Source organism: Gallinula chloropus, assembly GCF_964237585.1.
Source record: "Gallinula chloropus genome assembly, contig: HAP1_SCAFFOLD_51, whole genome shotgun sequence".
Classification (NCBI taxonomy): domain Eukaryota; kingdom Metazoa; phylum Chordata; class Aves; order Gruiformes; family Rallidae; genus Gallinula; species Gallinula chloropus.
Window position 1 is genome coordinate 999,318 of NW_028168423.1, and position 71,342 is coordinate 1,070,659.

General features: G+C 50.4%; 2 protein-coding genes across 2 annotated transcripts; one reads left to right on the forward strand and one right to left on the reverse strand.

The window, feature by feature from the left end:
* Positions 1 to 21,117: 21,117 nt before the first annotated feature.
* Positions 21,118 to 56,407, forward strand: LOC311204468 (olfactory receptor 14C36-like; the record flags this gene model as incomplete). The annotated part of the gene is made up of 5 exons (XM_084280891.1): positions 21,118 to 21,163; positions 22,246 to 22,288; positions 23,005 to 23,569; positions 43,690 to 43,903; positions 56,310 to 56,407. 5 exons carry the CDS (start codon positions 21,118 to 21,120, stop codon positions 56,405 to 56,407), a joined length of 966 nt encoding a protein of 321 aa, XP_084137017.1.
* On the reverse strand, positions 28,851 to 29,774 carry LOC311204471 (olfactory receptor 14A16-like; the record flags this gene model as incomplete). Its single annotated transcript, XM_084280894.1, has 1 exon — positions 28,851 to 29,774. One exon carries the CDS (start codon positions 29,772 to 29,774, stop codon positions 28,851 to 28,853), a length of 924 nt encoding a protein of 307 aa, XP_084137020.1.
* Positions 56,408 to 71,342: the final 14,935 nt, after the last annotated feature.

The window sequence follows — 71,342 nt, forward strand, 5'->3', positions numbered from 1 at the left end:
TCTCTTGTCAGGGCTGCTGGGTTGCAGTGAGCTCCCTCCATCCCAGGAGCTCAGCCCAGCTCACAGCAGAGGAGCAGGCGAATACATCACGTACTCCATTCCCCAGAGTCTGCTGTGAGGTGTCCCTTGAGCTCCAAGTAACTAACGTGGGAAGACATTAAGTCTTTATTGCCTTTCCCTCCCTTGGCTGGGGAGAAATCCTTCTGTCCAGCAGAGTCGTTTCTCCTGATCAAACCAGAGCTGGGCAGGAGAATCACCTTTCCTCATCTCCCCATGAGACAGGAACCCCAGGCAGGGACAGGGAGGTGAATCTTTCCCCCTGTGAGAGTCACTCCAGACCCCTCATCCTTGCTTTGCAGCCCTGCGGCTGGAAGGGGACGCAGCTCTGACCTATGACTGCCACAAACCCATTGCAGCTGGGATTCCTCTTGCCACAGTTTCAGTGGCACAAAAATCAAAACCTTCTGCCATGGAGCTGCTGGTCCCAGCTCCCATGGGAATTACTGGGGGCAGAGGCAAGTTTCCAAGATCCCTTTCTCCATGAGAGTGGATTGATCTGATGGAAACTGTGTGTCACCCCCATGCACCTGTACCCATAACTGAAGACCAGGAATGCCTCTTTGGGACCCCATGGGAGAGGCTTCTGCTCCTCATGCACAGCTGGGAGTTTGTGAGACAAATGAAGATTGCAGTTTTCCTTGTTATAAATCTCTCCTGACTCCTGTCTTTTACTTCTGAAAACACTTTTCCATACCCAGAGTCAGCAGATGTCCAACAGCAACTCCATCAGCCAGTTCCTCCTCCTGCCCTTTGCAGACACACGGGAGCTGCAGCTCCTGCACTTCTGCCTCTTCCTGGGCATCTACCTGGCTGCTCTCCTGGGCAAGAGTTTAACGATCATTATTGTAGCCTACGACCATTGACTCCACATGCCCATGTACTTCTTCCTCTTCAAACTCTTGTTGAAGTGTGTTGACCCAGCTGCTCACCAAAGCTGCTCTATTGCTCCCCTTCCTCTGCTGCATAAGAGAAAGAAGATATAACAAAAGGTCAACATAAGGACGGGGAGAGATCACACAGAGTTCTCTCTCCTGAATTTCTCTCAATAAATCAATATAATTCATTACCCAATCAAAGAGAGCAGAGGAATGAGAAAGAAAAACAAATTAAAACACCCACCCACATCCCTCCCTGTTTTTCCCAGGGTCCCCTTCACTCCTAATTCTCTCCTTCCTCTAACTGAGCAGCACAGGAAGATGGGGAATGGGCATTGGGGTCAGTTCATCACACATTGTCTCGGTCGCTCCTTCCCCCTCATTGGAGGACTCCTCACAGTCTCCCTGTGCTCCAGCATCTGGTCCCACCACAGGACACAGTCTGCAAAGTTCCTTATAGATTCTCTCTCCTTTCTCTGACAGCAAAAAGCAGCAGATAATTCCAATTTCCTTAAATATATTGTCACAGTAAATATATTTTCCCTCCCCTTCCGCCATGGCAATGCTGCTGACCAGTTCTTCTGTGAAACCACCCAGATCCTCAAGGTTTCTTGCTCATGGGCCACGCTTAGAGAAATTGTGGCCAGAGCTTGTTTACATTTTGGGTGTTTTGTGTTCATTGTGGTGTCCTATGTGCAGATCTTCAGGGCTGTGCTGAGGATCCCCTCGCAGCAGGGATGGCACAAAGCCTTTTCCTTGTGCCTTCCTTATCTGGGAGTGGACTCCTTGTTTGTCAGCACTGACATGTTTGCCTACCTGAAGCCCCTCTCAATCTCCTTCCTATTTAGAGATTCACTGATTCTCAGAATTGGAGTTTGAAGGGATCTCCAGAGACCATCCAGTCCAACCCCGCTGCCAAATCTGGTTCTGCGGGACAGATTGCACAGGTCAGCATCCAGACAGGTCTTTAATATCTCCGGAGAAGGAGATTCCACAACTCCACTCGTCAGCTTGTCCCAGGGCTGTGTCACCCTCACTGTGAATATTTCTTCTACATTTTGGTGTTGAACGTCCTATTCTGCAACTTGAATCCATTGCCCCTTGTCCAGTCTCCACAGACCACTTAACCTGGTAGAGGTATTTCTTGAATCAGTGGTTCCACCAGCAGTGAACCCCCTCATCTACAGCATGAGGAACCAGGAGCTCAAGGATGCCATGTGGAAACTGAGGACTGGATGTTTCTAAGCAGCAATCAACTGATGATCTTCATTGTATTGCTGGCCCTGTCAATTCAATGAAATGTAATCATGCTGAATAGATTGATGGAGATGTAGCTTAAGAGAAAATTAATACAACTTTAATATCAGAAATTTCATGTTTTTAAGAATAGATTTGTTTTGGATTTTAGTAGATGTGGTTTTGCCCCAGCTGAGAGCTGAGCACCACACAGTCGCTTGCTCTTTAAAGGAGAGTGTGGGTGGAGAAATTAAGAGGGGGGAGGGAGAGGGAAGGGAAAGGGAAAAAAGCAAAATAAAAGGAAACAAAACCCCACGGATTGGGTCAAGAAAGTTTACTAGATTAACAGAAAGAGAGATCTAACAATGATAACAGGACTTTGTAGCAAAATACATGAAACTGGTGATATACAATGCAGTTTGTCACTGAACCACACAACTCAGGCCGTGCTGTCCCGAAAATGGGACGGTCCCCCAAAAACTGCACATCCTGGATCTGCATCCTCCTCCTCCAACCAGACCCCCTTTTATGCTGAGCATGATGTAAGTGATATGGAATAGCCCCTTTGGCCAGTTCGGGTCACCTGTCCTGGCTGTGTCCCCTTACTTCTCCTTAGTAGGGACTAGGAACAACTGAAAACTCCTTGGTTGCTTGGCAACAATTAGAAACATCAGGGTGTTATCAGCACTGCTTTCATCCCAACTCACAAACACAACATTTCATCTGCTATTAGAAAAGAAATTAACTCCATAGCAGTGATAACCAGGACACTGACATAATTTCCCTGTCAAAGGGGCTGGTTGGGGAGGGGTGGTCCTGGCATGATGTGCAGCACTCTGTTATTGTTGGGTTTGTAAGGTACTCTCTGTGCTGTCACTGGGTGCGAGTGCAATTGGAGCTGATAGTGTTCCCCTTTTATGGTGCTTTTGTCAGCAAACTGTCCTTATCCCAACTCAAAGAGGCTCTGTCTGTTTCTCCTCCGGGAGTGAGCGAGCAGCATGTGGTGTTCAGCCATTGTTTGGGGCTGAACCACCACAGTTTCCAAGCCACAAACAGCCAGCTACTCTAGGAGAAAGTTCTGGAAAACTGTATCGAAGACCTTGCTAAAGTCAAGGTAGACAACATCCAGAGCCCTTCCCTTGTCCAAGAAGCAGGTCACCCTGTCATAGAGGGAGATTCAGTGGGTCAAACAGGACCTGCCCTTATGAAACCAAGCTGACTGGGCCTGATCACTTGGGGGCTTTTCATGAACTGGATAATGCTGCTCAGGATGATCTGCTCCATCAGCTTCTCTGGGACTGAAGTCAAACTATCAGGCCTGTAATTTCCCTGATCATCCTTCTCTCCCTTCTTATACAGGGGGTTACGTTGACTGATTTCCAGTCTGCTGGTACCTCTCGAGTCAGCCAGGACTGATGGAAAGTGGCTTGGTGAACCCCTCTTGCCAGCTCTTTCAGCACCCCTGGGTGCATCCCATTCAGCCCCACAGATCTCTGCACATCTCTGTGGTGCAGCAAGACCACCTCCTCCTGGATTGAGGTGGGGTCATTCTTCTCCCTGTCCCTTTCTCCTGGCTCAGGGAATTGGATTCTCTCTGTACAACTGCTCCTATTACTAAAGACAGTGGCAAACATTTCATTAAGCACCTCAGCCTTGTCCTCATCTCTCAACAATGTTTCCTCCTGAATCTGATAGGGGACGGAGGGTCTCCCTTCTCTTTCTTTTATTTAAATGGAGGACAGATGAATTCTAGTTGGGCTTTGCACCAACAATGAGGAGAAACTCTCATCCTGTTGTTCTTCCCTCAGTGTTACACACCCCACACTGCCCCAGGAAGAGCCTGAGCAATGCCTGAGTGGCAGGACCTGTCTTCCCTTGGCTGGGGGTCAGGACTTGGCCTTTCTGCTTCATCAAACCAACACAGGGCTTTCTTCAGCATCTCAGCTGTTTGTACATTGCCTTTGCCTACCAGCCAACATGGCCTCCAATTACCTGTGCTAACGAGTCCCTGGAGAGGCTCAGCCAGCAATGGCTCTCAGTGGGACTCATTAATACTTCAGGATACTTTGGCTTCTACTTTTGACATGGAGTTTTTTGTGTAATTTCCTTTCAGTACCTGAGCTTCAAGGACTCACCACCAAATGCTCCCTGGGGCTCATAAAAATAAACAGCAAGCCCTAACAAGCTGTGTCTCTTCATGTAATTATCTTCAAGTCTTCTAGAGATGTACAGATCATTGAAGCTCTTTCAAAAGGAACTCAGAGTAAAATAGGGTTTTTTTCAAACATGTAGGTTATTTTCACTTTAGAGGAGAGGTGACAACCTCTGACTGAGATTGATCCAGGGTGCCTCCTAAGGAGGTCTGGACTGGTCTGAAAAAGGGTCCCTTGAGGCAGTGGGGACAACCTTGCTGCACATGTCCACAAGCCCACCATGACTCTCGCCAGCCAACTGGGACTTGCATCCCTTGTCCTTACATCAGGTCTCTCTCTGCACTCCACAGTGGGGCATTACAGCCCCTCTGTACCAGCTCCCTTGCTTTCCTTAGAGAACTGGCTGCACACAGGCAGCACACAGGGAGTTATTTTCCCAACAACAGAAGAAACCTGACAAGATTCACCATTAAATCAAACACTCCTCACTCTGTGCCAAGTCCAATCTGCCACCAGTGAGGTTCACCTGCCACAAAGCTTAACCCTGTGAGAAATGTTCTAGTGAGGAAGGAGACTGTGAAATCACCACAACTCAAGAGCTGGCTAAAGACAGAATGAGTCAGACAACTGCCAGAAAGGCAAGGGTTTAACTCCCTGAAACTCAGAGCAGCAGCTGGATGGTTGAGAGGTGTCTGAATGGTCCAAGGGGAAGGGAAGTCTAGAGAGCAACCACAAGTGCTGGTGTGCAGATCCACTGCCAAGTGGTGATTTCAGACATGGTCATAGAATCATAGACTCTCCTGAGTTGGAAGGGACCCATAAGGATCATCAGGTCCAACTCCTGGCTCCACACAGGGCCAGCCAAGTCAGATCACGGGACTGAGCGCATCATCCAGATGCTTCTTGAACTTGGTCAAGTTCAGTGCTGTGACCCCTTCCCTGGGCAGCCTGTTCCAGGGCCTGACCACCCTCTCAGTACAGAACCTCTCCTGACTATCTAGCCTAAACCTCCCCTGTCACAGCTTCATGCTGTTCCCTCAGGTTCTATCACTGGCTACCAAAGAGTGATCAGTGCCTGCCCCTTCTCTCCCCCTCCTCAGGATGCCACAGACAGCAATGAGGTCTCCCCTCAGCCTCCTTTTCTTCAGGCTGAAGAAACCAAGGGACTTCAGCCTCTCCCCATGGGACTTCCCCTCCAGACTCTTCACCATCCTCATTGTCCTCCTCTGGACACTTTCCAATATTTTTATGTCCCACTTGTACTGTGGTGCCCCAAACTGCACCCAGCACTTAACTTGAGGCTGCACCAGCACAGTGTAGAGCGGGACAATCCCCTCCCTGGACTGGCTGGAAATGCCATGCTTGATGCACCCCAGGATACGCTTGGCCCTCCTGGCTGCCTGGGCACACTGCTGGCTCAGGTTTAACTTGCTGTCGACCAAGACCCCCAAATCCCTCCAGCGTCTGACCCCCCAGTCTGTATGTGCAGCCAGGGCTGCCCCTTCCCAGGTGCAGGATCTGGTGCTTACACTTGTTAAACTTCATGGTGTTGGTGACTGCCCAGCTCTCTGATCTTTCCAGGTCTCTGCAAGGCTTCTCCATGCTCAGCAGAGTCAACAGCTCCTCCCAATCTCGTGTCATATGCAAATGTACTTAACACACCCTCTAGTCCAGTTGTCTGGTCATTTATGGAAACATTAAAAAGAATCAGAGAATGACACGTTTGGAAAAGACCTTTAAGATCATCGAGTCCAACTGTTCCCATCCTAAGCTAAACAATATCCCTGAGTATCTCATCTACCCCTTTTTTTGAACACATCCATGGAAGGTGACTCAACCCCCTCCCTGGGCAGCCTATTCCAGGCCCTGACAACCCCTTCAGTAAAAAATTTCTTCCTAACATCTGATCTGACCCTTCCCTTGTGCAGCTTGTGGCCATTTCCCCTTGTCCCATCTCCTGTCCCATGGCTGAAGAGTCCATCGCCCACCTCTCTGCACCCTCCTGGCAGGACAGTGATAAGGTCTCCCCTCAGCCTCCTCTTCTCCAGGCTGAACACCCCCAACTCCCTCAGCCGCTCCTCACAGGATTTGCCCTCCAGCCCCTTCCCCAGCCTGGTTGCCCTTCTCTGGACTCACTCCAGGACCTCAATGTCCTTCTTATGGTGAGGAGCCCAGAACTGCACACAGCACTCAAGTGCAGCCTCATCAGTGCCCAGTATATGAGCAAAATCACCTCCCTAGACCTACTGTCCACACTATTTTTGATACAAGCCAAGATGCCATTGGCCTTTCTGGCCATGTTCAGTTGACAGTCACCCAACACCCCCAGGTCCTTCTCTGCCTGACAGCTCTCCAGCCAGTCTCCCCCCAGCCTGTAGTGCTGCCTGGGGTTGTTGTGTCCCATGTGCAGCACTCTGCACTTGGCCTTGTTAAACCTCATCCCGTTGGTCTCAGCCCATCAGTCCAGCCTGTTCAGATCCCTCTGAAGAGCCTCCCTATCCTCAGGCAGATCAACACTTCCTCCTAGTTTAGTGTCATCTGCAAACTTACTGAGGGAGCATTCAATCCCTTCATCCAGGTCATTGATCAAGATGTTGAACAAGACTGGACCCAGGACTGAGACCTGGGGGACGCCACTCGTGACTGGCCTCCAGCTGGATTTGGTTCCATTCACCACCACCCTTTGGGCCCGTCCATCCAGCCAGTTTCTAACCCAGCTGAGGGTCCACCTGTCCAGGCCAGTGGCAGCCAGTTTCTCAGTCAGAATGCTGTGAGAAACCGTGTCAAAGGCTTTCCTGAAGTCCAGGTAGACACATCCACAGCCTTCCCCTTGTAAATGGATGAGGGGAAGGCTCTCTTGATCAGGCAGCCTGTAATACACACCCACAACGGTATCACTTATGTTTGCCTGTCCTTTAATTCTCACCTACAAACTCTCAACTCGTTCCTTAGCTGCCCCTGGACAGAACTCAAGACATCCCAGTTGTTCTTTCACAGGAAGAGCAACTCTCACCTCCTTTCCTTGTTGTCCTGTCTTTCCTAAAAGGGACTTAGCCATCTGTGGCCACACTCCAGTCATGTGAGTTGTCCCACCAAGTCTCTGTAATTGCAACTAGAACATCACCCCTTGAGCACACACAGATTTCCAGCTCCTCCTGTTTATTCCCCATCCTGCGTGCATCGCTGTACAGGCGTTTCAGGGAGCAAGCCTAGAACCCTATTCCCCCTGGATGATAAGCTCTTCCCACACACCCCTGTCAGGCCTGGTATGTAATAAATCAGCCATGACCAAAGAAGCCAGAACCCTGCCTGTAGCACCAGTCTCTGAGACATGTATTTACAGACATGATCCTTCTATTACATCCCATGTATTCTCCCAGAACATGAAGGAGGGAAGAGAAAATAACTTGCACCCCAGAGTCTTCCACCAACCATCCCAAGGCCTTGAAGTCTCTTTTCAATCCCTTCAGGCTACAGGATGCAGCTTCCTTCCCCCCTGCCTGGAAGATGAGCAGCGGGTCATAGTCTGATGATTGCTCCAGGCTGGAGAGTTTCTCAGTAATATCCCTGATCCAAGCTCCAGGAAGACTACAGACCTCCCTGTGATGAGGCTCAGCCCGGCAGATTGGGCCCTCTGTTCCCTTTAGAAGGGAGTCTCCACACTATGACACTTTCCTGTTTGCATTTGAAAACACGGAGGGGAAAAAGCACCCAACACCCACTTCAGTTCCAAAGTTTATTCCAACTAAACTGCCTGAGCTGGGAGGTCCAGGAGCATCTGGTTCATTCCCACGAGCAAGAAGGTCGCTGGAAACAGCGTTCGTCTTGGTCCATCCTGCCCCTCAGGGATCACGTGGGACACCCTGACCACAGCTGGGAGCCACACAGAGATCTGGAGGTCGTTCCTGAGTGGTGCTGACAAATCCCCTCTGCTCTCTCTCATGCACTTTGCTTAGGACTGGCTCTAATTGGTCATAAAAGAAGGATCAGCATGTGGAAAGCAGTTAAATCTATTTCAGCTGCTATTGCACTTGTATCTCTATACACAGTCAGTGCATTTCTAAGGAAAGGCAGGGTTATGCAAATTACTTCCAGGAAGCCATTTACATTAACTCCTCCCAGATAGACCATGCTCAGTGACACTCAGGGGGTCTTCTGGTGGTCTTCAGGGATGAAGGCTGGATGTCTTCTTTTCTCTCAGCATGTGCTCTTTGCAGTTTTCTCCATAGTTTCTAAAACACAGGTACAGCCATATCCTACTGAAATCCAAAATAAATCTACTCTCAAAACACACAAATTCTTTCTATTCTTAAAACATGCAAATTCTTCTTATATTAAAGTTATATTATTTGTCTCTTAAGCTAAATCTATATCAATTGACTCACCATTATTATATCTCATTGAATCAATGGGGACATGTCAGTGGTAGATGCTGTGACATCACCTTTGCCTGAGGGGTGGATAGGCCAGGAGTGCAACATTACTTATGTACGACTTTGTGATTTCATTGGTGCTGGAGTAGCTGTGATGCCAAGAGAAGGCATATGGCTTTTGTGGGCCCTTCTGATGTCATCAAAAGCAGAGTTAGGCCTCTCCCAAATATGGCTTTTTGGAAGAACCATCATCACCAGAAGCCTGCACACAGCACACACACACGTGGGACACAGTGACTTGTGAGTGAGGTCACCATCACTTGAACTGAGGAGCGGAGAGCGGTGGCAGCAGGAGGGTGTGAGGACACATCACCGAGGGCAGCCCGTGGCCATGGGCTCGGTGCAGAGCAGCCCTGTGCATCAGAGGGGCATCACAGGGCTCAGGAGCTGCAGCCCTGGCTGGAGGGAGCAGTGGGGCTGGGGCTGTCTCAGGGCACTGCAGGGATGTGCCTGGGCACGGTGCCAGCAGGAAACCACAGGCTGCTGCCCGGGGGGAGCAGGGTGAGCGCTGCGAGGCCACGTGGGCTGTGGTTTGTGCACCTGCAGGCTCCAGCTCCCGCTCTGCCCGGGGGGAATAACGGCCCCTGGGTGACACACTGAGAGCCAGGGACACGGCTGAGCCCCTGGTCTGCGTGTCTGCTGCCAGGGCAGGGACATGGCCCAGCCCGGGCTCCTGCGAGGGACCCGCCGTGGGGCTCTGCGGGGAGGAAGGGGCCAGCCAGCACTCCTGGGCTGGAGCTCTGCCCCTGGCCAAGGGCTTTTCCCAGCTGCTGTTCCCAGCACAGCGGGGCTGGAGCAGGAGCAGGTGCTGTTTCCTTTCCAGCCTGACACAGACCCGCAGCAGTCCCAGCTCCGTGGCTCCCACGGCTTGGCGGTGCCTGGACATTCTTGGCCTTGGGTTCTTGGATGAGCCCAGCAGAGGAGATGCTCATTGCTCCCAGTGCCCCCAGCAGGGACCGAGCGGGGACAGACCCATTTCTCCTCCACACCCAGCTTGTCCCATGATGATCCCTGCCACAATGACTGTGACATGCGCAGTGGGACCTCTGTGTCCCTCATATATGGTCATGAACGGTCCTGGAGGAGTTCATTGGAGGGCTGGGCTGTGTCAGAGGGGAGATACCTCCCGATAACGACTAAAAAGTTGCTGCTGCTTTGATTGGCTCCTCATGCAGCTGGGTCGGCATCTACAGAGATATATTACTCTTTCATCACTGTTGCCCCTGTGGGTCCCCAGGAGCTGTGACAGGGAGTGTGGTGCTGCAGGGCTGTTCCAGCAGGGCAGGAGGCTAAGGCTGGGGATGGAGGGACTCTTGTCTCCTCAGGTGCTGTGGCTGCTGCTCTGGGTACATCTGTGCAGGGTTAAGTACAGCACCCTTGTCCCACAGGCAGGGCCAGTGGGTGCCAGTGGAATCATGGGGATATCTCTGGGAATGGAGTACCTTTGGAGGTGCCACTGAGATGAGGGGCAGACATTTCTCAAGTCAACTTGTACCTCTCCCTGTGCCTCTCTGGGTGTAGAGGGAGCTGTGGGCCTGGAGGCATGGGGCCGTGCAGGGGTGTCTGGGTTGGTGAGGGGATGGTACCCTGTGCAGGACCAGGCACGGTATGCAGGTGGGCATTGGCAGGGACAGTTGATGTGGGAGAAGATGCCACATGCTTCTGGTTGTTAAATGGCTCAGGAGGGCCTTAACTGGCCACCTCTATCACTTTTCAGATTCTGGGGAGAAAAAGGACCCCCACACTGCCCTGAGGACTGTGTGGACTGGGCTTCCATGCTTGTTCCTGTGAATCAGCCTGAGCAGGAGGCGTCTTTAGACATGTGGTCTGGGGCTCACTGCTCTACTGACTGGTCCTATGTTGGTGATTGAAGGGGCTGCAGAGGTGAGGCTGGAAAATGGTGGTGGATGCTGTGCTGGAAGAGTGGAGGTGAAACAACAGGAAAAGTGGGGGACTGTGTGTGGTGCGCTATGGGAGAAGGCTGATGCTGTAGTGGTTTGTAAGCAGCTGGGCTGTGGGTCTGCTGTTGAAGTCCACTGGTATGCACATTTTGGACAAGGATCTGGCCCCATTTGGATGTTTAAGTGTGATGGCACCGAGTCTGTCCTGTCTGAGTGCACAAAGAGAGACTCAGCTCAACAGTACTGTGATCACAGTCGGGATGCTGGAGTGACATGTTCAGGTAAGGGGCCCATCCAGTTCCTCACCTTTGTGGGGGAAGGACCTGGCTGTGCCCTCAGGGAAACAAAGGGGTACTGGAGAAGGGCTCCGTGTGGTTGGTCACACCGCTGAGCTGGGTCTGTCACTGCTGGTTTCCCTGGTCCCTGAGGAAAGCCCAGTGGGAACCTGCACTGCCTGCCCCCTGAGGTGGTGCTGTGTTCATCCCGCCCTCTGTGGGTACCTGGGGCAGGGAGATGGGTGCCCATCCTGGCCTGCAGTTTTGTTGGTTCCAAACTTTCTCCCTCTGTTCACACAGGAGCTGTCTGGCAGCCCTGAGGCCTGGTTCCCCTATGCCAGGGCACTGAGAGCAGCTCACATAGCCACTCCTAGCCCCAGGGAAGGGCCCAGAGTTGTCTGGGACCTTTTAAGTTGTGATTCCTGGAAGATAAGAGTGCCCCAAAGCAGAAGGGTTGCTCAGAAACCAGGAGCACTGGGCATAGGCAGAGGAACAGGCTGGCCTGTGGCTACTTCATGCCTCTTCAAGTGTCACCCCATGACAGCCAACCCACAGGCAAACAGGCCTGTGCAGGCAGCATTCTTCTTCTGCTCAACCACTCCTGCCTACCCCATCCCCTGGCTGTGCTGTGTCACGGGGCAGTAGCAAGAATTTGCTGGCACTCCTTGGTGCCTGAGCTGGCACTGGGAGCTTGTGTCCAGAGTGCACATATATCACAGAGCCTGGCAGTGGCATCTCCATTCCACTCCATCCTCAGTGCCATTTCTCGGTGCCATCAGCCCCGTTTGCCATCTGCTGCCCTGAAGACTGTCAGGTCCCCCCAGCCCTCAGGGAAATATTCCCAGCAGGCAGCCCCACTGAGGACATGAAGTCAGAGAATCAGAGATTCAGTCACTGGGGTTGGAAAAGGCCCTTTCAGATCATCACAGGCAGTGGGCTGAGCCAACAGTTCCTGATGGAAAAGTCGGTGGTAATTCAGTGCCTGGAGAGGGGAAACCACGGCCAAGAGAGAATGAACACCAAGTCCCACACGTGGTAGGAAGAGGTCTGTGCAGCATCTGGAGCCCATGTTAGTTTGCCCTAATGTGCCCCTCTCTGGGGGCATGTGATGGGTGCAAGGGGATCTCCTTTACAGTGTCACTGCAGGTGTCTGGACTCCATCAGCCACTCTCTTCATGGTGGTGGTGAAGACAGAAAGGACCCCAGAGTCCAGGATTTGCAGAGAAAATGGACATGGACATGGACACAGAGACACCCAGAGCACGGCTTTGCTGAAGGGGTTTATTGATTTTGATTGATTTGAGGGAAATGGCCCAGGGCTCCCAAGGGGTTGTGTGGGGTCATCCAGGAATGATCATCTCCTCATGCCTCTGGAGGGGCGGACAGGAAGGAACCACTCCCAGTCCTGAAAGACAGAGACCAAAATGTGACCCCCAGTGCTGGTAGGGACATGTGAGGGGCCTTGTCCCCACCATTTCTCTCTGCAGAGACATGGCAGGAGACAGGACTTGGAGATCACAATACACCTAGGACAGGACTAGGCTCTCCTGAGGTCCACATGGCACCCAGAGCCCCTTGCCCAGTCTGACATTACCCCAGGATGCCTGAAATCTCTCAAGGCACAACCCAGCCCTGATGGTGATTCTGAGGGTTTCTCTGGCACCAGATGCCCTGCCTGGCCTGCACGGTGCCCCTCTGGGTCCGTACAGCCCTACTGGGTGCAAGGAAAGGCAGGGGGACAGGTGGGACCAGCTCATTCTGGATCACGGAATTCCATGTCCCTCTGTTTCCCTCTCCAGTCCCCCCATTCTGCCCACCCCAGAGGGCTCAGGGGTGCAGATGCCCTGGTGCTGCTCACCTAGACATCAAGAGATGCAGCCACGTGTTTCGCGTTCAGGTCTACAGGTGGGACCATGCGTTTGCTGAGCAAATGCCTCAGAGTCTCGGAGTCAAGCACGGGACGCTGGGAAGAAAGAGAGGTTAAGGACAGGCTTGGGGCACTGGGGTGGCAGGAAATGAGGTGCTTGGGGAAGATGGGTCCATGAGTTGGTCTGGTGGTGCACACAAGGCAGTGGGGTCCTGGGGAAGGGGCCAGCCATGGTGTGCGGTTGGGTACTGGGGCATCCTGGGGTCTTCTGGGTTTCAATGGGATGGATGGGAATTCAGTGGGGCCCTGGGGAAGGGGATGGAAATCCACTGGTGTGCAGGGGTGTCTTCTGGCCTTGCAGTGGGGTAAAGTGTGGTTTACTGGCACACACTGGGATGCCCTGGAGTTTTTTAGCCATGGAGGGGAGAGTCTGGGGCCAACAGAACTCCTGGTACCCACTTCAGCCCTCTTCATTCACCTGTCTTTGATTAACCCCACTTGTAGAGGGAATGAGACCTGACTGATCTCTGTGATATCCCTGGTCCCAGCAAGGGATGGGAGGATCAAAGTGCTCTAGAGTTCCTCAGGCTGGATGCCTTCCAAGTCTACCCCACTACTTACATTCAGGACGTCATCTTCACTTCCTTCCAAGAGTCCCTAGGGAAGAAGAGAGAAGTGCTGGTCTGAATTGGACCTTGGTGGGGTTGTAGTTAAGACACAAAAGTGTCCTGTGCCCCACGGCCATGGCTTCCCCCTGGTCTGAGGGGGAGAATTCACTTTGCTCCCCACCAGCCCCATTCCTCCACGTTTCACGTGGGATACCTGTTCATGAAGGGACCAGTGGATGGGATGGAGACAAGGGTAATGTGAGGAATGCAGGGTGTCCAAGGAGGATGGATGGGAGTGTTGGGGGGACATAAAGAGAGGACTCTGGCGTGAATTTACAGACCAGCAGGGACTGGGATGAAGGTCTTGATTGGACAGGTCTGTGTGGGATGCAAGGGAGAGGTAAAGGAGTTGAACTGGAGAGGATATAAAGACATGAAACAAGGTGCATGTTGGGGACTGAGGAAGAGGAAAGTAGACAGAAACCAGGGGATTGGGAGAGTGCTTGGAAGGGGGCTTCAAGGAAAGGGACCTGGGGACACTGCTGCAGTGGACAGCGTGAAAAGTAAAGGACTGAGGGAAAGGACAGAAGAAAGAGATTGGGAACGATGACAGGGAGGCCATGCTGAGACCCTAAATAGGATACAGAGGAGATCCCACAGAGAAGTCTGGTGGGGCCAAAAGGATGGGATGGGGAAACTGAAAAAGGGACATGTAGGGGCACCAAGAAAAAACATAACACCCTCTCAGGTGATGGCTGTGGACCTTGCCATGCAGGGGCAGGTCCCACCATTCAGCAGTGAACTGCAGGGAAGGAGGGGAACAGGCAGAACTGTGGGAGGGAGAGAGCTGCATTGCCCAGGGCTGGAGGTGCAGGGGAACCTGGAGGAGCTCCTTGCTTGGGAAAGGCCAAGTCAAGGGGTCTCATGCTCACCACTCAATTTCATTCTACAGGGGTGTTGCTGTGCTGCAGCAATAGAATCCCAGAGTCATAGAACAGGCTGGGTTGGAAGGGACCCCAAGGATCACAGAGTTCCAACCCCCCTGACACAGGCAGGACCACCAACCGCCAGGCTGATCTAGACCCAATTCCAGCCTCAAGCCCCTCCCCGTAGCATTGGGGACTCACCTGGGCATCTGCTGGGGTGCACAGCAGGATGGTGAAGAGTATGGCCACGCTGAGCACTGCGACCTTCATCTTCCTCTGCAGTGTGGTGAGTCCTGGGTGATTCTGGAGAAGGTGAGGGGCAGATTTATCTGTCCCCAGACTCCTTCTTGCCCCTCCCACACCTGAGAGCCCCAGGGCAAAGCCAGGCTTGGCAGAGACACCAGCCCTGGCAGCCAGCCCAGCACTAAGTCACTCCTGCTTCCAGTGATGACCCAACCACCATCCCCAGCATCAGCCCAGCTTCCTGCATGGGGCAGCTGCCCAGGGAAAGGGCCCAGGAATCTGCACATTGCAAGGGGGATGGGCATTGCACCTCTGACAGCCAGACACTCTACAGAGATGACCCACTGCTCCAACACAAGACCATCTTCTCACAGCCCCCCAGTGCCAGATCCCCCTCTACCTCCCTGCACTGCCATCTCCCAGTGCCCCTCACCTCCCAGGACAATCTTTCTCTCTGGGACTCTCCCAGAGATGATGCCAACCTCAAAGCAAAGTTCTCTGAGCAGAATTATCTCTGACCCCTCTCCAGCCCCTCAGACTGAGCCCTCTTCTTGGTGCACCATGGACCCAAGGCTTAGGAAAGACAGGGAGGTGAGCGGAGAGTTGGGTCATGGGCAGTGAGAACAGCCAGGTGACTGTAATCTTCAGTCACTGGAGGCAGTGGGCAGCACTGCTGGATGCTGGGCATGGGGAGAAAATGGCTCAGCTTGGGGGCAGTGCTGTGGTGGTTGCAGTGCCCAGCTCCAGCCCCCCCCATTTCCCTTGCACAGCAGCCCCCAAACTGGTCCAGTCCCCAGCCACAGCCTTCCCAGAGCAAAGGACAGAGGGGAATATCCCCAGCCCTGGCTCTCACCCTGCCACTGCTGGGACCACCATGCCCTCCCAGATAATATGGGTCCTAATCTGCAGGGCTGCCCCCAAACAGTGGGTCCCAGTGACCCCGTCCCCAGCAAGACTCTGGCTCCAGCCCTGTCCCTGGCTGGGACTTGTCCACAGCTCACCACAGGCTTATGTCCCCGTGAAGTGTCCCCTCAATGCCCTTGTCCTCAGCCTAGGCCAGCATTTTCCCTGAGCAGGATGTGGCTGTCCAGGGGGACACAATGAAGTGGGCGATTGTCCCCAGGCAGCCACTCAGAGATAATTGTGGGGAAAGAATTCCCCTGGCAAGGGAAGGTGTGTTTGTCTCCACAGCATCTCTGATAAGCTGTGTTTGCCCTGGGCCAGTGGCACAAGGAACCCTTTCAGCAAGCTTGGTGCTTCACGAGAATGCCCCGTGTTGGGCATTAAACCCTGAGGGGATGAAGCAGCCTGGTTGTCTGGGCTCCCTCGAGCCCTGGAACGGGAAGAGCCCGAGGATGAGGACAGTGATGGGGGGACTGGGGAGGAGCAGGTCCCCAGGCAGCAAGCACCCCTGGGACTCCCTTACTCCCCTGGGGACAGGCTGGGGCCCAGAGGTGGGGGCAGTCCCAGGGGAGCAGCATGACAGCCAGTGTGTCGCTGTCCTTGGGGAAAACCTGGTGGCAAGGGAGACCTGTGGGAGTGGAGCTCAGAGCAGCTGAACCGATGGAGCTGTGTCCCAGGGTCACTGTGTCCCTTGCCCTGTGACCCCCTGCCTGCCCTGCAGCTAAGCCAGGCTTTCAGGGGGGGTTCCTTCACAGCAGGGATAGGGTTAGGGTTAGGCTCACGGTCAGGGTTAGGGTTAGGTTAGGGTCAGGGTCAGGGTCAGAGTTAGGGTTAGAGTTAGGGCTAGGCTCAGGTTCAGGATCAGGGTTAGGGTCAGGGTCAGGGTCAGGGTCAGTGTCAGGGTTAGAGTCAGGTATAGGGTTAGGTCCAAACATCACCAGCCTGGGGGATTGGGGTGCATCTTTTAGCAGTGTTGGGTAAGGGCAGTGTGGGATCGTGTGCCAGTGGAACACTCACACCAGCTGCCATCACTGCTTTCTCCAAGGATCACAGAATTGTAGGGGTTGGAAGGGACCTCAAGAGATCATCGAGTCCAACCCCCAAGGATGCAAGTGCCCCAAGGAAAGGAAGGAACAGCCAGTAACTCTGTGAACAAGGACATGCTCACAATGGCAGTGGGCATATTCTGGATCAGGAAGCTCAGGCACCCCTGGTTTGCCTCCCCGTAGATGCCCACAGCTATCAGAAGAGACAGCTGCCAGGACATGTCTGTGCTTAGTTATTTCCACCTCTTGAGGAGACCAGCATGTTTACTGGTGGTGTGAGAGAGCCCTGGGAGGAGGTGGGAACAGGAGGGTCTCAGTCAGGAGATGCAGCACACACTGACGTGTCTCTTTCGGTAGCTGAGGGTCAGAAGTGACCACACGTAGTGACCAGCCTGTGTCTCCGGGGCTGTGAGGAGAGTTGGTTTCTATGAGACCTGAGCTGGGAATCACAGGCTGGTGGCAAAAATCTGGTTTGGGGTTTGAAGTCAGTGGGAGGTTCGCTGGAGTTTCAGTGAAACCAAGGAGTCACTGGTCTTGTTCCCATGATGATACGGGCTGCTGTGGTGGCTTCCCAGAAATAAAAATACACTGCTAAGTGGGGCATGAGAACTGAGCCTGGCTGGGACTCCTCACTGACATTATTTGTGTTTTTAAGGATTATGGATCTATCTTCACGGGCCACTAGCTATGAACAAGAGATCTGCTGTGGATCAGTTGGGAGAAGATTGAAGGCAGCTGACGTGAATATTTGCTTGGCAATTGTCCAAAGCCACTTGGAAGATTTTCCTTTTGAACTGCTCAGCTTAGTGTGTGGTTAATTAGACAGCAAAGTGACACAGTGTTAAGGATCCTATTTGCATATGCTGTGAGGATGTTTGTATTCCACTTGCCTGGGTCGCCTGATTGACAGGCAGTGTTTGACAAGCCTTTGAGTGTAGAATGTTTCCCTATTCTCTTCTCTAAACCTTCCTTGGTGCAACTTGAGGCCATTTCCTCTTGTCCCACAGCTTGTTCCTTGGGAGAAGAGCCCGACCCCCATCTGGCTGCAGCCTCCTTTCAGGTGGCTGTGGAGAGCGAGAGGGTCTCCTCTCAACCTTCTTTCCTTCAGTTCCCTCCACTGCTCCTAAAGCAGACCTGTTCTCTGGAGCTTTCACCAGCTCTGTTGCTCTTCTTTGGACACACCTCAGCACTTCAATGTTTTTCTTGTAGTGAGGGGCCCAAAACAGATCACAGAACTCAGGATGTGGCCTCACCAGTGCTGAGCACAGGAGGACCATCACTGCCCTAGTCCTGTTGGCCACACTGCTTCTGATACAAGCCACAATGCTCTTGGCCTTCTTGGCCACCTTGGAACACTGCTGGCTCATATTGAGATGGCCATTGACCAAAGCACCCAGGTCCCTTTTCCTCTGGGATGCTCTCCAGCCACACTTCCCCAGGCCTGGAGTGTTGCAGGGGGTTGTTTAGCCAAAAAGTGGGACCTGGCACTGAGCTCTGTTGAACCTCAGAGAGTTGGCCTTGGCCCGTCAATCCAGCCTGATCAGATCCTTTTGTAGAGCCTCCCTGCCTCCAGTCAGATGAACGCTCCTGACCAACTTGGTGTCATCTGCAACCTTACTAAGAATGCACTCGATTGCCCTCCAGACCATTGATAAAGATGTTAAAGAGAACTGGCCCTAGTACTGAGCTCTGGGGAAGCCCACTTGAGACCGGCCACCAGCTGAATCTGTGGCTCAGCCACAAACAACTCCAGCCAGGTTTCCTCTCAGGAAAGAGTATATCCATCTCAGCCATGAGCAGCCACTTTCTCCAGAAGAATGCTGTGGGAAACAGGGTCAAAAGCTTTGCTAAAGGTTAGGTAGACATTAGCCACAGCCTTTACCTCATCCACTGGGCAGGTACAGTTGTCACAGAAGGGAATCAGGTGAATCAAGCAGGGTCTCCCTTTCATAAATCCGTGCTGAGGGGGCCAGATCACCAGGTTTTCCTGTACAGGCCACCTGATGGCACTCAAGATGATCTGCCCCATTACCTTCCTTGGCACCAAGGTCAAACTGAGAGAAGTGTCACTCTCCAGATCCTCCTTCCAGCTCTTCCTGGAGACAGACATCCCACTGGCTAACCTCCAGGAAAGTGTCTTGGTGAGCAATTTTTCCAGCTCACTCAGTACCCTTGGGTGGATGCCATCAGACCCACAGACTCGTGTGTGTCTTAGTGGTTTAGCAGGGCACTAGCCATTTCCCCTTGGATTATGGGGGCTTCATTCTTCTCCTCATTACTGTCTTCTAGCTTAGGGGACTCGATACCCAGAGACCAACTGGCCTTACTGCTAAAGACTGAGCCAAAGCAGGCATGAAGCACCTCAGGCTTTTCCTCAGCCTTTCTCACTATGTTTTCCCCTGCATCCAAGAAAGGATGGAGATTCCCCTCAGTCCTCCTGTTAATGTATTTATAGAAATATTTTATTGTCCTAACAATTGTCCCAGCATTTAAAAGAAAATGTCTTCCTCTCTCATACGAACCAACGCTTCACCTATTAATAGTTGGCCTTTCTCAGCTCAGTGGAGTGTTGGAGGCTGAGGAAAAGCCAACAGGGAAAGAGTGACAGAAGCATGTTACTGTGACAAGTCCAGCAGCACCCTTGTCATAGGCCACCTCTCAAGAGTGTACACGAAAGACCCAAAAGGGCACTGATAGGCTTTTGGTGTAGCTGCCTTGAGCAAGGAGAAGATGATTAGTGGTGAGCTTGCCAGGTCCCTAGGTAGATCCTTCTATTGTGGGGTTGCTGTGGGTTCAACAACAGCAGGTGCCATTTGAGACCATGACAGTACACTGGTGACAACATTGCACCAAGGGAGGTCTCTGGGTTTCCATCCAAAAGCTGATTCAGCATTTGGAGAGGCAGGGAGTGATCAGCAGAACTCACTCCCCCTTTAACAGTCCCATATGGCCAGTGTGAAGATGTAACGGGAAGTAGGGGAAACAGTGGACTAACGTGGTCTGGACAAAGCCATGCTGCTGCTGTGTGCTGCCATGCTGGACATGCCAGGCCTCCAATCCCAACTGGAGTTAAAGGTAGACCTGGAGAGGTGTCCGGTACACCTGGAACAGACTGCCCAGGGGTGGAAACAGAGTCTTGCCATTGGCCTCGGTCTGATCCAGACTGCGCTGGTACAGGCTGAGGCTCCTGAACACCTACAGCATATTGATCATTGTCTAGGGCACCACAGAAGAGGAAGAGTTTGAGAAAGGGAGAAGAATCATCTAGATTCTCCTAAAAACTTTTTTACCATGAAATAAAAGACAAGCAAAGGACTTGTACAGGAGATCCACTTTCTAAGAATAAAATATTGAGATGGACATTGTTACACCCCAATGGATGTGATCAGATCAATAAACTAACAGATTTGACAACACCAACTCATGAACCAGAAGCACGAGCTTTCCAAGGTGTAGTGGGGTTTTGGAGAATGCCCATTCCAGGTCTGATCATAAGGCCTTTTTCTCAAGTGACCCAGAAAAATGGCTTTGAATGGGGCTATGTGCAGCAACAAGCTGACAGATTTAGCAGCAGCATTCAGGCCAGTCTAGGCAGGAGAAGATGTGGAAAACACTCTTGGACCGCGGGTTCTTTCAGAAGGACTCTGACAGTTTCTCCAGTGTAGGGAAGGACATGTTCCTGAGCAGGGATTCCCTTGGAATGTCACCAGAGGAGGAGATGATGAATGCTGAAGAGCCCCCATTGTGTAAGAAACTACCAGCCACTAAGAAGCAATAGACCCTGTTTACAGCTGCACCCCCTCCTGTGAGGGAAACAACGGAGGTGGAGGGCTGCTCTATAGAGAACTCAATGACAAGTCACAGAAACTGCCAAAGGAGAAGTTGAATGAAGACAGTTGGCAGAGGTGAAACCATCCTGCTGGCTTCAGCTATTGCTGAGGGAGAATGGTCATTCCTTTAAAATGACTGGATGGTGTGCACGCTGAGCTTGGAGAAGAGGAATCCCACCATCCTGTAGGTGCATAGGGTGTTTGGGAAGAGCTGAATCCCACTCCCATCTCCAGACTACTCACTGGAGAGGAGATACCTGATGGACACCACTGAATCCCTGTCACCGCTGCACTGTCCTACCTGGCAATGGGACAGGGAGAGGGATTAAGGGAGTTAAGAGAGGGGAACATTTGAACCTCTCAGAGGCTGCCATGTCATGGTTGGACAAGTCCTGCTTCTAAAATCCAACTCTGCAGTGCTCAGAGAGGGACAGTCAGTGTTTACTTGAGTCTGCATCAACCTACAGTCCCCAGGAGAGACCGCGATGCCTTTGAGAATCTTCAGCCCTGGAGCACTGGGACAGCTCCAGGGAGTGTGGGAGGGCAGAGAAGGGGCTGCCATGAGTTGGTCCTTTGCTGCTGAGCTGGGCTGGGATCCTGGGTTGGAAAGAGTTCATGGAGAGCAGGCAGCACTGCAGAAAGTCAGTTCTGCCCAGCAGCAGCTCCTCTGCAAAGCACAGCAGAGCTGAGGGCACTACCTGCAGACTTCCAAGGTTGAGGAGCAGGGAAAAGGGATTTTAAAGGCAGTCTGGGGTGAGAGGATGCTGAGCACGGAATCAAAGAGAATTATTCACAGCCCCCTGCACGGTAAGTGTGTGTCTGCAGGGAAAAGCAGCTGTGGGTCCTGGAGGGATCTCTGAAAGCCAGGACATCCCACAGTCTGTGGGATCTGCTGAGAGGACTGTGTGCAGGAGGAAAATGTGCTGCCTTGTTTGAGGCAGAGAGGGGTTAAAGGCAGTCTTTTGGGTGGGAGGGTGCTGAGAGCTCACCAGAGGAGGAGAAATCTTCAAAGCCCTCTACACAGTATGGCTGTGGCTGCAGGACAATGCTGATGAGTGTCCGTGAGGGATCTCCTAAAGCTCATACATCCCACCACCTGTAGGTTCTATCCTGAGGACTCTGACAGTATCTCCACTGTAGGGAAGGACATGCTCCTGGGCAGGGACTGTGTGGCACTCCATCAGAGGGACAGGCATCAGGGCTCCTTCTGCTGGGGATGGCTGCAGGGCTGTGAAGGCAGCATTTACCTAAAAGTGAGGAGTCTGTGCTTTGGGACGTCTCCTCTTCGTTACTGGGGAGGGCAGTGGGAGATGGGGGTTATTTTTCTGCTCTGGAGAAGGCACTGAGAGCCCAGTTCTCATTAGGACTTGTCTGATGTGCCCCTCAGCCCCTGCACACAGAGGTGCCCCTGGGCAGTGTCCTGCTGCCAGGAGGTGTCCGTAGCACACAGCTGCTAGGACGGATCTGTGAGTACAGGCAGGGAGGAGAGCTGAGGACAGAGCAGCTGCTCCTGGCAGGGACAGCTCCATGCAGCAAATCCAGAGGCATGGACAGGAAAGGAGATGGAGCTGTCCCCACAGATGCTTTGGAAGGGGGATTGGGACACCTCCCTGCCATCCCCTGCAGTGCAGACACCTTCCCTGCAGCCACCCCCTGGTCTCCTCTCCCACCCAGCAGAGCCTCTGCCAAGGGATCAGCTTCTCAGCAGCTTGACCCTGGAAGAGTGGGAATTCCATAACACCGAGTGCTTCCACTGGCACAGCAGCATTTCTCTGTGTTTCCCCTCCGGTCTCTTGCTCCCCTTGATCCTGTCACCAGCTTTGATGGGATGGGCGGGTGGGATTCAGATGCAGCTCAGAGACGCCAGCCCTGTGGGTCTTGTCATGCAGATGTTTCCATGGGAATGAAGTGTCCAAGTCACCTGGGCTCCAGGTGAGGATACAAATGACCTGATTCTGCCTTCAGGACATCCCATCTAAGGTCATTTACATCTTTCCCTAAGGGTTCTTGCTGGGATGCAGGCTTCCCTCCCCCAGAGCACAGCTCTCCTACAGCATCGCTGTGATTTCCAGGAGCCTCACAGAGAAGGCACCTCAGTGGTGCTCAGGCCATGGAAATGCTGCTGTTTGGCTGTGTGCAGACAGTTGCAGGGAGCGTTCGGTGTTCCTGGCTGGGAGGGGAGGGCTGAGATCTTTCTCGGGTAAAGTGGGGTAGGCTACAGGGGTTGGAGATGTGCACTTGGGAAATGGATTCCGTTGCTCAAAGCAGTTTCCAGTTGCTTTTGGGGGGAGTGTATGAAAAGCTCTTTGATATCAGGAGGGGATTTAGCCCTAGACCAGGGCTGTGTTTCAACTGACATATTGCTGTAGGGCAGGGCTGGCTCCTCTCCAGCAGAGCCCCCCCACTTCCTGGGGAAGCCTCAGCCAGCCCCAGCCAGAGCACGACAAATGGGACATGAGAAACGTCTTCTTGAAGGGGAGAGGCAGTTTGGAGGATCTATGGGATATGGAGTCTGTTGGTAGATTTGGGGAATGAGCTGACCTGTTGCTCTTTCTGCTCAGGAAACGGGGAATGCTGTGGGAAATGGCAAGGGCTGTTCCTCATAGAAGTCTCTCTGAGCTTATAACTGCCGCTTTCTCCTTGGACAGGTCCTATTCCCAGAGGAAGCAAATGCCCAACAGCAGCTCCATCAGCCAGTTCCTCCTCCTGAATTTCACAGACAAGCGGGAGCTGCAGCTCCTGCACTTCTGGCTCTTCCTGGGCATCTACCTGGCTGCCCTCCTGGGCAATGGCCTCATCATCACAGCCACAGTTTTCAACCACCACCTCCACACCCCCATGTACATCTTCCTACTCAACCTCTCCATCTTCGACCTGGGATCCATCTCCACCACTGTTCCCAAATCTATGGCCAATTCCTTGTGGGACGCCAGGGCCATTTCCTACACAGGATGTGTTGCCCAAGTCTTCTTACTTATCTTCTTTAGCTTATCTGAGTATTCTCTCCTCACCATCATGGCCTATGACCGCTACGTTGCCATCTGCCACCCCCTGCACTACGGGACCCTCCTGGGCAGCAGAGCTTGTGTCCACATGGCAGCAGCTGCCTGGGCCAGTGGGTTTCTCTATTCTGTGCTGCACACAGCCAATACGTTTTCACTTCCCCTCTGCCATGGCAATGCTGTTGACCAGTTCTTCTGTGAAATCCCCCAGATCCTCAAGCTCTCCTGCCCACACTCCTACCTCAGGGAATTTGGGACTCTTGTGTTTGGTCTCTGTTTAGCACTTGGCTGTTTTGTGTTCATTGTGGTGTCCTATGTGCAGATCTTCAGGGTCGTGCTGAGGATCCCCTCGGAGCAGGGTCGGCACAAAGCCTTTTCCACCTGCCTTCCTCACCTGGCTGTCGTCTCCCTGTTTCTCAGCACCGGCACATTTGCTTATTTTAAGCCTCCCTCCATCTCCTCCCCATCCCTGGACTTGGTGATGGCTGTTTTGTACTCATTGGTACCCCCAGCAGCAAACCCCCTCATCTACAGCATGAGGAACCAGGAGCTCAAGAAAGCCCTGAGGGAAGGTTTCCATTGGATGTTTCTCAGACTTTTTTAAAATCTCATGTTTCTTCAGAAGTGACTCCCAGGGTATCTAACAGTGGTTGTTTGATTCTTTATAGTAATTATTGTCTTTTGGGGTGTTTATTATGTACTTAAATAACTGTACTTAAATAAACTTAATTCTGACCTCTTCTAAGGAACAAACTTGTTTTTTTCAGCTGTCTACTGATGCTCTGGTTCAATATCACTGGGAGGCAGCTGCTACCACTTCTGTAAATTGGAAAGATTGTTTGATTTCTTTATCTTCATTGTCATTATCTTTTGGGATTTTTTGTTCTTTTGGTTCTGTCTGTTAGGTTCCTAAATATATGTTCCTAAATATAAATATATGTTATTCATTTGACCTCTTCTAAGGAATGACCTTGCTCTGTTTCAGCTGTGACCTGCAGCTTCCTGCAGATAGATATCTGTGGTTGACAGGGACTGGACCCATCCCAAGGTGACTGATTGTCCCAGCTGGATTCACCCCAGGAGAAGGGCTAAATCTGGGTATCTACAAGGGAACACGGATGGACAGGGATAACCAGTCACTACTCGACCTCCCAGACCACACTTCCTCAGCCTGGCCACGAGGATGCTGTGGGAGACGGTGTCAAATGCTTTACTAAACTCAAGGTAGACCCCATCTACTGCCCTACCATCATCTATCCACCGGTTATATCCTCATAAAAGGTGATTAGATGAGTCAAACAGGACTTCCTCTTGGTAAAGCCATGTTGACTGCTCCTAACAACCCTCTTATCCTTGATGTGCCTCGAGACAGCACCAAGGATACGTCCTGCCGTCATCTTTCCAGGGATGGAAGTGAGGCTGACCAGTCTACCTCCCTCCCTAACCCTGACAGGTCTTGGAAGATTCTGTCTTCTGACGTAGTCAGCATCCCTAGAGAGCTGCATGTACTCTCTCTCCACCAGCGCAGCAGGAACTGGTTGCAGTCAAGATCTCCCTGCAAAGCGACAGGAATTATCTGCAGTGTCAGTAAGATAATGCAGCGTGCTGACCTCTGCTGCTGAGAGAAGAGGGTGCTGAGCACCTTGCTGGAAACACCTTAGTGGTGTGCTGAATGCAGGAGAGACAAATGGATATTCTTTGGAAAGAAAGGCCCCAAACTTCTGATCATTTGTAGAAGTTGAACATTGTTTAGGGATATTCAGACTGAATAAGCCCTGGAAACATGGCTGAGGTATTGCCTTTGTAAATAAATGAATTTGTGGAATCCTTTGGGCAGTTAATGCGTTCGACTGATGTTGTGTTAAGAGCAGCAATGCCCAATTCATTGACCTAAGTCCAGTCGATTCAGTGCACTGACCCATCACGATCACAGAGTCACGACTAACGCAGCAAATCTTGAGTCCAGTCACGTTCTTTGAACTACCATGGCCACACTGAACAGAGTTGAGTGAGAACTATCACCACTAGCTTAATGAAAGTGGGGTTTATTCAAGTCACTGATACACAGATTCTTTGGATTGCTGGGTATAAATTCACTGTTTGCAAAGCGCTTGTCAATACCAAGGGTCTGAACCACGAACCCATGGAAAGATCTATAGCGACTCTGTAGAGATTTAGAGCTTCCTGGGGAAGCACCAAGGGTCTGAATCTTACCCAGTGGTGTCCTGATGGAGGGGAAGAGAGGCTCAGCCTGTGGACTGATCCCAGGGGTCAGAATAGTACCCAATGCTATCTTCCCTAACAGCCTCTCTCCCTTAAGCTATTGTTATGCTATTTCTCATCTCTAAGCTGGAGCTTGAGTGACTCTACTCATACATACCTTGATTGCCACTGGTGTGAAATTCTCTCACTTTGTGTTTAAAGGCACAGACTAACAAAATTCAGATGAGCCATCTGTAACCCCCTGCTTTTCAAACGCACTGTTAACTCATGAATTAAACTTTCAATGTCCAAGTTTTTTCCCACAACCAATATATAAACCATGTAATGATAAAAGATCAGGTCAGGATGCAGTGTTTGTACTGGAACAAGTGCCCAGGCTACATAAGTCTGGCACACAGTTTGTGAATTTTTCATGCCTTGTGGGAGCACTACAAATGATTCCTTTTCATGGGTTCATTTTTGTTTATAGTAGGGACTGAAAAAGCAAATTTTTCATAATCATCAGGGTGTAAGGGAATAGTGAAAAAAACAATCCTTTAAAAATAGGCATATTCCATGGACTTGTGGAAGGCTTCATATGTCCCTTAGTCAGTTGCTCCTGTATTAAATGTTGTAGGTGGGCAAGTGGTTTTGTGAGTAAGCAGACAGTAATTAACCCAAATGAGGATTTTTGTTTTCCAGCTTAATTTAAAAATAAGCTGCCCACTTTTGGGGTTTTGATGGTTGCCATCAAAATTCCTTTTGCTTAGTAACCAGCCTTGCTCCTAGTTGGCTAAGCATATCCCTGAACCTGCATCACATATGGACAAACACTGCAAACCGACCCCTCAGAGAAACGACATTGCAAGACGCAAGTTGCCACATCCACTCTGGATGGATGGGGGATGAGGAGGGGGAGGGCGTGTCTCCCACTTCTGTGTCACTTTTGCCAAGGCACCCAGCACCCTGATTTCTCCTGTTCTGATGCCACCTTATGTGCCCAGGCTCCAACGAGCAGTCTCTGCAGAGTCTCTGGGTCATCAGGAGACAGTGGTGTGTTGCTGAGCTCGTCGGGAGGAGTGGGTAGTAGCGGTGGGTATAGAGATGAAGTGGGTCCTTGATCTGATGGTTGGCAGGGCGGATTCTGGTCCATCTCCATAGGATTCTTGTCTGTGTCCATAGGCTCCTTGTCAGTGTCCACAGGTTCCGGAGGTGTCATGGGGACAACACTGACTGGTGGTGCTTTAGCTGTTGTCTCTTAGTATTTGTAGTCTTGGGGTGGGGGGGGCTGGTCAGACCTGGGACTGGGGTCTCAAACACTTTCACAGCAGGGCGTGCCATTGCCGTGAGAGCTTTTATGTCCTCCAGAGTAGAAATCACAAGTCTCCAAGCAGTAGCAAGTCCCTTTGCCTCCTCATCTCCCCTACTGACCACATCCCATCATTTATCTCCACCCCTTGCAGGTGTTTATGCTGAGCACTAACTGCAGTTCAACTAAAACTCCACGATCATGACACCACCACAGCAGACACCCCACCGTCGGCTCATCGTATTTTATGTCTCTCTTTGAAAGGCTCTTTGCTAAAATCCTGGCTATGGCCCTTTCCTCACTAGGTAACTTACTCCCCACAGCCGCACCAGCTGCTCACCTTCTCAGGCATATTGCTGCAGAGCATTGTGTTCTCTTCTCTCCATTGCCCCTGAGTGCTGTCTGGTCACTGCAGGGATTTTTTCCAGATGCTCTTGTCCTCCAGATTTTCGCTGGTTTCTTTGCTCCTGGTTTCAGGATCAGGTCGGTCTCAGCTTCAGGTCGTGGTTTCAGGATCACGTTGGGGTCACCATCTGCAGAGATCAGTGATGGGCAATGTGATAGATGAGCCTTTGTTCAGTAAACCACATGTACCTTGAAACAGGTCATAACATTCTGATTTTGTAAGAATGATTGTGTAACGTATATTGTAAGTTGCTAACGAAGCATAGAACTGAGTTATAGGTAACTGAGAAGTGGAAACCATAGAAATCAAGTAGCCAATGAATGAGCTTGCTGTTAAAGATGACCGAATATGGGAGAGGGGTCAACTAAGGGACAAGTGAGGAAGAGGAGCAACTTCATCCCGTCGACCACCAGGAGGTGGAAGACGACCCCCTAACAACAACTGGCGCATGTGCTGAAGAAGCCTCAGTGAAACAATTGGGACCCATAACTTAAAGACTATAAAAACCTGAATTCGGAAAGGGACGGTGCACGCCATTGGTAGAGCTGAGACTCTCCATCCGCCCAGTGCTGTTTGCTAAATTGCCGCCTGCAAAATTAATAAAAATAAGTTTGTAACTGAATTAACTGGTTTCTGACTGGTGATTGGGAAACCCACAATTACAGGCAACACGCAATTCGATATGAATTAAGGTGAAGCCGTTTATTGGGTGAAATCACACAGATTCTAGACATTTGTTACTGCAAACGTGGCAAGCTAAAACACTGCTAATTGGCTACACACACTGTTCACACCACACTGATTGGTTAGTGATTATGATGAGTTCCCACAAGCATATCTTATAGCTAACCATTGTTAGTTTACCTTTGATGACCATCTATTATGGCTGGTTCTTGACATGTTCACTTACAAATACCTTCCCAAAACTCCTTCTTGGTTTAGGGCAGTCTGTACCCCTGTCTTCAAGGCCACTGTGTTTTTGAGAATGTGATTACCAAAATCCTCTCAGCACGAGTAACTTTCCTGTCTAACAGGAACACGAGGATATTTTGTGGGGAAGCTGAAAGAGCCGGGCTTCTTTAGCTTGGGGAACATGAGGCTGAGGGAAACCCACTTTGTGCTATGTGGAAAGACCATAAGTTAGTGCTCAGCATAAACACCTAGCAAGGGGTAGGGATAAATGATGGGATGAGGAGGCAAAGGGACTTGCTCTGCTTGCAGAGGTAGAAACCTGTGATCAAAGTGAAGTTCATACTTTTCAGTCTGCTGAAAAGATGTCCTTAGGCAGGACTGTGCCATCAGGAGAGGTGAAAACACCTGAATGACGAGGGAGATGAAAGAGACACACTGGTGGTGATGCAGGTACAGGGGAATGGGAGTGTTTCTTCTGCTGCCATGTCTGACTCAAACAAGACCACGAGATACTGCATGAGGAATGGGATGAACATTATTACATCAGAGACAAAATAGAAGGAAAAAGCCCCACAGCACCTAAAAATCCCAACTAAATACAGAGTGGTCCTAATGTGAGTTACATGACCAGTGATACGCAGAAGATGAGCAGTTTGTTGCTGCTTAGAAACATCCAGTCATCAGTTTCCACATGGCATCCTTGAGCTCCTGGTTCCTCATGCTGTAGATGAGGGGGTTCACTGCTGGTGGAAACACTGTGTAGAGAAATGCAAATATGAGGTCCAAAAATAAGAAGGAGATGGAGGGGGGCTTCAGGTAGGTAAACATGGCAGTGCTGAGAAACAGGGAGACCACAGCCAGGTGAGGGAGGCATGTGGAAAAGGCTTTGTGCCGTCCCTGCTGCGAGGGGATCCTCAGCACAGCCCTGAAGATCTGCACATAGGACACCACAATGAACACAAAACACCCAAAAGCTAAACAGACACTGACGACAATGAGTCCAATTTCCCTGAGGGAGGTATCTGAGCAGGAGAGCTTGAGGATCTGGGGGATTTCACAGAAGAACTGGTCCACAGCATTGCCATGGCACAGGGGAAGGGAAAATGTACTGACTGTGTGCAGCAGAGAATAGAGAAACCCACTGGCCCAGGCAGCTGCTGCCATGTGGACACAAGCTCTGCTGCCCAGGAGGGTCCCGTAGTGCAGGGGGTGGCAGATGGCAATGTAGCGGTCATAGGCCATGACAGTGAGAAGACAGAGCTCTGTGGAGATAAAAAATACAAAGGAAAAGAGTTGAGCCAGACATCCTGTGTAGGAAATGGCCCTGGTATCCCACACAGAATTGGCCATGGATTTGGGAACAGTGGTGGAGATGAAGCCAAGGTCAGTAAGAGAGAGGTTGAGGAGGAAGAAGTACATGGGGGTGTGGAGGTGGTGGTCACAGGCTATGGTGATGATGATGAGGCCATTGCCCAGGAGAGCAGCCAGGTAGATGCCCAGGAAGAGGCAGAAGTGCAGGAGCTGCATCTCCCGTGTGTCTGCAAAGGGCAGGAGGAGGAACTGGCTGATGGAGCTGCTGTTGGACATCTGCTGCTGTCAAGTGTGGAGACCTGTTAGAGCATGAAAAGGCACAGTGAGAAGATAAGGAACTCTTTGTAGAGAGCCTCTTCCTATTCACTTTGAGTCTCTTTACTCAGGAAGACTTTTGGCAGGTCCCTTTTGGGACGTCTGCTTTGCGCTGGCTTGAGCATGCCACTGCACGGAGAAAGGTCAGTTGTGGGAATGAGCATTTCAGCACTGTCACTCCAATTTCACCTGAGGGCAGAGCAGAGCTTTGGAGCTATAGAAAGGGGTCCTGAAGTGAGGGTCAGCTCAGTGCCAGCCCCACCAATGGATGTGCCCAGAGCCCCAAGTAATGGTGGGACAAAGGCAGCAAGGACAGGAGGGGAAACAGCAAGAAATGCTGCAGCCAAGGCTGGAAGGACAGGGACAGACAGACAGGCACTCAGGGGTTTCTCCTCACTGGGGGTTGGGCTGCAAAGGGGAAGATTCAGCCTGAAACCCTAGTTGCACTGTAGGTGCAGAGCCTCTGCTGGGTAGCAGAAACCTTGGGGTCACCTTAGGAAGGTGTCTGCACTGCGGGGTAGTGTTAGGGTGGTACCAAATCCCCACTGCCAAGGCATTTCTGGGACCATCTCCTTCTCCCTCCCAATGTCTCTGCTGCCTGGAGCTGTCCCTGGAGCTGCTTCTCTTTGCCCATGTCACCTCCATCTCTGTGCTCACAGACCTCATCCTACCTGCTCTGCACTCAGCTCTGCTCTGCAGACCCCTCCTGGCATCAGGGAACTGCCCCGGGGAAACTCAGGGCTAAGGAGGTCCTCCAATGTCTTAATGATAATCAAGTTTTCATTCATATACATAAGGGGAGAAAGCCCACAGGAGAGGAAAAGTCAAAGCAAAGACTCAGCCGTGCAGGAAAATGCTTCCTTGATGCTGTTCTTCAAAGTCCCTCTGGAATTTCTCAAGGATCAGCTGGAGCTGGGAGCAAAGCTGACCCAGGCAGCATTATCTTTAAAGCAGAAGGATCATATGCTGCCCTTCCCTGGGTCACTCCTTCAACACACAGCTGCTGTTTCCATCCCTGTGGAAAGCCCATAAGCCAGGCTGAGTGCTGGCCCATGCAGCAGCAGAGTCCCTGCCCCAGCACACAGCTGTCCTGCCCTGTCCCTCTGATGGGGCAGAAGGGCATCCCTTCCAGGCAGCACTTTCTGCTCCTAGAGAGAACCTGTCCTCCTGACAGACCCCACACACTGCCCCATGCCCCAGCTTTAGGAGATCCCTCCAGGAACAGAACCTGCACTGCCCTGCACCCACAGACCTACCAGGGAGAGGCTGTGGAGATTTCTCCTCCAGTGAGCTCTCAGCATCCGTCAGCTCTCTCAGCCTCACAGGTCTCCCCTCGGTGCCTACAGGCAGTGTCCCCAGCCCTGTGTGCTTGGCAGAGGAGCTGCTCCTGGGCAGAGCTGTATCTCTGCAGTGCTGTCGGGTTGCCATGAGCTCCCTTCATCCCAAGAGCCCAGACCAGCTCAGCAGAAGACCAGTTCTTGTAGGCTCTCTCCTGGTGTCTCAGCCCTCATGGGAATCACTCTATGATCTCATCTCTGATGTTCCCTCCTCAGCTGCATAGAAGTTCTTCTTTCCATCAGAGTCTTTTCTCCTGATCAAACCAGAGCTGGGCAGGACAATAACCTTTCCTTGTTTCCCCATGAGACAGAACATCCAAGCAGGGACAGGGAGGTGACTCTTTCCCCCCTGTGAAAGGAAGGGGTTTAGGTGAGCATTTGGGCATTTCTCTGTGTTTCACAGGAACAAAATCAGGAAAAACAAATCTACAAAACTCTGCTCTGCAGTTCAGGGAAGTGGGAACCACCATCCAGAAAAGATCATATAGATCAATAAAGACAGACCTTCTGCTGCCAGGACAAACTGACACCTGGAGAGCTCCCATCAGAGCCCCTGACAGCCAGTGGCAGCCTCAGCCAGCAGGAAATGCACATCCCAAAAAAGTCCTTTCTGATGTCTAATAGAACAGGGAGAGGCAGTCCTTGGGTCTCCAGTGAGAACGTTTTGCTCAGTGAAGACTGCCCCAAGTTCTCACTGCCTTGTTCTCCTTGCGCAGGGCTTCATGCAAAGAGGCAGAGAATGTCCAAGGGCAGCTTCATTCCCCACTTCCTCCTCCTGCCCTTTGCAGACACACGGGAGCTGCAGTGGGTTTCTCAGTGCTGTGCTGCCCATGGTCAATACATGATCCCTACCCCTCTGCAAGGGCAATGCTGTTGACCAGTTCTTCTCTGCAGTGCCCCAGATCCTCAGCCTCACATGCTCAGATGCCTACCCCAGGGAGATTGGTCTTCTTGTATTTAGTACCTGTTTAGTTTTGGGGTGTTTTGTGGGCTACCTGGAGAGGTTTCAGTCCAGGAACACCTTTTTGACCTTGAACCTTTTATTTGGGGAGTTATTGCTGGCCATTTTTTTTAGTCTTGATAATGGTCACTGGTAGAGTCTTGAAATGACATCAGGCAATGTTAGGAATGGTCCCTTGGCAAGGAACCCCCTGAGCCCCAAGGTTACCCATGCTTCTCATCCAGTCCCTGGGGAGGTTTCATGCCAGGAACATCTTTCAGGCCTTGCAGCTTTTGTTTTGGTGAAATGGGTGTATGTTTTTCATATTCAAAGGCAGATGCTGGAAGAGCCCAAAGATGAATTCAGGCAGTGTTGGGACCGATCCCTCGGCAAGGGAAGCCCTGAGTCCCGAGTTCAGTGGTCCTGTTTGTAGTGTACATGGGGAGTTTTCAGGCCAGGAAAATCTTTCAGCCCTCACATGTTTTGTTTGGGAGATACTGCTGGACATTTAGAGTGTCCATCAGCCTCACCTGTGTGAGGTGTGAGCAGGTAGAAGATCTGCTTAGCATGGGGGCCGAGCTCAAGGAAGAGGTGGAGAGACTGAGAAGCATTAGGGAGTGTGAGAGGGAGATTGATTTGTGGAGTGACTCCCTGGCATGCCAGAGGGGAATTCACCAGGGAAATTTTCCCCAAAAAATGATGGATCCCCAACCCTGTCAGGCAGAATGGGGAGAAGTGGGAGACCAGAAAGACAGAGAGGGTTGGAAGATAGTTCCGGTTCACCACCATGGGCAAACCTCCTCCCCGCCTACCTTGGTTCCCCAGGTCCCCCTAAACAATAGGTTTGAGGTGCTGGGAGTTGAAGAGGAGGCAAATGGGAACGTCAGGGACAATCCCACTAAGAGAATACCAAGAGTGAGGAAATCAACTCCACGCCTCAAGGCTGCCTCCACTAGGAAAGACAGAAAGGTGATTTTGGTTGGGGATTCTCTTCTCAAGGGAGCAGTGGGCCCCATATGCAGGCCAGACCCTACCCGTAGGGAAGTGTGCTGCCTCCCTGGGGTGCAGATCAAGGACACAACTAGAAAACTCCCAGATCTGGTTCGTCCCTCTGATTACTGCCCATTACTCATTGTTCAGGCAGGCAGTTCATCTCTCAGAGAGGCCTGAGAAGTATCAAGAGAGACTTCAGGGGATTAGGGAGGCTGATTGAGGGAGGGGGAGTGCAAGTGGTGTTTTCTTCTATCCCATCTGGGGCAGAGAAGAACACGAAGTGGGCTGAGCAAGTAGAGGTGTTGAATAGGTGGCTGAGGGGCTGGTGCCACCTCAGGAACTTTGGGGTTTTCAGTCACAGGGTGGTTTACTCAGCACCTGGCCTGATGGCTGCAGATGGGTGTCACCTCTCTCCAAGAGGGAAAAGAATCCTTGCTCAAGAGCTAGCTGGCCTCATGGACAGGGCTTTAACCTAGGTAGGAAGAGGGGAGGGGATATAGTGAGGCTTGCTAGGGTAGAGCAAGTAGCCTCTAGCTTTATACTAGATTCGAAGGATGAAGAGGGCAGAATTCAATGAGATAGAGAAGGGCTTGGGGATGCTGTCATTCTATGAGATTGTAGGGAAATACCTCTAAAATGTCCCATAGGAACTTCTGGATACTCCTCAGAGGAGGTAACATTGCTGACCCCCCTTCCTGAACCTTCTAATGTCCCTCTAGGAAGCAGTGGGGGAAAACTTCATATTCCTCCCAGAGGTTTGAGGGAGGGCTTCTCAAAAAAGGTGGTGAGTCAGAAAGCCCAGCTGAAGTATCTTCACACCAACGCACACAGCATGGGTGACAAGCATGAGGAACTGGAAACTGTGATGTCACTGGAAAATTATGATCTAGTTGCTATCACAGAAACATGGTGGGATGATTCCCACAGCTGGAACACCCCTGAGAAGGGTATCGCCTTTTTATAAGTCTATGAATCAGGACAGGCTGGGGGTGACCTGCTGGAGAAGAGCTCTGAGGAGAAGGACCTGGGGGTCCTGGTGGGTGACAGTGTGCCCATGAGCCAGCAGTGTGCTCTGGGGGCTAATAGAGCCAATGGGATCCTGGGGGCATCAAGAGGAGTGTGGCCAGCAGGTCACAGGAGGGGATCCTCCCCCTCTGCTCTGCCCTGATCAGGCCCCACCTGGAGTGTTGTGTCCAGTGCTGGGCTCCCTGGGATCAAACAGCCAGGGATCTCCTGGAGAGAGTCCAGAGGAGGCTACGGAGATGGTGAAGAGCCTGGAGCATCTCCCCTGTGAGCAAAGGCTGAGGGAGCTGGGGCTGTTCAGCCTGGAGAAGAGAAGACTAAGGGGGGGACCTTATTCATATTTATCAATATCTGAAGGATGGGATGCAGGGGGAATGGGCAGCCCCTTTTCAGTGTCTGTGGGGACAGGACAAGGGGCAATGGCTGCAAGTCAGAGCATAGGAAGTTCCCCAGCAACATGGGGAAGAACTTTTCCCCAGTGAGGGTGAGGGAGCCCTGGGACAGGCTGCCCAGGGGGTGTGGAGTCTCCATCTCTGGAGAGATTCCAGCCCCGTCTGGACGCCACCCTGTGCAATATGAGCTGGGGAGCTGCTTTGGCAGGGGGGTTGGACCCCATGAGCTCTCCGGGTCCCTTCCAACCCCTATGATTCTATGATAGGCTAGGTAGGAAGCATGGGGGAGTTGCCCTCTATGTTACAAAGTGGATAGGCTGTGAGGAGCTCTCTCAGAGAAGTTGTCGGGAGCAGTTTTAGATCCTGTGGGTCTCAATAAGGGATGGGACTAATAAAGGACTTCTGGTGATAGGGGTCTACTACAGGCCACCTGATCAAAGTGAGACTACTGATGAGGCTTTATTCCTTCAGCTGCAGGAGGCATTGTTGTTGCAGGCACTCATCCTGATGGGGGACTTGAACCACCCAGACATCTGCAGGGAAAACCACACAGCAAGCTGCAAGAGATCCAGGAGACTCCTGGAGTCTGTAGATGACAACTTGAGGTGATTACTGAGCTGCTCTCTATCATCCTCAACAGGTCTTGGAGAACAGGAGACGTGCCTGAAGACTGGAGGATAGCCAATGTCAGTCTGGTCTTCATGAAGGGCAAGAAGGAGGATCCAAGTAACTACAGTCCAGTCAGTCTCACCTCTATCCCTGGAATGGTGATGAAACAGCTAGTTCTGGATGCCATCTCCAAGCAATTGGAAGAGATTCTATGATCATGTGTGAAATCATCAGTTAGCAGTGGATCCGCACACCAGCACTTGTGGTTGCTCTCTGAATTTCACTTCCCCTTGGACCATTCAGACACCTCTCAACCATCCAGCTGCTGCTCTGAGTTTCAGGGAGTTAAACCCTTGCCTTTCTGGCAGTTGTCTGACTCATTCTGTCTTTAGCCAGCTCTTGAGTTGTGATTTCATGGTCTCCTTCCTCACTAGAAAATCTCTCACAGAGTTAAGCTTTGTGGAATGTGAACCTCATCGGTGGCAGATTGCACTTGGCATAGAGTGAGGAGTGTTGAATTTAATGGTGAATCTTGTCAGGTTTCTTGTGTTGGTGGAAAAATAACTCCCTCTGTGCTGCCTGTGTGCAGCCAGTTCTCTAAGGAAAGCAGGGGAGCTGGTACAGAGGGGCTGTAATGCCCCACTGTGGAGTGCAGCAGAGAGACCTGATGTAAGGACAAGGGATGCAAGTCCCAGTTGGCTGGTGAGAGTCATGGTGGGTGTGTGGAGATGTGCAGCAAGGTTGTCCCCACTGCGCCAGACCTCAAAGGACACTTTTTCAGACTAGTCCCGATCTCCTTAGGAGGCACCCTGGATCAATCTCAGTGAGGGGTTGTCACCTCTCCTCTAAAGTGAAAATAATAACCTATACCCTTAAAAATAAATCAATTTTACTCTTAGCTCCCTTTGAAACAGCTTCAATGATCTGTACATCTCTTGAAGACTTGAAGATAATTACACAAAGAGACATAGCTCGTTAGGGCTTGCTTTTTAATTTTAATGAGCCCTGGGGTGCATTTGGTGCTGAGTCCTTGAAGCTCAGATACTGGGAGGAGATTACACAAAAACTCCATGTCAAAAGTAGAAGCCAAAGTACCTTACGTATTAATGAGTCCCACTGAGAGCCATTGCTGGCTGAGCCTCCCCAGGGACTCGTTAGAACAGGTAATTGGAGGCCATATTGGCTGGTAGGCAAAGGCAAAGTACAAGCAGCTGAGATGCTGAAGAAAGCCCTGGGTTGGTTTGATGAAGCAGAAAGGCTAAGCCCTGACCCCCAGCCCCAGGGAAGACAGGTCCTGCCCCTCAGGCATTGCTCAGGGCTCTTCCTGGGGCAGCATGGGATGTGTAATGCTGAGGGAAGAACAACAGGGTGAGAGTTTCTCCTCATTGTTGGTCCAAAGCCAAACTAGAAATTCATCTGGTCTTCATTAAAAAAAAAGAGAAAGACCAGGGAGACCCTCCATCCCCTATCAGATTCAGGAGGAAACATTGTGGCAAGATGAGGACAAGTCTGAGGTGCTTAATGAAATCTTTGCCACTGTCTTTAGTAGTAGGAGCAGTTGTCCAGAGAGAATCCAATTCCCGGAGCTGGGAGACAGGGACAGGGAGCACAACGACCCCACCTCTATCCAGGAGAAGATGGTCCTGCTGCATCACAGAGATGTGCAGAGATCTGCGGGGCTGAATGGGATGCAGCCAAGGGTGCTGAAAGAGATGGCAAGGGGGGTTCACCAAGCCACTTTCCATCAGTCCTGGCTGACTGGAAATCAGTCAACGTAACCCCCTATGTAAGAAGGGACAGAAGGATGATCAGGCCTGACAGTTTGACTTCAGTGTCAGAGAAGCTGATGGAGCAGATCATCCTGAACAGCATTATCCAGTTCATGAAGAACCCCCAGGTGATCAGGCCCAGTCAGCTTGGGTTCATAAGGGCAGGTCCTGTTAGACCCACTGAATCTCCCTCTATGACAGGGTGACCTGCTTCTTGGACAAGGAAAGGGCTCTGGATGTTTTCTACCTTGACTTTAGCAAGGCCTTGGACACAGTTTCCCACCACCTTCTCCTCAAGAAGCTCACTGCTTATGGCTTGGAAACTGTGGTGGTTCAGCCCCAAATAATGGCTGAGCAGCACATGCTGCTCACTCACTCCCAGAGGAGAAACAGACAGAGTCTCTGTGGGTTGGGAGAAGGACAGTTTACTGACAAAAGCACCATAAAAAGGGAACAATAACAGCCCCAATTGCACTCACACCCAGTGATAGCACAGAGAGTACCTTACAAACCCAACAATAACAGTGCTGCACCATGCTAGGACCACCCCTCCCCAGCCAGCCCCTTGGATGGGGAAGTGATGTCAGGTGGTGTGGAAAACAGCCCAGGCAAACTCAGGTCACCTGTGCTGGCTTCTTGGGCAGGTGAACTATGGCCTGTCCAGTACCAGGAAATTATCCACCCCTTTTTCAACACCAGGCCCAGATCTTACATTTTCAGAGTATTTGGGAGGTTCATAACATCATTTTTTATTTAGACCATCTGCCATGGACCACCATTCAGGCATCAGTATAGAGCTACATATGTGGCCACTTTTTTCCTTTGGAAATGTCTAAAGCCAGCTGGATGGCTTTCACCTCTGCAAACTGGCTGGATTTCCCTTCTCCATAGGCAGCTTCTGCAATTTGTTTTTTGGGACTCCATACAGCAGCCTTCCACCTCTGATGTTTACCAGCAATGCCACAGGACACGTCGGTGCACAGGGCATATTTTTTTCTCATTTTCTGGCAGTTCACTGTACAGTGAGGTCTCTTCAGCACGTGGCACCTGTTCCTCTGATGATATTCCAATATCTTTGCCTTCTGGCCAGTCTGTGATCACTTCCAGGGTACCTGGGTGTTTTTGTTTCTTATTCAAGCCTGCTGTGGGATAAACGTGACCCACTTGCTCCACGTCGCATCAGTGGCATGGTGTGTAGGAGGGGCCTTCCCGTTGAACATCCAGCCCAGCACCGGCCATCGGGGTGCCAGGAGGAGCTGGGCTTCAGTCCCAATCACTTCCTAAGTGGCTCGAACCCCTTCCTGTGCTGACAGTATTTCCTTTTCTGTTACAGTGTCTGGATCCTCTGTAGCACTGACTCCAAAACCAGAGAGACTGCCCTTGAGCCTCCCCTGGTGCTTTCTGCCAGAATCTCCAGGTAGGGTCATTCTCCCTGGCTGCAGTGTAGAGCATATTCTTTACAACTGGCCTTGTTTGGACGTGTCCAAGTGCTACTGCACAAACTCTCTCCTGTTTGATATGTTCAAAAGCCTGTTGCTGCTCAGGGCCCCATTGGAAATTATTCTCTTACCAGGTTACACAGTAGAGAGGGCTGACAATGAGACTATAGCTGGGGATATGCATTCACCAGAAACCCACAGTGCCTAGGAAAGCTTGTGTCTCCTTTGTGCTGGTTGATAGAGACATAGCTGCAATTGTATTGATAACATCCACTGGGATCTGATGACACCCATCCTGATAATTTATTCCTAAACATTGGATTTCTTAAGCAGGTCCCTTGCCCTTACTTTGTCTGATGGCAAAACCTGCTTTAGCAGAATTCAGATCATTTTCTTCCCTTTCTCAAAAATTTCCTCTGCTGTGCTGTCCCATGCCATGAAACATCAGTATACTGTAGGTGCTCTGTGGCTTCACCCTGCTCTAATGCAGACTGGATCAGTCCATGGCAGATGGTGGGGCTGTGTTTCCAGCCCTGTGCCAGTCGATCCCAGGTGTACTGGATTCTCTTCCAACTGAAAGCAAACTGTGGCCTGTATTCTGCTGCCAAAGGAGACGAGAAAACCACATTTGCAATGTCAGTTGAAGTGTAGCACTTGGCTGCTTTTGACTCCAGTTCATACAGGAGTTCCAGCATGTCTGGCACTGCAGCACTCAGAGGCAGCGTGACCTCATTCAGGGCATGATAGTCCAGCGTCAGCCTCCACCCTGCACTGGGCTTCTGCACTGGCCAGATTGCACTGTTGAAGGGTGAGCGGGTTCTACCAATCACTCCCTGACTCTCTGAATGGGAATCAGGGAGTCTCTGTTGGGTGTGGTATTGTTGCCTGTGCACCATCATGGTAGCAATTGGTACTCGCTGTTCTTCAACCTTTAGCAGCCCCACAACAGAAGGGTCTTCTGACAGTTCAGGCAGAAGAGAGAGTTGTTCAATGTCTTCTGGCTCTGAGGCAGCTATTCCAAAAGCCCTCTGGTACTTTTTTGGGTCTTTGAAGTGCCCTCTCCAGAGGAAGTCTATGCCCAGTATGCACAGAGCTGCAGATCATCAGGATCACACTAAATCATCTCACATGGCTAATCCCCTCAGATAATGGACATCTCTCTCCATGGTCATCCACTGGTCTGGCCAATACACAACATCTTCAATGAACTGGTACCTTGTCCTTACACTTGATAGAAGTCACCTCCAGAGGCTGAGAGCTTGAGACTTCCTTCCAATTGCCTTGTTACTGCCTTCTTCTCTGGACAGGGATCCCAGCTGCTTGGCCTCCCTGCCTTCTCTCTGCTGCATGCCCCATTGTCCCAGCATCACAGTAGCCAGGTGATGATACACTCCCCTGGAAGGTGGCTGAAGTCTTTTCTCATGTCTCTCAGCTTACTCAAGGACAAGGATCGGGTTATAACCTCTGGTATTGCCTCTTCAGGTCCTTGCAATGGTCCCAGTTCATCATCATCTTTCACGATGAGGACTGATTTCTCCATGTATTTCTTCTTCTGGATACAGGTGACTGACATTCATACTGGTTGGCTGTCTGGATCAGCTCTGGGGTTGGCCTCTGAGGTTTGAGTACCCATGGTGCTTGTTGGGGAGACTGCGGGAGCTGCACTCTCTGAGGCCTGGGTAGCTCCAGTGCCTGTTGTAAGGGTCCTTTCTGGCTCAGCTGTGGTGTTGGTTTCTGAGGCTTGGGCAGCCACAGTGCCTCTGGATCTGTTTTTCTTGTCCAGCTATTTTTTCATGCTCTCCCACACCCCATGCCACCCCTGACCCTTCAGCCCAGGGAAGACCTCTTGGCAATGTTCTTGGCACAGTTGTTGGTAACACGTAGGTCCAGACAGACATTGAGGACAGAGAGCAAGACACATATGCTGGTCTGAACATCCCAGGGATAGTCAACATTCTCAACAGATGCTGTAAAAAGCCTAAAGGGAAAATGGGAGCAGAAAGCACCCCTCACCTCATCCTCTACCGTTATCACAAACCTTCAGGCTCCACCTTGGGCTCCAAAAAGGTCAGTGGTGGTTCAGCTTTAACCAGTGGGTGAGCAGCACATGCTGCTTACTCACTCCCACAGGAGAAACAGACAGAGCCTCCGTGGGCTGGCCTAAGGACAGTTTCCTGACCAAACCACCAAGAAAGGCGAACAGCCCACAGTGAATTTCACTTATACCCAGTTATGACGCAGTAACTTCAAAACAAGCCCCTTTTCTGGGGGAGTGGTGTCAAATGGTGTGGAAAACAGCCTGGGCTAACTCAGCTCTCCTGTGCTGCCTGCCTGGGGAGGTTAATTCTGCCCTGGCAAGATCCAGGACAGATGGGATGGGATTGGAATGGGGATGGGATTGGGATGATGTAGTCAAGGCACCCATAGAACAGGTGGCGTGTCAGTTTGCCAGGGTTGTTTGCCTGTGCAGCTGTAAAGTCACAGGCTGTAGGAGGTGATAACTGCCCTACGACCTGCCCAAATCCTTTCACAAACTCTGCCAGCCAGGGACTGGATGCTGAGGGAGGAGGAAATGTTAGAGAGACTGTAACAATGATCATTAAACTGTTGCCCAGAGCAGCAGTCAGGAAGATGCCCAGGAAGAGCCAGAAGTGCAAGAGCTGCAGCTCCAGTGTGTCTGTAAAGGCCAGGAGGAGGAACTGGCTGATGGAACTGCTGCTGGACATGTGGTGCCTCTGGGTATGGATGGTCCTAACTGTGACCATCTGGTGTCTTGTTATTTGGCCAAAGGAATTCCCCACCAGGCTCAAAAATGCTGCTCCCAGGCACTGCTCTTTTTCAGCATTGCTCTATTGGACCTTGAACCCACTCATGCCTCTTGGACAACCTCTGGCCCTTCAGGTGAAAACAGAGGTTGGTGTCTGAGCAACTCTCTCCTGGCCTCCACCCTCATTAATTCCCAGCAGGTCCCAGGCAGCCATGCTCCTTAAATTTTGCAGGGGGTCAGAGACCCCTGCCTGTCCCTGCCTGGGCGTCCTGTCTCCTAGGGAGAGAAGGAAAGGTGATTGTCCTGCCCAGCTCTGGTTTGATCAGGAGAAAGGACTCTGCTGGACACAAGGATTTCTTCCCAGACAAGGGAGGGAAAGTCAGTGAGAACTTCAGTTTCTTTCCAAGAAAGTTCCCTGGAGCTCTAGGGAGGAGTCCAGAGGGAATGGAGAGTATGATGTCTCCACCTGCTCCTCTGCTGTGAGCTGGGCTGGGCTCCTGGGATGGACAGTGGGAGCTCAGAAATATTGCAGCACTGCAGAGAGACAGCTCTGCCCAGGAGCAGCTCCTCTGCCAAGTGCACAGGGCTGGGGACACTGCCTGGAGGCACCGAGGGGAGACCTGTGAGGCTGAGAGAGCTGGTGGATGCTGAGAGCTCACTGGAGGAGAAATATCCTCAGCACTCTGCCTGGTATGTCTGTGGCTGCAGGGCAATGCAGGTTCTGTTCCTGGAGGGATCTCCTAAAGCTGGGACATGGGACAGTGTGTGGGGTCCGTCAGGAAGACAGGTTCTCTATAGGACCAGAAAGTGCTGCCTGGAAGGGATGCCCTTGTGCCCCATCAGAGGGACAGGGCAGGACAGCTGTCTTCTCTTGGGCATGGCTGAGAGGTGCCCAGGGCTGTCCTTGTGAGCAGGGTCCCTGTGCCCCTGGGTCTGTGTGCTGGGGCAGTGACTCTGCTGCTGCCAGGGTCAGAACTCAGCCTGGCTTGTGGGCTTTCCACAGTGATAGAGACAGCAGCTGTGGGTTGAAGGAGTGACCCAGGGAAGGGCAGCAGAGGTTCCTTCTTCTGTAAGGAAATGCTGCCTGGGTCAGCTTTACTTCCAGCTCCAGCTGATTCTTGACACATTCCAAAGGGACTTTGAAAAAAAAATCAAGAAAGCATTTTCCTGCAAGGCACTGTCTGCACTCTCCTGTGGGCTGTGCTGTGGTAGATGAGAACTTATTTCTTCCCAAAGAATATGCAATGAAAACTCAAATCTTATTAAGACTTTGTAGCTTTGCCTGAGCCCTGCACACACAGAGGTTCCCAGGGCAGTGCCCTGATGCCAGGAGGGGTCTGCAGAGCAGAGCTGAGCACAGGGCAGTTTGGATGAGGTCTGTGAGCACAGACTGGGAGGTGACATGGACAAAGAGAAGCAGCTGCAGGGACAGCTGCAGTTAGCAGATACATTGGCAAGGAGGAAGAGTGAGCTGCTCCCAGCAATGCCCTGGCAGTGGGGATTTGGTACCTCCCTAACATCACCCATCGTGCTGATACTTTCCCACAGCAACCCCCTGGTTTCTGCCACCCAGCACAGACTCTGAGACAAGACTTCCACTTTTTCTGTCTGAGAAACCTGCGAGTACCTGTCTGTCTGTCCCTGTCCTTGCAGCCCTGGCTGGACTGTTTCTCACTGTTTCCCTTCCTGTCCTTGCTGCCTTTGTCCCACCATTACCAAAGCTCTGCTCTGCCCTCGGGAGAAACTGGAGTGACAGTGCTGAAAAGCTCATTCCCATCCACAGGGGATTTAGTCTGAGATCACACCATCCTTCTATTTACTGACTGCTGCCAGGCAGGACTCAGTTCTCCAGAGCCACAGCTGACCCTCCTCCCAGCAGTTGCACGCTCAAGCCAGCAGCAAATATACCTCCCAAAAGGGACATTCCCAAAGTCCTCCTGAATACAGAGAGCCAATCTCATGATATTCTTTATGAAGTGGAAGAGGCTTTTCTCAGACAAGATTTCCCTAACGTCTCACTGTGCTTTTCCTCTTTGCCCAGGTCTCCACACTTGACAGCAGCAGATGTCCAACAGCAGCTCCATCAGCCAGTTCCTCCTCCTGCCCTTTGCAGACACACGGGAGCTGCAGCTCCTGCACTTCTGGCTCTTCATGGGCATCTACCTGGCTGCTCTCCTGGAAAATGGCCTCATCATCATCACCATAGCCTGTGACCACCACCTCCACACCCCCATGTACTTCTTCCTCCTCAACCTCTCTGTTCTTGACCTTGGCTGCGTCTCCACCACTGTTCCCAAATCCATGACCAATTCCTTGTGGGACACCAGGGCCATTTCCTACACAGGATGTGTGGTTCAACTCTTTTTCTTTTTATTTTTGATCTCTACAGAGCTCTATCTTCTCATTGTCATGGCCTATGACCGCTATGTTGCCATCTGCCACCCCCTGCACTACGGGACCCTCCTGGGCAGCAGAGCTTGTGTCCACATGGCAGCAGCTGCCTGGGCCAGTGGGTTTCTCAATGCTGTGCTGCACACAGCCAGTACATTTTCAGTTCCACTCTGCCATGGCAATGCTGTTGACCAGTTCTTCTGTGAAATCCCCCAGATCCTCAAGCTCTCCTGCTCAGATGCCTACCTCGGGGAAACTGGAGTCATTGTGGTCAGTGCCTGTTTATCTTTTGGTTGTTTTGTGTTCATTGTGGTGTCCTATGTGCAGATCTTCAGGGCTGTGCTGAGGATCCCCTCGCAGCAGGGACGGCACAAAGCCTTTTCCACCTGCCTCCCTCACCTGGTTGTGGTCTCCCTGTTTATTATCACTGGTGTGTTTGCCCACCTGAAGCCCCCCTCCATCTCCTCCCTATCTTTGGACCTGGTATTGGCATTTCTTTACTCAGTGTTTCCACCAGCAGTGAACCCCCTCATCTATAGCATAAGGAACAAGGAGCTCAAGGGTGCCATGTGGAAACTGATGACTGGATGTTTCCAAGCAGCAATAAACTGCTTGTCTTCTGAATACCGCTGAGAATGTAACTCCTGTTATGATCAGTTCATATTTAATAGGGGTTTTAGTTGGTAGTTTTTGGTTTCTCTCTAGTTTGTCTAAGCTGTAGTAACATGGTCAACGTTCATCCCGTTGCTAATGCAGTATCACCTGCTCTTCTGTGTAAGGATGAGCTGTGCTCTCTTTGCATCATGTCTGCTTCCACAGAGCCATAATTTTCCTCTTTTTTCCCCCTTTTATTAATAAAATTTTTACAAGAATGTTTTCATCAGCTGAACAACTGGAGTACTTGTCTGTAATGGCAATGCTTTTCCACCATGACAGGATGGGATAAGGACAGCTTACTGACAAAATTCACCATGAATGTAGAACAATAATGGCCAGTTACACCCAGTGCTAACACAGGGTACCTTGTTTACCTGACAATTATAGAGTACTGCCTGAAAGGAAAGACAGACAGACTGACTGACTGACTGACTGACTGACTGACTGACTGACTGACTGACTGACTGACTGACTGACTCTTCTGGAGGCACCAAGCTCATACCCTTCCCCAACCAGCTTCTTTTATGTGGAAGTGGTGTCAGGTGGTATGGAAAATAGCCCAGGTGAACTCAGATCACCTGTGCTGGCTGCTTGGGGAGGTTAACTCTCACCTGGCCAGAACCAGGACATTATCCATCCCTTTTTCTACACCATCTACATCAAGACCGGATCTTACATGTTCAGAGTATTGGGGACATTCATAACATCATTGATCTATTATGTAGAACATCTGCCATGGACAGATTTAGTTATACACCAAAAATTTACTGGCTGTCCTTTCCTAGAACTAAACCCCCTTGGGGTACACACTTGACTTCCTCATCCTTTCTTATCCCCCACCAAGTGCACCCAGGTCCCTGAGCAAAAGCAATCCCATGAATGGGTTTGCCTTTGTCTGAAGAAGGAACATCCCAGAGTGTCTTCCCCAACAGGTTTTTCATGTTATATACAGGGACTTTATGCCCCTCCACGGTCTGTTGAAGTCTGCGGTGGTTTTGCCTTGGCTACAGGCCAAATGCCCATCAAAATCCCCCTATCACTTCCCTTTTCATCCAGAAAGGGGAGAACATAGATATTGGGAGGCTTAGGATTTGAGATAAGGACAGAGAGCAATCACCCTGCAATTAGTGTCATGAGAAAAACAGACTCAGCACAAAATAAAGGAAAGAAAACTAATTTATGACACTACAGCTACACACCCAGTGACACCAGAGTCAGGTAGAGAGAAGAGTGGCCAGGTCTTAAAGCACCTTCCCCCATCCCTCCCTTCTTGGCAGACTTCACTTTAGTCATGATTTTTCTCCCATCATCCCCCCCCACAGTGGCACAGGGAGGGGCAGGGTCTGGGGGAATGGGGTTTCAATCAGTTCCTCTGAAATGTTTTCCTTCTTAGCTGGGGGGTGTGGAAATCCACACCCCCTTCCCCTGCTGCACTCTCTCTCTCTCTCTCTCTCTCTCTCAAATCTTCTTAAACCTTCTCTTAAAACTTCAAGGAAGATACCATGACAAAAGGTTTCAGCACAACAGCCACACATCAAGGCAGCTCAGACATGACTAGATGGGGAAGCGGTCACAAGGAGAAGAATTTGATCATTCCAGGGGATGCCATAGCAGTCAGAGGTGCTGAACTGGAATCTGGCCATGAGCACATTGGGCTGCACTGGGAGGACTGTGGCCACGCAGACAAGGGCCCTTCTTGTCCATCCGGACTCAGCACAGACAATGCCACCTCTGGAGCAGTCAGTCCCAGTGCGGGGCTCCCTGTCATGTGGTCTGACAAAATCTGCCAAGATACAGATAAGGGTATTGTGTGGAGACGCTGAGAGACCTGGGCTTCTTTAGCCTGGGGAAGGGGAGGCTGGGGGAAGCCCTCATGTGCTACGTGAAAAGAACATAAGAAAGGAAGTTGTCCTGGTTTTGGTCAGGATTCATGAGAAAGGAGGGGCGAAGCCAGGACAGGTGACCCAAACTGGCCAAAGAGAGTATTCCATGCCAATTATGTCCTGCTCAGGATATCGGGGGCTGACGGGAGGAAGGCCGAGGGCGGCTCCGGGACGCGCGGTTCTTGGGGGACGGTCGGGTTCCAGGACGGCTCTGGGTGGCACGGCCTGAGCTGTGGGTTTGATGAGAAACTGCATTGTGTATCAACAGTTTCATATATTTTTGCTCTAAAGTCCTGTCAGCATTGTTATATTGTATCTTTCTGTTATCTTAGTAAACTATCCTTATCCCAACCCATAGGCCTCTTAGTTTCTTGGTTTTGGGGTTATTTGCCCCTTCCTTTTCCCTTCCCTTGCCTCTCACCCCCGTCCCCCCCTCCCCCACCTTCCCTCTTCCCCAGCTCTTTTCCTTTAGGGAGCAGGCAGCTGCATGGATCTTGCCTCTCAGCCGGGGTGAAACCATGACAGGGGGCCACCAGGGGTGCTGGGAGAATTAATTGTGGGGGCACCCATGGATGATGGGAGGGGTGTGGGGATGTTGTACAAAGGTTCTGGGGGTGGATATAAGGGAATTTTGGGGGTAAAAGGGCAGGTTAAGGGTAGTAATATGGTGCTATATGTTCCATCTATACCAGCGCCCACCTTCCAACCTGTTAAACGTCCAGCAGTACGTCCCAAGCAAAAGGTGTGAGGGATGGCAGATATTCCTGGCCTGAAACCTCCCAGGAGTACACAAGCAGCCCCATAAATCTTGAGGCTCATGAATTCCCAGCCAAGAGAACAGTCCTAACAGTGCCAGATGTCATTTTCTGGCTCTTCCATAGTCCAACATCCAACATGCTGAACATTCGTCCAGCAATGGAGTCACAGGGTCTGTAACACCTATTGCTGGCATTTCATTGGAGGCACCACAAGTTGGAGAGACACTTTCAAGAACACAGGAACTGTTAACAAGACAGGGCTTGACTTCAAACAGACCTCGACAAACTTGCACAGGTGACCCAAAATTGGCCAAAGAGAGTATTCCATGCCAATTTCATCAAGCTCAGCATAAAGGGGGCTGGTGGGAGGGAGGAGCACATGGCTCTGAGCTGTACAGCCTGAGCTGTGTGGTTTGGTGAGAAACTGCACTGGGAATCACCAGTGTTGTATGTTTTACTATGGTTTTTGTTTTCATTTCCCTCCCTTCCCCCTGTCTCCAATCCCTCCCACCCCACATCATCCTCCTAGAGAGAACGTGGCCTCTTGATGTCCAGCTCCTGGCTGGAATGAAACCAGGACAAAAGATTCCAGCACAACAACCACACATCAAGACAGGCTCAGACATGACAGGTGGAGAACAGGCTGCAAGGAGAAGAATTTGGGCATTGCAGGGGCTGCCATAGCAGTCAGAGGTGCTGAACAGGAATCTGGCCATGAGCACATTGGGCTGCACTGGGAGGAGTGTGGCCACGCAGACAAGGGCCCTTCTTGTCCATTTGGACTCAGCATCAGTGAAGACAGCTCTGGAGCAGCCAGTCCCAGTGTGGGGGCTCCCCAGTCTGGTGGAATGTGGAGAAACCCTCGTGTGGTCACAGAAAGTCTGACCAGTTACAGTTAGGGGTCTTGTATGGAGAGACTGAGAGACCTGGGGCTTCTTTAGCCTGGGGAAGTGCAGCCTGAGGGCAGCCCTCTTTGTGCTACAGGGAAAGAACATAAGAAAGGAAGTCCACGTGAAACTGCAGCTTTCAAGGTCAGAGTGGCCATGAGCATAAGGAAATGTCATTCTGAGGGCAGTGCTGTGGTGCAAAATGTCACTTTGAGGAAGAGTGGGTGAGCTGGTGGGTTTGTGTTTGTGGGAACAGCTGGCAAGTATGGAGACACAGCAGTATGGGCAGGGACATCATGGGGTGAGAACATGGTCGGGAAGGGGATAAAGTGCCTGCAGGGAAACAGGCACAGGTGTAGGGAACTGTAGGATGGACTGTGGTACAGATGGCCAAGAGTGCTGGACAAGCTGACAGGGCCTGATAGAAACGAGGTCTTTGCCCCCTTGGCTGTGGCTGATGGCCCTGCCACAGAGGCCTCAGAGGAGAAACGTTGTCCTTGTGGCCATGGAGCATCATTGCCTCCTTGCACCCGCCACATGGGAGAACACCATGTATTATACCACTGTCCTTCCATGGGGTCATACTCCCCACATCCCAAGGAAGAGCCCTGAGACACAGCTGAGGGTCAGGATCTCCCAGTCCAGGGGCTGGGGGTCAGCACTTGGCATTGCTGCTTCACCAGACCAAGCCAGGGTGTCCTCAGTATCAGAGCTGCCTGTGCTTTGCCTGGGTTTGTCCTCATGGCCTCCAGTTGTCTGACCTAACGAGACCATGTCAGCAATGGCTGCCACTGGGGCCTGTTAATGCTTCAAGGTACTTTGGGCATTACTCCTGACTTAAATTCTTGAGAGGTTTCTTGAATCTCCTTTTGGTATCTTGAGGTCTGTGGACTCAGAAGAAAAGACACCATGGGGCTCATTAATCATACAGAAAGCCCTTACAACCATGGCTCTTCAACATATTTTAATTAAAAAATTTAAGACTTGTGCAACTACTTGGAGAGGTTTTATTTGAGTGATGAAAATTTCAAAGGAGTTTCACAATGGAGGATTTTTTCATAGGAAAAAATGTTTCTGTCACATCTCAGATCATGGAAGAAAGTTGAGCAGCATGCTGCAATGGGGGCTGGGGCAGAGGTCTCCTAAGGACATCTGGACTGGCAGGAAAAGCAGTCTCTTCAGATCCAACCCTATCTGGAGAACCTTGCTCTTCCCCAAGCCCAGCAGTTCCCTCACTGACTTCCTGGGACTCCAAACACTTTTCCTGGCATCATCTGTGCTCACAGGCACAGACAGATTTCTCTGACAACAAACAGCAGTTAAACAGGACACGGCCAAGCAGCGTGTGAAAGGGGTCAGCTTTCAGAGGAGATTCTCTCACAGAACAGATTTAATCAGGTACATATAAAGGTCACTTAACAACAAACTGACCTCCTGACAGAACAGTTCATTTGACTTCTGAAAGATGGGATGTTTTCCAACACTCTGAATCTCAAAGAGGAACCGGAGACTGAATGACCAAAGAGCAAGTGGAGGTGGAATTCAGTGAGGATACGTCCATCTAGTCTGCTGAAAAGCTGTCCTTGGGCATGGCCACATCATCAGGATAGGTGGAAACACCTGCATGATGATAGAGATGAAAGAGACAGACTGGAGGTAAGACAGGTACAGGGGAAGGTGAGTATTTCTTCTGCTGCCTTGGGTACCAATACTGTCAATTCCCATTCTGTCCTGGGGGGAAAGCATTGGCACACCAGACAAGTAGACAAATGATTTAGTAGATGAAGAGTTGCTTGTAAAGTTAAAAAAAAATAAAAAAAAAAGAAACCAAAAAGAAGGAAAAATTGTGTCCCTTTGAAGGCAGACATGCTGAAAGTGTGCATACTTTGTCATTTCGTAGTGTCTGGAGCAGAGAAGACCTAGAGATCATAAAATCATAGAATCCCAGACTGGTCTGGGTTGGAAGGGACCCCAAAGATCATAAAGTTCCAGCTCCCCTGCCACAGGCAGGGACACCAACCTCAGGCCTGGATCTACACAAGGTTGACCAGGGCCCCATCCAACCTGGCCTTGAACATCCCCAGGGATGGGGCACCCACCCCCTCTCCGGGCAGCCTGTTCCAGCCCCTCACCACTCTCTCTGTAAAAACCTTACCCCTAATATCTAATCTAAACCTTCCTTCCATTAGTTTTAATCCATTCCCCCTTGTCCTGCCATTGTTTATCCATTTAAAAAGTCGAATCCCCTCCTGCTTATAAGCTCCATTCAGCTACTGGGAGGCTGCAATGAGGTCCCCCCACAGCCTTCTCTTCTCCAGAATGAACCAGCCCAGCTCCCTTAGCCTCTCTTTGTAGTGCAGGTGCTTCAGCCTTCTGGAGATACTGTGTTAGGAATAGGATGAACGTGCACGTTATTAAACTTAAGACGATAAAAGACAAAAAAATATTAAAAGAATTAAAACCTCTTAAATAGACACTGGTCCTAAGATGGGTTTCATGGTCAGAGATACGCAGAAGAAGATGAGCACTTCATTGCTGCTTAGAAACTACTGGTCATCAGTTTCCACACAGCATGCCTGAGCTCCTGGTTCCTCATGCTGTAGATGAGGGGGTTCACTGCTGGTGGAAACACCGAGTAAAGAAATGCCAATACCAGGTCCAGAAATCGGGAGGAGATGGAGAGGGGCTTCAGGTGGGCAAACACGACAGTGCTGACAAAGAGGGAGACCACGGCCAGGTGAGGGAGGCAGGTGGAAAAGGCTTTGTGCCATCCCTGCTGTGAGGAGATCCTCAGCACAGCCCTGAAGATCTGCACATAGGACACCACAATGAACACAAAACAGGCAAAAAGTAGACAGGAACTGAACACAATGACCACTGTTTCCCTGAGGTAGGCATCTGAGCAGGAGAGCTTGAGGATCTGGGGGATTTCACAGAAGAACTGGTCAACTGCATTGCCATGGCAGAGGGGCAGTGAAAATGTATTGCCTGTGTGCAGCACAGCAAGGAGAAACCCACTGGCCCAGGCAGCTGCTGCCATGTGGACACAAGCTCTGCTGCCCAGGAGGGTCCCGTAGTGCAGGGGGTGGCAGATGGCAATGTAGCGGTCATAGGCCATGACAGTGAGAAGAAAATACTCTGTGGAGATCAAAAATACAAAGGAAAATATTTGAGCAACACATCCTGTGTAGGAAATGGCCCTGGTGTCCCACAAGGAATTGGCCATGGCTTTGGGAACAGTGGTGGAGATGCAGCCAAGGTCAGTAAGAGAGAGGTTGAGGAGGAAGAAGTACATGGGGGTGTGGAGGTGGTGGTCACAGGCTATGGTGATGATGATGAGGCAGTTGCCCAGGAGAGCAGCCAGGTAGATGCCCATGAAGAGCCAGAAGTGGAAGAGCTGCATCTCCCGTGTGTTTGCAAAGGGCAGGAGAAGGAACTGGCTGATGGAGCTGCTGCTGTTGGACATCTGCTGCTATCAAGTGTGGAGACCTGTCCAAGGAGGAAAAGGCAGAGAGAAATTAGGGAATCTTTCTTTGAGGAAAATCCCTTCCACTACTTAGGGAATGCCCTCAGGTTGAGTCTCTGTATTCAAGAAGACTTTTGTCAGGTCCCTTTTGGGAGCTCTACTTTGTGCTGGCTTGAGTCTGCCACTGGAGGAAAGAGGGAAGTCCTACAGATTGGGGTCCTGAAGTGAGGGTCATCTCAAGGTCAGCCCCACCAAAGGACATGCCCAGAGCCCCAGGTAACCAGGGGACAAAGGCAGCAAGGACAGGAGAGGAACCAGGGAGAAATGCTCCACCCAAGGCTGAAAGGAGAGGGACAGACAGACAGGCACTCAGGGGGTTCTCCTCTTTGTGGGTTAGGCTGCCAAGGACAAAACTCAGCCTGAAACCCTGGAACTCTGGGTGCAGAGTCTGTGCTGGGTGGCAGAAACCAGGAGGTCAGTGAGGGAAATTGTCAGCACTGAGGGGGATGTCAGGGAGGTACCAAATCCCCACTGCCATGGCATTGCTGGGAGCAGCTCCTTCTCCCTCCCTGACAGTGCCTCTGCTGCCTGGAGCTGTCTCTGCAGATCCTTCTCTTTGCCCATCTCACCTCCTGCTCTGTGCTCACAGACCTCATCCACCTGCCCTGTGCTCAGCTCTGCTCTGCAGACCCCTCCTGGCATCAGAGCACTGCCCCAGGGAACATCTGTGTGTGCAGGACGCAGGAGGTTATCTGACAAGTCCTAATGACCAATGAATTTGCACTGCCTTCTGCAAAGATATCGAGAAAAGCTCAGCTCCCACTTCCCACCCAGTCACCAAGAGCAAAGAGTTCAAAGCAAAGTCTTTTTACCTCTCTCCTCCAGTGAGCTCTCAGTATCCATCAGCTCTCTCAGCCTCACAGGGTCCCCTCAGTGCCTACAGGCTGTGTCCCCAGCCCTGTGTGCTTGGCAGAGGAGCTGCTCCTGGACAGAGCTGTCTCTCTGCAGTGCTGTCGGGATTCCATGAGCTCCCTCCATTTCAGTAGCCCAGCCCGGCTCAGCAGGAGAAGACCAGTTCATGTAGGGTCCCTCTGGTGTCTCAGGCCTCATGGGGATCATTCTATGACCTCATCTCTCAGATCATTCTGCCTGGGAGCAGAATGATCAGGACAGAGAGAAATCATGCAGGGAGAAGCACAGGGGGAGGTTACTCTCACTGGCAATACAGACTTGACACCAACAATAAAATCAATCTAATTCATTACTCAATCCAAAGAGAGCAGAGAAAAGAGAAAAAAAACCTAGAGAAATGAAATTTTAAACACCCACCTACGACCCTCCCTTCTTATCCCAGGGTCCACTTCACTCTAACTCTCTCTTCTCTCCAACTGAGTGGCACTGGGGGACAGGGAATGGGGGTTGGGATCTGTTCATCACACATTGTTTCCTTCCTGCTCAGGGGGAGGACTCCTCACTGTCTCCCCTTGCTCCAGCATTGGGTCCCACCCACAGGAGACAGTCCTCCATGAACCCCTCCAACGTGAGTCCTTCCCACATGGCTTCAGGTCATCACAGACTGCCCCAGCGTGGGTCCTCCACCTGCTCCAGCACAGGCTTCCTATGAGGTCACAGCCTCCTTCAGTGTCCTCACATGCTCAACATTGGGGACCTCTGGCTGCTGCAAGTAGAATCACTGTTCCACATCATCCAGCATGGGCTGTGTGGGAACAGCCTCATTCACCATGGGCTTCTCCACAGGTTGCAGGGGAATCTCTGCAATGAGGCTCGGAGGACCTTCTCCTCCTACATCACCGACCTTGTTCTCTGCAAAGTCCCTTACACTTTCTCACTCCTTTGTCTGGTGGCAAAAAGCAGCTGCTGGTTTTTATTTCCCTTCTTAAAAATACTGTCACAGTGTTGTGTTTCACAGTGCTCTGCTCCCCACAGCCAATACATTGTCACTGCCCCTCTGCAAGGGCAATGCCTGTGACCAGTTCTTCTGAGAAATCTCCCAGATCCTCAAGCTCTCTCACTCATGGTCCTACCTCAGCTAAATTGTAATCAGAGCATGTCTAGCTTTTGGGTGTTTTGTGTTCATTGTGGTGTCCTATGTGCAGATCTTCAGGGCTGTGCTGAGGGTCTCCTTGCAGCAGGGACAGCACAAAGCCTTTTCCACGTGTCTCCTTCACCTGACCGTTGCCTCTCTGTTCCTCATCACTGCTGTATTCACCTACCTGAAGCTCCCCTCCATCATTTGCACCTGGTAGTGACAATTTTTAGTCAGTGTTTCCTCCAGAATTAAAATTTCCCATCTACAGCATGAGGAACCAGGAGCTCAATGATGCCATTTGGAAAGTGATGACTGGATGTCTCTAAGCAGCAACAAACTGCTCACTCTGCGTATCACTGGCCATGTAACTCACGTTAGGATCAGTCTGTATTTAGTAGGGTTTTTAACTGTTGGGATTGGGGTTTTTTTTCCCCTCCTATTTTGCCTAAGCTTTAATAACACGGACCAGCTTCATCCCATTGCTAATGCAGTATCTCCTGGTCTTGTGTGACCCAGACACTGTGGAATGATGAGCTGTGCTCTCTTCCCATCATCTCTGCCTGCAAAGGGGCACAACCTTTTCTTCCTTGTTTTTCCCCCTGACATTTATAAACTTTTACAAGCACATTTCCAACAGCAGAACCACTCAACTATGTTTCTGACATGACAGTGCTTTCCCACCATGACAGAACAGGAATTTCCTGGAACTGTACCATAGAATCATAGAATCACTTAGGTTGGAAGAGGCCTTTACGATCATCGAGTGCAACCAAAGCCTACCCCTGCCTAGTCCACCTCTAGGCCATGTCCTCAAGCACAACATCTATAGGAACCTTTTAAATCCCTCCAGGGATGGTGACTCCACCACTTTCCTGGGCAGCCTGTTCCAATACTTGACTAATGTTTCAGTAATGAAATTCTTCCTGATATCCAACCTAAATCTCCCTGGTGCAATTTGAAACCATTCCCTCTCATCTTATCACATGTTACCTGAGAGAAGACACTGGCTCTCACCTCTCTACATTCCTCCTTGCAGGTAGTTGTAGAGAGCGGCAAGGTCTCCCCCTCAGCCTCCTTTTCTCAAGGCTAAAATGCCCCAGTTGCCTCAGCTGCTCCTCATAGGACCTGTGCTTCAAATCCTTCATCAGCTTTGTTGCCCATCTCTGGACACGCTCCAGCATCTCAGGGTCCTTCTTGTAGTGAGGGGCCCAAAATCGGGCACAGCACTCGAGATGCGGCCTCACCAGAGCTGAGGATAATGGAACAATCACTCCCTACTCCTGCTGGTCACACGATTCCTGATCCAGGCCAGGATGCTGTTGGCCTTCTAGGCCTCCTGGGCACAGTGCTGGCTCATGTCCAGCCAAGGTATCCAGGGACAACCCCAGATCCTTTTCCTCCAGGGAGCTCTCCAACCACTCTGACCCAGGCCTCTAGCGTTGCCTGGGGTTATTCTGATCAAAATGCAGGACCTGGAACTTGGCCACAGTAACCCAAGAACCTCATACAATTGGCTTCTGCCCATTGATCCATCCTGTCCAGATCACTCTTTAGAGCCTACATGTTGTCCAGAAAATTAATACTCCCACACAATTTGGTGTCATCTGCAAACTTACTGAGGATGCACTCAATCCCCTTGTCCAGATCATGAATAAAGATGCTAAAGAGGACAGGCCCCAGCACCGAGTCCTGGAGAACACACCTTGTGACCTGCCACCAGCTGGACTTAACTCTGTTCACTACAACCCTTTGGGCCTGGCTGCCCAGCCAGTTTCTAACCATGCAAAACATATACCCATCTAATCCATGAGCGGGTAGTTTCTTCATCAGGATGCTGTGGGAGACAGTGTTGAAGGCTTCACTGAAGTCCAGGTAGATCACATCCACAGCCTTCCCCTCATCCACTAAGGTAGCAGGACACCTTGTCATAGAAAGAGATCAGGTTGGTCCATCACGATCTGCCTTTCCTAAACCCATGCTGACTGGGCCTGATCACCTGAGTGTCCTGCATGTGCTGCATGATGGGACTCACGATGATTTGTTCTATCACCTTCCCCAGCACCGAGGTCAGGCTGACAGGCCTGTAGTTCCCTGGGACCTCCCTCTGGCCTCTCTTCATAATGGGTGTTGCAGCTGCTTGTGGATTTTTTCTCCTATGTGTGATTCCCAGAGGCTCTGCGACCATCACAGATTCGCTCGGCCCTGGTCAGCAGCACCTATGGCCTTGAATTGGCCGATGTTTGTGGCCTGCAGCTTGAGAAACAAAGCCTCAAGCACTGCCAGGTTAACAGATAACGGGATGGAGCCTTTAGGCCATAAACTGTGGCATCTGGCAAGATTGTGATAAGCACAGTCCCATGCCCCCTGCTAGGGCAGGCTCCAGAAGGAGCTCTTGCTTTAGATAACACATGCATACTGTCTGACAAGTTTTAGAAGTTCTATTAGCAGGATAAGATAGAGATGCTGCTGTGACAGCAAAACGTTGACCAATCAGATGTAGCCCAGGAACAGGGTATGTTTGAAAGAAAGCAGCCGTCTGCAGAGCATATAAACAGGAATGGTTCTTTGCAATAAATCGACTCTTGCTGGCATCAAGCTGTGTCCCGTCTCTCTCCGTCGCGGCAAATTGGTGCCCCGTGTGAGGACTTTGAAGCGCGCCGAGCTGTGCGGCACGCTGCAACTGCCACAGAACGTTGAATGAGGCACTGAAAGGAAGTGGGAAGCCTGGCCAGGAATCATCCCTCTGGAAGAGAGCTGAGCTGTGGGTAATATGGGGAATCAACTGTCTTCCCCCAAGAGAGACGTATTTATGACCTTATGAAAGGTCTTCTTAAAAAGCTCAACATTGATCACATTGATCCAAGTTGGACCCGTTATTCCGACTCCAAGGGGACCCCAAGCAGGGACCCCTCTCTCTTGTCGCCAGGATCCCGAACGAGGATATAGAGCGACTGAAATAGGAGAGCGTGAGTTTTGGAAACAGCAAAAGATGGTCATACCGGCTGCCCCAGCCTGGCATCCCCCGAGCCGTGTTCCCTGACACCGGAGTCCTCTGAGACAAGTCAGGCGGTGCGAGGAATTTAAAGGGATCTCACCGTAAAAAAGTCTCAGGACCGACTGCTCCCCCAACCGAAGAATACGGAGACAAAAGTGTTGCCTCCACGGACAAGGAACCTATGGACATGGACAAGAAACCTAAGGACAGGGACAAGAATCCTATGGCTGGGCCCTAGTGCTCGCAGGCGGGGTCACGCTGTGGTTCGCGATGGGGTCAGGGCAGAAGCAGCGGCGCAGCTCCGGGAGTCGGAGAACCACCGCAGAAGTCGGAGAACCGCCCCCCCCGCCACCCCATCCACGTGGCGTGGATGTGACAATTCGCGTCTTGCAGTGTTATTTGTCTGATAGGTTGGTTTGCAGCATTCATTTGTATGTGATATCATTACATGGTTGAAATATTGATTGTGGGAAAAAACTTAGACGTTGAAAGTTTGATTCATGAGTTAACTGCATTGGAAAAGCAAGGGGGTCCAGAGAAAATTCAAAGGAAGCCAGTGTGAAAATATTTGGCTGTTCAAAAGTTGCATGAATTGTTTCATCAATCTGCCAAGGTGCTTTAGCTACAATACCACTTCTTTGTTTGCTGAGACTAAAGGGATTGCACAGTCACCTGGACTGTCAGCAATTCACCAGCAGCCTTGCCCCTGGCATGAAACCTTGTGGCACAGGCACACGAGAGGTTTTGGACTGCACAAACGCGGGAATCTAGTAACCGTGTCCAATGCCATGTACCCCGTGGAATCAAAATGCACAACAGCCCAGGATATATAGCACAAACAATACAAACCTCTTTCCAATTGTGGGACATGACCTATGATACAGGGACACCACATTGGCCTGCAGGTCAGGCCATGGTGGAACGTATGAATCAAACTCTCAAGTGTTTTTGCTTCACAAACAAAAAGGGGGAGAGGAGGACATCTCTCCAGCTGATCGATTAGACAAAGCTCTGTACGTTTTGAGTTGTTTATGTCTGCCACAGAACAGCTTGGTACCTCCAATGGTGAAATATGCAGGAGGTTTAAAAGGAGGTTTGAAAAAAGAAAAAAAATGAAAAGAAAAAAAGTCAATGTCAAGTGTTAGTAAAAAAATTAAATTACAGGTACCAACTTGGGGAAAGGAGATCTGGCTGTGTCATTACAGATGGCCATGGATCCAGAAAAAAGCAAGCCTGTGTGAACCAGGCGGAGATGCTGATCCCAGTAACTTATGTCAAGTGTTCCAACTGCAGTCACAATGGACTATGAGTTTTGCTGTGGGACATATTGAACTAATTAACAGTCTTAGAAATATGTATGTATTTGTGGTAAATGAAAATTAGGGAAATAGTGACTTCTGCACAGCCTAAGAACACAGACTGCAATGGGTGGTGCCTGCACAAAAATGTGAGGCTGATGTTACCGGACTCCTGAAACTGTCAAGACACTTAGCTACAGATGTGGATTCTGTAAGACTTTACAGAATCAAGCAGCAACTGATTTTTGTTGCTGGCTCACAGACATGGTTGTGAAAATTTTGAAAGGCATGTGCTGCATGAATGTGTCCACTCTCAGTCAATCCATCCGAGCATTCAGAAATTAATAGATCAGACACAAAAGATACAAGAAAATGGATTCTTTGGATTGGACAATTGGTTTCAGGAGTGGGGAATTTCAGGATGGATATTGTCAATTGTCAAATTTGGATTACATAGTCCCTGACAATATCCTTGAACTTCCTACGAAACAGCAAAGTTATTCACACTGAGAAGTATTTGGTGATCACATCTTCAAAACACTACGGCCTTGAAGCAGAGGTACAGACTGCCTTACACCAAGGAGGAGTTGTAGGAAGGTATTGGGAAGTAAGTGAACATGTCATTATTATCCATAATTGATGATCAACACAGAAGGTGTGCAGATAACTTTTAGACATAAAAGATAAATTAACAATGCAAACAGTGTGTGTAGCCAATTAGTAGTTATTAGCTTGCTACATTTTACAGTATGGTTTTTCATTTATGGGATGTTTTTTAGATTTAGTTAAATAAGGACTTAGGGTTTTTTTGTAGTTATTTTTGCCTTAGTGTTATTTTTGACAAGTCTTGCAAAAGAAAACATCACACTCAGTGAAGGAGGTTCTTTTTGCTTAACAGGAAGGGGGAGATGTGGCCTGCAGCTTGAGAAACAAAGGCTCAAGCACTGCCAGGTTAACAGATAACAGGATGGAGCCTTTAGGCCATGAACCTTGGGGAAACTAAACAAGGTGGCAGCATCGTTGCCGGTCCCCTGATAGGGCAGGCTCCAGAAGGAGCTTTTGCTTTAGATAACATATGCATACCGTCTGACTAGGTTTTAGAAGTTCTATATAGCATAAGATAGAGATGCTGCTGCGACAGCAAAACGTTGACCAATCAGATGTAACCCATGAACACCGTATGTTTGAAAGAAAGCAGCCGTCTGCAGAGCATATAAAAAGGCATGATTCTTTACAATAAATCGACTCTTGCTTGCATCAAGCTGTGTCCAGTCTCTCTCCGTCACGTCAAGTTAACTTGCGAAATGTTTCTGAAATTTACTTTTTAATTGATTTAACAGAGCTTGGTAAAATACTGATTTAAATTTACACCTCCCTTCACCCAGTAAGTGCTTCTGAGAAAACGTATCAGGAAAGATTTCTAAAAACTCTGTGTCTTACAAAGGATTTATTACACCATTTAGTTTCCAGTCAACTCATAGTTCTTTATCAGCATTGTGCCTTTTAATGCTCATTATTTATCAGTTTGTAGACAGTTATCATAACTTGAAAATCAGAATAAAATTCTAACATGTAATACAAGTTGCAAAAGTAATTTTATGTCTATAAAAACCTAAATAGAGAACCTAAATAGAGAATATGAATTCTCCATCACTTTTTTTCAACAGTTTAGGTTGGAAAAGACCTTTAGGATCATCACATCCAACCATTAACCTAGTACTGACAAGTCCACCACTAAATGATTTCCTTAAGCAACACTTGGCACTATAGCACTTTGAAAACATGGAAAAACCATTTCACTCTGACATACAAATGTGAAATTTGCATTTGTTTCAAGTGAAATGTAACTTTTTTCTATAAGAGTTCAGTATTTTGTTTTTATCAAGAAAAATAACCAAAATTGATAATAGCTTTAACCTAGACACAGAGTAGTGTGTCTGGGTTCTGTGTCATGATCTGATTTTTTAAAAACCTCCTAAAAGAACAGTGCCAATGATGAAGGCTAATATTGGAATTTGATGGCTTGCTGTCATCACATGCTAATACTAGCTTTCATTGTTGTTCTGGCCTTTTTGAATTATTCTCCTTAAGCTTTGTGTTACATTCTTACTGTGTATAAAGGAAAACAGCAAGTGGAACAAATCACTAATAGTTAATAAAATCTATATTCCAAGCAACTGAAGTTCATGTGAAAAGACTGGAATCAGTAATCGTAACTCTTGTATTCCTTCGATTAGTAGAGGAAAAGTTACTTTATATTTGACAGACAATAACTTAGGATTGTAAAAGATTTTTTTTTAACTCTCAACTTAAATATTTTATTTGTATTAGGTTTTTTTTCTCTGAATTTTAAACATTATCCAATAAAACATTTAGTAACAGATGAGTAATTTTATCCTCTGTCACTAGGTGGTGCTCTGCTCCCTGTTCCAAGTTCCAAGGCAGCATTTTGGGTTGCTGAGGTTTATGCTGTGGTTAGGCAGTGCTAATAAACGAGGATTTTCATGCTACAGATGAAAAAATACCAGGAAGCAAAACTCAGATCGGATAAGGGATTTAAATATTCACTTTTAAAATGTAATAAAGAAAGCTCTTACTTGTTATTTGTCTGGTCCCACAAGTACCCGAATTACCAACACCAATTTTAAACTTTGTCTTACCACTTTCACAGGAAGGAGCCTGGTTCTGTGGCTGAGTGGTTCAAGCTCTCAGTGGGCACTAGGGAGTTTCAGAATTGATCTTTTTGATCCAGTTTAACCTAAAATAGAAGTGAGATTAAAAAGAGTTCTGGAAAAAGTGTACTGGTTCACAGGACTGTTCCTTTTATGAGAGCACTAATGACTTGGCCAGAGAGGTGTACACCGGCTTGTGCTCTATCTGGTAAGAAGCCCAGATGAGAGCCTTTGGTCTACATGCACAAGATACTGACTTTATAATATGCATCATCTAAGTGTTGTATCCAACAACAGCCATTGTCCTTGGAGATTAGTGTGATGAGGGCTGACCTTAACCTATGAGTCTTCACTGCTCTTTTGAATGTGCAATGTTTCCTGTAAAGGCAAAAAAATATTTTAAATCCTAGAATACTCAGGAACCCACAATGATTTAGTTGTGAACAAAGACTGTAACCACTCAACCTGCTTGGTGTATTGTGGTAGGGGAACCACAGGAAGGGCAATTAACATTTATATTTTCAAGACTACTTGCAGTTTTGAAGGTATTTTACAATACTGCAGCAGTGAAAACTCATGGCCATTTTTCTCTGATATCGATTCTTTGTTTTTCAAAGTCACACAGAATATACAGAAGAAAACCAGACATAAACTCAAGCTTCCTGACTCTGAGGCTCTGCTTTAATCACAAGGTTCTTGTTATTTCGTATGAATGCTGCCTATACCTAAGACTTGACTTTCTTACCTGGGTAAAACTGAGGCAGGAATGTGGGTTGGGAGAGGAAGGTCTTAAATTAAGTCACAGAATCACAGAATTACCAGGTTGGAAGAGACCTTTGAAGATCATCGAGTCCAACCATTCCCATCCTAAATTAAAGTATATCCCTAAGCACCTCATCTACCCTTTTTTTGAACACATTCAGGGAAGGTGACTCAACCCCCTCCCTGAGCAGCCTGTTCCAGCCCAACAACCCTTTCAGTATTTTTTTTTTTTTTCTAATATCCAATCTAACCCTGCCCTGGCACAGCTTGAGGCCATTGCCCCTTGTCCCATCTCCTGTCACCTGGCTGAAGAGACCATCACCCACCTCTCTACAACCTCCCTTCAGGTATTTGTAGGTGGTGATAAGGTCTCCCCTCAGCCTCGTCTTCTCAGGCTAAACATCCCCAGCTCCCTCAGCCGTTCCTCATAGGATTTGCCCTCCAGCCCCTTCACCAGCCTGGTTGCCCTTCTTTGCACTTGCTCAAGGACCTCAATGTCCTTCTGATAGTGGGGAGCCCAGAACTGGACACAGTACTCAAGGTGTGGCCTCACCAATGCCGAGTACAGGGGCAAAATCACCTCCCCAGACCTACTGACCACACTGTTTTTGACACAAGCCAGGATGCCATTGGCCTTCTTGGCTGCCTGGGGACACTGCTGGCTCATATTCAGCCTGCAGTCACCCAACACCCCCAGGTCCTTCTCTTCCTGACAGCTCTCCAGCCAGTCTCCCCCAGCCTGTAGCACTGCAAGGGGTTGTTATGCCCCATGTACAGCACTCTGCACTTGGCCATGTTAAACTTCATCCCATCGGTCTCAGCCCATCGGTCCAGCCTGTTCAGATCCCTCTGAAGAGCCTCCCTACCCTCAGGCAGATCAACACTTCCTCCTAGTTTAGTGCCATCTGCAAACTTACTGAGGGAGCATTCAATCCCTTCATCCAGGTCACTGATAAAGATGTTGAACAAGACTGGACCCAGGACTGAGCCCTGGGGGATGCCACTCGTGACCGGCCTCCAGCTGGGTTTGGTTCCATTCACCCTTTGGGCCTTTCCATCCAGCCAGTTTTGAACCCAGTTGAGGGTTTACCTGTCCAGGCCAGTGGCAGCCAGTTTCTTAGTCAGAATGCTGTGAGAAACCATGTCAAAGGCTTTCCTGAAGTCCAGGTAGACACATCCACAGCCTTCCCCTTGTCCATTAAGCAGGTCACCTTGTCATAGAAAGTGATCAGGTTAGTCTGACAGGATCTACCTTTTGTAAACCCACGTTGACTGGGCCTGATCCCCTGGCCATCACGCATGTGCTGCATGACAGCTCCCAAGATGACCCTCTCCATGATCTTCCCCAGGACTGAGGTCAGGCTGACAGGCCTGTAGTTCCCTGGATCCTCCTTCCGCCCCTTTTTTCTATTGGTGTCACATCTGCCAGACTCCAGTCGAGTGGAACTTCCCCAGTCTACTAGGACTGCTGGTAGATGATAGAAAGGGGTTTGGCAAGCACATCTGCCAGCTCTCTCAGCACCCTCAGGTGAATCCCATCAGGTCCCATTGACTTGTTAGTGTCTAACTGGCCAAGGAGATCACTAATCATCTCCTCCTTAACCATGGGAATTATGCTATTCTTCCCCTCTCTGTCAGCCAGTTCCTGAGGATGAGTACTCAGGGAGTAACCATCTTTACTACTACAGGCTGAGGTAAAGAAGGAATTAAGGACCTCAGCCTTGTCCTTCTCCCTTGTCACTAGTGTTCCCTCAGTATCCAATAAGGGATGGAGATTCTCTTTGATCCTCCTCTTACTGTTAATGTACCTAGAGAAGGACTTTTTATTCTCTTTTACAGAACTGGCCAGTCTGAGTTGCAGTTCAGCTTTAGCCCTTCTGACTTTCCCCCTACACGATCTCACTACATTCCTATATTCAGCCCAAGACACCTCCCCCTTCTTCCAAAGCTCATATTTTTCCCTCTTTTCCCAAAGATCTTCCTGGATCTCCCTCCTCAGCCAAGCTGGCTTCCTTCCTCACCGACTCCTCTTCCAACAGACCAGGACAGCCTGTTCTTGTGCTGCCAAGATTTCCTTCTTGAGGAGCAACCAACCCTCTTGGGCTCCTTTGCCCTCCAGGGCTGCCTCCCATGGAAACTTATTGAGCAGCTTCCTGAACAGACCAAATTCAGCCCTACAGAAGCCTAAAGGTGCTTGTTCTGGTGTTTCCCTTTCTTACTTCTCCCAGTACTAAGAATTCTGTCAGCTCATGATCATTATGCCCCAGGCATCCTCCAACCTTCACATCCCCCACTAGGTCTTCATTGTTTTCAAACAACAAGTCCATCAGGGCACCATCCCTGGTGGGTTCAGTCACCAGCTGGGTCAGGAAGTTGTCTTCCAAACACTCCAGGAATCTGATAGACTGCTTCCTCCCTGCTGTACTGTACATCCAGGAGACATCTGGTAAATTGAAGTCCCCAATAAGGATGAGGGCTAGTGATCCTCATGACAGTTCCTTGCTAGACAGGTGAAGTGATCACCCCTATCTGTAACCCCTTCTGGGTCTGACAAGGGTCAGACAATAATTACTTTAATAGCAGGGCAAAGCAACTGAGAACGTCAACCTAAAAGCAAACATTTTCTGCCTAATTAGAGAAGATGCAGCTCAGCATAATTCCCATTGCTCTCAACTGATCTTGCTTGTTTACACTAACTTAGCAAGTAAGCACTATTCTACAGATGTAGCTGTGTTACTTGGGATATCCTGAAACACTCAGAGACTGAATAGAATGATATCTAGTATGCTAAAGCTGCTAGTCAGGTTATCTGACAATTGCCACCCAAAGACCTAGTGGTTATGATGTTGCCTCACTTAAAGCATGTTTTGATTTTTTGACAACTTCAGCAAAAGTTATTCTGTCATTTCTAGGAATGAAATTGGACAAGCAGACAGTATGGTATCCTCCTGACAGTATGCTTAAAGATGCAAAGTTAACTGCTCTGATATCCATATAACCATGAAAATGCACAAAAGATGAAATATTTTTTCTAAAAGCTTGGTAACTTTATGTGCTCCACTTCTCAGCTTTAAAAGTCACTTGAATTCATAAGTTAACAACCAATTAAGTCAGTTATTTCCATCTTCCAATGAAGATCACTCCCACCTTCTGCTGGATATCTCCAATGCGTTACGCTTTATTTTTATTTTGGAATATTGGTTAATGTGTAGATTATCCAGGGATCTAGAAGAATAAAGTTTGCACATCTTATAGCCCAGCTACATAGCTTTATCTTACTTGTGCTAATGACCACCCCTCTTGTGATTTACAAACTCACTCATTCACTCAAGGAAGGACTATAATGCCACTAAGTTAAATTGTTCCACTTTCCACGCAAGCAGGCAGGGATTGGTACAAAAAGCCCTTTCATCCCTATCAGAATGCAAACTACAGTACAGCCTGACCCTAAGAAAGTGCTTTGGGTGTGTTTGCTGAACTGAATCCAATAAAAAACTTTAGAGCTGACTCAATTCAAGGTTTTAGACCAGAGCAAGAGGATCGGTGTTTCAGGATTTCACAGTACTTTATATACCAACCTGGACAAGAAACAGTACTAGAGCTGTAGTTTTGTGGAATGTCAGAATTACAACGCACTTACTCAGTGTTCTGACCGGTAAACAGCATGCATAGCATAAGATGAAAGAGTTCAAACTGGAACTGCTCCTGTTATTCAGGAGTGTTAATGTCCCTCTTCAGTTCAAAGAGTAGATAAATCAATACATCTGAGTGCATCAATAGAGACAACAGATGTGATTTTGTTGCTCTTCACAACACCACCACACCCCCCACCCTCTCACCCCCCAAAAAAACCCCAACACCACAAAACCCTCAAAAAAACCCAAAAGCAAAAAGGGAAGGGAATTGTCTGAGTACCAGAGTAATTGTGAAGTGAAAGATGATTTGTAAGGTAGGAGAAGCATGGCTTGTTCTGAAAATTTTGTAAATGAAAGGATGAATGGCATTCTTGGGAGCAATGAAGAGAACAGAATAACCTAGGATAAACCCAAATCAAACAGGCAGCTAGCAAAAGGCATCATGCTGGGCCACACAGTCTGTAGAAATATCTAGTTCTGAGCGAGAAGGACGAGAGTTTTTCCATTAATGAGGTGAAGACCAAGGCAGTGCAGTTTTTATCAGCACTGAGATAAGCAACAGATTCATTACACTGATTAGAAGGAAGCCTTTACTATGAGCACAAGATCCTTCATTGATAGTTTAGTTCTTACAAGGAAAATTTATATTAATGGATTCATCTATTGAAAAAAGAACCCATATCGAATCAAGACAGCCGGGACCACGGGCTTGACATTAGGCCCTTTCACCAGTGCTGCCGCTACAGGTTTCCCCGCATGATGTCACTCTCGGGCAACTTTGGCAGCTCTGATCTTGGTCTCCAGATGGCAAGCCGTATCTCCGGCATCACTTGATTTACAGATTCTTCTAAGTGGCTGTCCTGGTTTTGGTCAGGATGGAGTTAACTTCGTTTGTAGCAGCGGATGAATGCTGTGTTTGAGAGTTAAAATGAAAGCAGCGCTGATAACACCCTGATGGTTTTAGTTGCTGTCAGACAGTCAAAGACTTTCTCAGCTCTTCATATTTCCCTATTCATGAGAAAGGAGGGGAGAAGCCAGGACAGGTGACCCAAACAGGCCAAAGAGTATTCTATGCCAATTACATCATGCTCAGTATTAAAGCGGGGGGCTGATGGGAGGAGGAGCAGGGGCAGCTCCAGAACATGTGGTTTTTGGGGGACGGTCGGGTTCTAGGACAGCTCTGGGTGGCACAGCCTGAGCTGTGGGTTTGGTGAGAAACTGCATTGGGTATCAACAGCTTCATATATTTTTTGCTCTAAAGTCCTGTTAGCATTGTTATATTTTATCTTTCTGCTATTTTATATAACTGTCCTTATCCCAACCCACGGGCTTTTGGTTTCTTGGTTTTGGGGTTATTTGCCCCTTCCTTTTCCCTTCCCTAACACCCCCCTGCCCCCTCTGCTCCCCCTGCTCTTTTCCTTTAAACAGCAGGCAGCTGCATGGATCTCAGCTCTCAGCCAGGGTAAAACCACAACAGCCTATAGCACTCACCTGCAATGCAACACTGGCCCACTAGGAATGACTCACCTGGCCCGAGTGGCCTTGCCTGGAAACGGCCCCCTTTCCTCCACACTTTGCACCTTCAAAAGAGAAACAGCCACACACAAGTCTTAAAGGCGGCACAGAGCTGCTGACCATTTCATCACGCTGACGCCACCGGCTGACCTACCTCCTTGGAGTCTTCCCCTTGACTCCTCTGTTGCTGCATTGGTATGCATGGCATCTGGCCCCAAGCAAGTCACCCTGATGCCATCTCATTGCTGCAACATTGCAGACCTCTCGCTTCCATTTAGGAACCCTATCTGGAGTCTAACTGCAAGCAGCCATTAAAACACAAACAGATAAAAAAACAGCAGGCATACCTCGGAGCCCTGCAGCCTTACACCCCTGCAAAATCCCATCTGCTTTTTCCAACGCTGAAGGGCCCCACCAGGCAGCTCCCATCATCCAATGAGTGTGGATCTGCCTGGGGGTAGCGAGGCCCTACAGAGGGATCTGGACAGGCTGGAGAGCTGGGCTGAAGCCAATGGCACAGGGTTCAACAAGAGCAAATGCCGAGTCCTGCACTTTGGCCACAACAACCCCAGGCAGCGCTATAGGCTTGGGGCAGAGTGGCTGGAGGACTGTGTGGAGGAAATGGACCTGGGGGTACTGATTGATGCCCGGCTGAACATGAGCCGACAGTGTGCGCGGGTGCCAAGAAGGCCAACGGCATCCTGGCTTGCATCAAAAATAGTGTTACTAGTAGGAACAGGGAGGTAATTGTCCCCCTGTACTCAGCACTTGTGAGGCCGCATCTCGAGTACTGTGTTCAGTTTTGGGCCCCTCACTACAGGAAAGACATTGAGGCCCTGGAACGCGTTCAGAGGAGGGCTACTAGGCTGGTGAGGGGTCTGGAACACAGGCCTTATAAGGAGCAGCTGAGGGAGCTGGGATTGTTCAGCCTGGAGAAGAGGAGGCTCAGGGGAGACCTTATAGCTCTCTATAACTTCCTGAAGGGAGGTTGTGGTGAGCTGGGGGTCGGCCTCTTCTCCCGTGTAGACAGTGACAGAACTAGAGGGAATGGTATCAAGCTGCGCCAGGGGAGATTCAGGCTGGACATTAGGAAGCACTACTTCTCTGAAAGGGTAGTCAGGCACTGGAATGCACTGCCCAGGGAGGTGGTGGAGTCACCGACCCTGGGGGTGTTCAAGGAAAGACTGGATGTTGTATTGAGGGACATGGTTTAGTGGGAGCTAGTAGTAATAGGTGAATGGTTGGACTGGATGATCTTTTAGGTCTTTTCCAACCTTGATAATTCTGTGATTCTGTGATTCTGTGATCCTGACCTCGTCCCTGTGTCCCAACCTCCCCTAAGGACAATCCTGGCCCAATCACCGACTGTTTCTGCTGCAACAAGAGTTTCTGGCCACATGGTGATGGGTTGGAGAAAAACCACCCAAGGTTTGGGTCAAAACCACCCTGAGTTGGGGCAACACGGCCATGGTCGGTCCCGAAGCAGCCCAAGCTCAGAACAGCAAAGCCAGGTGAGATGCCCAGCCCATCAGGCGACTCACAGGGGGTTCTCATGGCACTCAGCCTGGAATGGCCCTGAGGCCCCATCTCAGCAGAGACAGCCCCTGGGGAGCTGTGTCCAGAGCTCAGACAGGAGCTGTCCTGCACAACCAGACTGAATGTGGAACCCGAACCTGGGCTGAGCCCTGAGATTCCTCCAGCAAACAATATGCCCTGAGCCCCAATCCAGCCACTATCCAGCTGCCTGGCAGTGAGATAAAGGCAGCCAGGGGGTCTGCAGTGAGAAGAGATGCAGCAGATAGGGCATGAGATAAGGGGGATCACTGCAAATGACAGACATGGGAGGTGGCATTGTCCCCTGGGACACAGTCCTGCCCACTGACACAGACATCAGCCAAACAATGGAATAAAACCCCCTTGGATTCAGTCTGAGATGGGGAAGCCACTTCTCCAGCTCTGTGGGGAGACTCTGCCCCTTGGCCAGGATTACTGGGTGATTATTTAAAGGGGTTTGGCAAGCACACCTGTCAGCTCTCTCAGCACCCTGGGGTTAATCCCATCTGGCCCCAGTGACTTGTGGGTCTCTAACTGGCCAAGCAGGTCGCTCATCATTTCCTCCTGACCCATGGGAGCTTTGTTCTGCTTCCCCTCCCTATCAGCCCCTTCCTGAGGATGAGCATTCAGGGAACATCCAACTTGACTAGTAAAGACTGAGGGAAAGAAGGAATTCAGGACCTCAGCCTTGTCCTCATCCCTTGTCACTCCTATTCCCCCTGCTTCCATTATCAGTTTTTTCTGACCCATCATTGAGTATTTTCAGCCCAAATCTCACCCACTGTCATTCAGAATCTCTTGTGGTGCCCACCAATCCCTTCAGCCCTTTTCCCAAACTTTGGCCATTTGCCTCCAGCTCTGACCATTTCCCTGCAACCTCAACACTCTTCACCTCAAACCCTCAACCTGTCATCCCAACCCTCAATGGGTCACCCCAACTCTCAACTGGTCACCCCAAGCCTCAATCGGTCTCCCCATATCTCAGGCCTTGGAGCACTGTCAATAGCTCAGCCCAGCTTTTCTCCCCTCAAGGGACAATGAGGCGGATGAGGAGGGTGACGGTGGGACCGGGCGAATCAATGGGTTAAAAAATGTCAGTGTTGGAGCTCAAAATTCTTCTCCAGGGACGTGGGGACACAGGGACGGGGTCGGGGTCACCCAACCAGTACCAGAAGCAGTTTTGGCACAGTAGTAGGTGGCTGTGTCACCGTCCCTGAGGCTGTTCATCTGCAGCGTCACCGTGCTCTGGGAGTTGTCCCTGGAGATGGTGAAGTGCCCCTGGACTGACGGCACGTAGTAGGTGGTGCCACCATTTCCGAAAATACTCGCGACGAACTCAAGGCCCTTCCCAGGGGCCTGGCACATCCATCCCATGGGGGTGCTGCTGAAGTAGAAGCCAGAGCCCTGGCAGAGGAGGCGCAGGGACCCCCCGGGTGTCTGGAGGCCCCTCCAGACTCCACCAGTGTCAAGGCCGCCCGCAGCCCTGGGGAAGGAGGAAGGACACCAGTGAGTCGCCTGTTCCCACCATCATCATCATCATCATCTCCATCGCCACGTCCTCACCACCCCCTCGTTGCCTGGGAGGGCGACAAGGAAGAGGAGGATGGTGGAGGCCCAGCGGGTGCCCATGGGGATGGGTGGTGGGTTTGGGGAGGGGGGTGATGGCGCCACGACAGGGTTGGGGGGATCTTATAGGACGGAGGGGTGGGGTGTGATTTGCATAACGAGGTGGGGAGGGTGAGAGTAGGGCCTTGTTAACAACACCTCCCGTGGGTATCAGATGACTAACGAGCCCACCCATAGGTTGGTTTCTTTTGACTTTATTAATTAGATTTCCAGCGAATGAGGCACAGGGAAAAAATAATTAATTATTTACACTGACTATGGTGTAACCAAGAGCTAGTCCCACTAGCATCCTCCGTGTCCATGTCCACGTCCTTCAAGGGGAGCAAGCCTCGACTGAGCCTTTGCCATGGCTCCAGGGGTCAAGGATTGGGGTGATCAGTTGGGGTTTGAGGTAAACACAGACGAGACATGAGGGGAACGGTCAAAGGACACAGACCTGACCGTTTCACCCCAACCCTGAACTGGACACCCCAACCCTCTACTGGTCACCCTGACCGTCTGCCCTTGGAGCGACGCACTGCCCAGCTTTGCCGTCCTGCCCCAGCTCAGCCTCCTCCAGCTCTGTCCCAGTTCTGGGTCGCTGGGTGCTGGGAGAGAAGAAAGGCTGCTCAGAGTAAGTGCTGTGCTTGGCGGGGGGTCCTTGACCCAGAGGTTCAGTCCCTTTCCCATCTTCTTACCGTGACTTTTACATGGCCTCTGGGCAGCTGGCAGGCTTGGGGACTCATCCTGAATCCTGGAAAAGCCGCAATCAAAGCCTCAGCAGGCCCCCAGCTTACCCTCACCCCCCGGGCAAGGGGCTGGGGGCATTTGGGGGGCCAGGGCCAGCTCCTCTTGGTCTCCCAGGCAATGCCAGGCGCTGACTTTGCCCAGGTGGTGGCACGTGGTTGGCTGCCCCTTGCACCGTCACCCCTTGGCACTGCGATGTCATCACACGTCACACTCACCCTCCACTCTAACTTGGGGTGTGGCGGCTGTGGGGCTGCCAGAAGCCCAGGAGCAGCCGTGGCAGCAGGAGCCATGGCCGGGTACTGCTGCAGTTACAGCCGGAGCAGCCGCCGGCACAGACCCTGTTCCAGGCGCGCCCAGCAGACACACAGCTGGAGAAGGGTGAGGCAGCCAGCTGCCAGCTACAGGCAGCAATGCCAAGGGAGGCCATGGAAACAGGGGCCCATCCCCAGGCGCCGTGGGACGTCCTGGGGCTGCGGGCGGTGGGCGACGCAAGGGCGGCCGGGCAGCAGAGAGTGAAGCAGGGGACTCACAGACTCCCTTTTTCCCCAGGGTGCTGCTCTATCCTGCGCTGCTGCACCCCCATGCAGAGGAGGAGGAGGAAGGCACTGTAAGCGCAGCGCCCACAGCCTCCTGCAAATAACTTGACTAGTAAAGGCTGATGGAAAGAAGGAATTCAGGACCTCAGCCTTGTCCTCATCCCTTGTCACTCCTGTTCCCCTGCGTCCAGTCAGGGCTGGAGATTCCCCTTGACCCTCCTGTTCCTGTTCATCTCCCTAGAGAAGGACTTGGATTCTCTGGTACAGAACTGGCCAGGCTGAGTCCTTCTGACTTTCTCCCCACGTTATCTCCCCACATGTGGCCGGTCAGGTAAGGCCCAGTCAGCAAGACAGCCGGTCAGGCAAGGAGACCGGTTTACATGCTGGCCGGTCAGGCAAGGAGACCGGTCTACATGCTGGCCGGTCAGGCAAGGCATCAGGTCAGGTAGGTGGCTGGTCATGAAGGGAACCTGTCAGGCAAGGCGGCAAGTTACCAAGGTGGCCTGTCAGGCAGACAAGTAGTCAGGCAAGGCGTCTGGTCAGGATAAGCATCTGGTCAGGCAGACGGCAGGTCAGGCAAGGCGATTGGTCACCGAGGCGGCTGGTCAGTGAAGGTGGCCAGTGAGGCAGGTGGCCGGTCAGTGAGACAGCCAGTCACTAAGGCAGCAGGTCACTCAGGTGGCCGGTTGGGCAAGGCGGCCGGTCAGGCCAGGCAGACAGTGTGCATGGTGGTCACATGACCTGCCACCTGACATGACCTGTCACCTCCCCTGACCCGCCATGAACAGCACCTATGGAGATAGCTCCAAGGTTCCCTGGCAAACGAAAGCCCTCAGAGCCACAATG